The sequence below is a fragment of the Etheostoma cragini genome, chromosome 5 (genome assembly GCF_013103735.1).
Source record: "Etheostoma cragini isolate CJK2018 chromosome 5, CSU_Ecrag_1.0, whole genome shotgun sequence".
NCBI lineage: Eukaryota > Metazoa > Chordata > Actinopteri > Perciformes > Percidae > Etheostoma > Etheostoma cragini.
Genome location: NC_048411.1, coordinates 21146008 through 21218096, shown reverse-complemented (window position 1 = coordinate 21218096; position 72089 = coordinate 21146008). Strand labels below are relative to the sequence as shown.

General features: G+C 39.3%; 2 protein-coding genes across 4 annotated transcripts; both read left to right on the top strand.

The window, feature by feature from the left end:
* Positions 1–31650: 31650 nt before the first annotated feature.
* si:dkey-193c22.1 (uncharacterized protein LOC567837 homolog) lies at positions 31651–36587 on the top strand. 3 transcript variants are annotated; one of them, XR_004656760.1, is made up of 10 exons: positions 31651–31742; positions 32772–32794; positions 32890–33024; positions 33123–33226; positions 33449–33661; positions 33872–33955; positions 34402–34543; positions 34820–34982; positions 35424–35874; positions 36465–36587. XR_004656760.1 is itself a non-coding variant. In XM_034872640.1 (9 exons), coding segments are annotated over exons 2-9 (1095 nt in total). In that variant the 5' UTR covers positions 31670–31857; positions 32772–32792; the 3' UTR covers positions 35659–35938. The 3 variants fall into 3 exon arrangements, 1 of the variants encoding a protein (XP_034728531.1); XR_004656759.1 differs by having other exon boundaries at positions 33123–33243; XM_034872640.1 differs by lacking the exon at positions 36465–36587 and having other exon boundaries at positions 31670–31857; positions 33123–33243; positions 35424–35938.
* Positions 36588–37986: 1399 nt separating this feature from the next.
* Positions 37987–65041, top strand: cspg4b (chondroitin sulfate proteoglycan 4b). The gene is made up of 10 exons (XM_034872124.1): positions 37987–38289; positions 42880–43043; positions 45684–49259; positions 49903–50376; positions 51033–51209; positions 56170–56368; positions 57631–57762; positions 61162–61334; positions 61852–62035; positions 62816–65041. The coding sequence occupies exons 1-10, from the start codon at positions 38202–38204 to the stop codon at positions 64840–64842; spliced, it is 7194 nt and encodes a 2397-aa protein (XP_034728015.1). The 5' UTR covers positions 37987–38201; the 3' UTR covers positions 64843–65041.
* Positions 65042–72089: the final 7048 nt, after the last annotated feature.

Here is a 72089-nt window from a genome sequence, read left to right as displayed (position 1 = left end):
TGTTTTCATACGCCGCTTTTGAATAGTGGAGGAGGGGGTGGGAGAGACAACTCTCGCCAGTATTTGGAATTTGTACTGCAATAACTATTTTAAATTCTAGCTTTCAGTAATACACATTGCATTTTTAACTTTCTGAAACTAATAATCTTTTGTGTGAACATCTGCACTAACTTCACTCAGGGATTAGCCAGCTGTGAGGAAGTGAAAAGGTTGGCAGTGTTCGAACATCTCTCTCAAGTCCTTTTTGATATTTTGTGTTCAACTGCTTTTGTCTATACTGCGTTCTTTTAACATACATATTTACTGTATCTTGTCTCCCCCTTCTTTTTAACTCTGCCTTTGATTGGCAGTTTGCAACAACTACTCTTTTGATTTTCAATGTGGTTGGACAACACTTCCTGTGAACAAAATTAGTCTAGTCCATATATTATTCATTTAGATATTTAAATTTGGACCCAAGTATTGGACTGACCCGTTATCTGTTTCTAAAGGGGAATGTCCAAAGTCACATTAAGTATTATTACTAACCTATCAAAATGAATATCCAATCAGAGATCATCTGTTTTGCAGTCTATGCTTATTTTTTGATAGTGCACACCATATTTGTTTACAGACGGCTATAATTACAGTGTGATCATGTTTCAGTACATTGTGTGAGGGTGGGCAATTGCCCTCAGCTCCTATTGGTGCGTTAAAATTTGATACCACTATCATGGTGTCACATTTGTTTCCTTTGTGTACACGTTGTCTGACCAGAGTGTGTAGGATCAGTGCTGTGTTGTACAGTGTTGTGACTGGCTGAGAGATGCGTCAGGTTCTCAGCTGTTGTTTAGGTCGTCAAGGAATTTTCAGTCTTTTACGACTTCCACGCAACAGTTCCTGAGGTCAAGTTTAGAATCTGAGGTTATAGGAGACAGAGGTCATCAAAAACAAAGCTGAAAAATACATTTTAACTGATTGTGTTAAAGGGATAGTTCAGATTTTTTAAAGTGTATGAGGTACTTAACTTATCCATTGTCAGTGTATGACCTACAGTAGATGGCGGTTGGGAAGCCCCCAGTTTGGAGAAGCAGGCAGGAATACTAGAACAGAAGCTAAGCAATGCAACACTTTGGATGGGGCAGTAGCAAAGTTATTGTGTGACTTTGGTAAATCCGTAACCCTTCAAAACACTAATGTGCAACTCCTGTGTTTTGAGGTGTAAAATGTATCACAAAACAAAGCAAAGTGTTATGTTGTGGCGAGCCTTCTTAACATTTTAGAAATAAGGATTTTGATGCTCTCCCATTCAAAAGGCCATTTGACCAAAAACCGACAACACTGTAAATCTTAAAAGTGGCGTTTCTGTCCTAATTATGCTTTTAAGCAAAAATTTGACTCGGTTGCATTCACAAACAGGTTGCATTCTGGCGAGAGTTACGCTTTAACACAGTAACCACCTGTTGGGGGGGAGGGAAGGAGCTAGCTGTGTAGCTGTACGTAAGGACAATGCGGCGTGACCCAACCTAACCCTTTTCCGTTTTTATATTTTATTTGACAAATAAATTACCTTTAATCAAAGCAACATAACAAACACATAAAAAAATCAGAGGCCATAAATGAGCTTTGTTGCACATTTCTGGTTGATGATTCTTTGAAACTATACTCTTAGGGATGAAAAGCTACAAAGTTCATTTATGGCCTCTAATTTTGTATGCATTCATATTTGTTAATTTGCTTTGATAAACATCTAAATCGCGCATAATGATTTTTTTGTCAAATAAAATCAGAAATGGAAAACAGGACAGGGTTGGGTTGTGGGTCGTTGTCCTGACGTACAGCTCTTACACAGCAAGACCTCTGCCGGGCTTAGCTGCCCAGCAACTGCTGTCCTCCCTTCACCCCCGACAGTAAGTTATTGTATCATACCATATCGAACTATGAACACACCCTCTATCACTGCCAACAGAAGCACAACTGGAGACACTAGTGAGCCAATGGTGGAAGAGCTGGCCATCTGGTAAACCCAGTTGTCCCACTCAGCTGTGAGCTGCACAGCACTTTCTCTCATGGGGTTTCCCCAATTAAAAAGAGAATTATTGTCCGGGTCTGAATGTCACATATTTGCCACGACATTTTGCTTAGAAATGTCAAATGTCAATTACAGAAGGATCTTACAAACATGAGCTTAGACAATGTTCGCTTTTAGGAGAGTGTATTACAATCTTGGGAAAATGTTGCTTTGTTACTGAAACAGATATTTAATCACATTTCAGCCAGTCCCAATTGCAGGGGAAATCTGAAACCTGACAGCTTTCACATGCAAAGTTCTGTTGAGATTTCCTACAACTTGTGCGTGTCACAGGACAAGTTTTGCCTAACTCCATGGAATATTTTTTTGTGTAAACAGTACACAGTACTTTTGAAAGGAATAGTTTTCTATTATGGGAAATAGACTTATTATTTTATTTCTGTTAGTTAGATGATATAATTACCTTTCTTGCGATCCACGATTAATAAATAACCTAGCTTAACATAAAAATGGAAAGCAATGGGAATCAACTAACCTGGCTCTCTCTAAAGTTAAAAAATCTGTTCACTAATACCCCCAAAGCTCACTATTTAACATGTTGTATCTCGTTTGTTTGTTATTAGAAATGTTAAAACAACAATTTGTGGTTTTAGGGGGTGTTACATGCTGAACAAACAACTTCACTGAAAGTACTTCTGTGTGGCACTTCCAGCATTACAAGTATTTAAATGCCAGATGTTTCTTTGGCAACACTCCCTCATAAAAGCCACAAATTGACGTTGTTACATTTCTGTTTGTGTTCAGATTAAAACAAAGAAGACTTTTTGAACTTTGGTGAGAGCAAGGCCAGCAGTCCCCCCCCACCTTCCAATCATCATGCTAAACTCATAGCACAACTCTAGCATAACACACAGAGATGAGATTGATGTTGATTTTCTCATCTAACTTTCAGAGAGAAAGAGAATAGGTGTGTTACCCAAAAATAGTCTTTTGAGTTGGTTCATCTAGTTGTTGTGAGTCGTTGTGAGTAAAGTGTTCCAGGGGTTCAACAAATCAATTTCCACCTTTGATGCATTTTACGATCTGTCAATACGCTGCCAGACTTCCTCACAGGGTCAAAGGTCAAAGATAAGCAGGTGCAGCAGACCTGCTACACTCATTTAGGTTACTCCGAAGGTCAGGAAACAACACTGTGAACACAACTTCTGTTTCCACAACAGAGACCTCCCCGTGTGCATTTTACTGTGCTCACAAGTTGTAGATGAAATGTGTCTGTTACATGATTTCAACCTGAATCGTGTTAAACATACTTAATGACTAATACTCTCTTTTTAAATATCAGGTAATGGCAACAAACATCACTTCAATTCCGTGAATAATCATTTTAAACTCTGTACTGCTTAATTGTTAACATTTCTGGATTAAAGATGACAGTCACTATTTGGATTTTTTTTGTTGACTGCATAGATACAGTACTGTACAATTTTCCTTTTATTCACTCACAGCCACAGAAGATGCCTTGCAAAATAATGGGCTATCAACTCAGGGTTCAGGGTCTTGCTCAAGGACACTTCAATATGGACAGAAGGAGCCATGGGTTGAACATATAACAAGCACTAAAAAAGATAACAGATAGGTGGCACCTCCATTGCTTAGGGGTCAAGACGCTGACCATAAACTATTGCATAACTCTCTCCCTCATTTCCTGTCATCTCCCTACTGGCGCTAAAGGCTTCAATGGTTTTGTAGTCAGTTTATCATAAGATATAAGTTGAGCGCATGCCATCTGAACTGTTACATCTTCTCTAAAAAATAAAACAACTAATGTCAGTGAAAGAAAGAAATTACGTTGTCTCAGGCTCCTCATTGACATCACGTTGACGCTATCTCCTAACCCTAAAGTGGACAGTACAGTATAGGCTTCAAACAAAGGGATTGTTGGATCAGAAACTCGCTCCCTCGTCACATTTCTGACATTACATGTTTTAAAACCCCGACAACGGCAATAACACCCTTTTCACACAACGACTGGCAGAATGTGCAAAGATTTAGACTTTTCTCGCAAGCTCTTTCATTGACTCTTTCATTGACTTTTTCATTCATTTTTTTTATACAACTACTTCCGTCACTTTGCGTGTTTACAACCAATTGCAACAGTGTAAAAACCTTGGAGAAGAAAGCGTGTGCCATTTGTCTACGGTAGCCCTAAAGTGCAAATCACAACAGCAAATAAAAAAACGGAAAAGAAAATCATAAAACACAACAGCAAATAAGAAAACACAACAACAAATAGGAAAACAGTTCGACAAACGGACTGTCTGTCTTTGATCCCCACAAAAGTACAAATGTACAAGAGCACATAAGCAAATACTGTAATGCTTCCTCCTTCGTTATTCTCAGTGTTGCACATGCCCAAACTCTCCCACAGTGTTACAGAGAACATCACTGTGAATGGGACAATATAGGACAGTGTGCCCCCCCCCCCCCACACACACACACACACACACGAACACACAAACACACACAGATAGACACTCTGATGCAAGTCAGAGCATTTTCTTCAGTGGCTGCTTTATGGTGTCAGAAGCATTGGCTAAGACTTTCTCATGGGAACAAGGCAGGCTAAAAGTGAGGAATGCAAAGAAATGCTTGTCTATCTGAAAGAAAATGAAAAAACTATAATCTGTTGTGATTAGGTTTATGAAGTTCTCACATGTTGTGCTTAAGTCTCTGTCCAGGGTGAATTTTTAGAGCAGGCACGTTGATTTGGCTTAATTTCTCTCCTGATTGAAACCAGCTTTACGGTTACAAACGCATTCTGGGCATGAGAAAGCAGGTCAGCGAATAGTTGGGATGCTGTTGTGATTATGGCAAGAATTGAAGTGGGTAATTTTAGCTTATTTTATAATATTCAAACTGTTTGAATGATTTTATCTGATTTTAACTTCTGTTTCCTAAACAGTGACTCCCTTTGTGCCCGTACATTTTACTGTGCTAAACAGCAATAGATGAAATGTGTGTCTTTTACATGATTTTTATCCTGAATCATGTTAAACATGCTTAATGACCACTACTATTTAGTTAAATAACAATATCAAAAAGTGGCAACAAAAATGACTAAAATTTTGTAAATTTATCATTTAACAGCAATATCTTTGTGGTACATTCTACGTTAACTTGCTTTAATTTCTTTACTTAAAACAGCTTTATGGTAACAAACACTGTCTGGGCAAGAGAAAGCAGGCCAGCAAATAATTGAGATGCTGTTATATAGTGGTTCATTTTATCTTATTTTTTTGTATTTATCATATAATACAAATTTATTTATATAATGATTTCAATGATTAAATGAGTTTGTTTGTGTTTTTGATAGTTTTTTCCTGGATTTTCAATGTGTCTAACTATGGATATGCTAGCCTGGTCCGACCAGACTCTTGTACATTTCATTTGTACAGAGAGTCTGCCCACTTTCCATTGACAAGTGTTAACTTCCTTGACAGCTAAGGTTTGTTCATGGCATCGACTTAGCATCGCTAGCGTTTGCCTTAGCCAACTCCTTCCCCACTAACGGAGCAAGCTGGAAAATCAAACTTTTCCCAAACCCTGTGGGGAGGAGAGCTACAACATCATGGCCACCAACAAAACTCAGCAAAGATTGTTCTTGCTCGGGATTTAACTTCTGGATATTTGGCATTGTTGCCATCAATGGACCTAATAGCTTCATTTGCATCTTTCTCCACCACCATTGCAAAACTAAAACTCAAACTAGTGTACAACCTCTACCTCATCGTTCTCAGCCACTCCCTCCGTTTGCAGATTGGGCCGGTAAAGATTTAACTTCAAAAACGCACAAATATACTGCAAACCCTTACGTAGTACTGAAGGAAAATGGAAATTGAACGAAGGTATGGCCAGGATATGGATATGCAGGTTAAAAGACAAATGTAAGTTCAAATGTTTCAGTGAGTCCACATGGAGCTGCTATGGCTTTGACCTGACTTGCACCTGTGGGTGTGCATGCATCAACCCTATCAGCCATCTAACTGTTGTTTTTTACACTTAAATCGCAAAACTACCAATATTATAAGTTCTCGGCCCTGCCAGCTAATTGAGAGAACATCCCTGTTGGTGTACAGGACATTGCCTTGTAACATTCCCAGAATGTTCCTGGAAAGCTGTGATGTGGAGTTCTTTAAAGGGTAGGAAATAATTTAAAGGACTTTCAGGGAGCATTCAGGACATTCTGGGAATGTTTGCTACAAGTGATTCAAGGCTAGTCACTATGTACAAAAGATCCCCATTTCTATCTTATTTTGACATTTGCTTTCCACACCTAGCTTCACTGCACAGATTTTTTTTTTATGCAAAAACCATGGTATCATGAAGTATGACTTGCTTGTGTTTTCATCTTGGTTGCAATCTGAAGCGCTATGTCAACCCAGAAAGAAGATTTCCATCTTCAATGAGAAAAGACTTTCCTGTAAGTTCATGCCTGTTCCAACTACAATTCTACATGGGGCACACAAACTAAATGAATCCTCGCCAACTCCAGAACCAATCATGTGAACATCATATCAGCAGATGTTCACAGATAAGACAAAAGCTCAAAAGGTAAACTGGACAAAGGAAAACAAACGCTGTTGGCGCCGTGCCCGCACTCACCAAGCCGCTAAGTGTAACATGCAGAAGTTCTGTGCCACCTGCAAAGTAAGACGTCTACAAATACTGTGTGAGATGAATCAAAGATCCTAAAATCCTTCTACATCTGTTGCAAGGACATTGTATCTGGAACAACTGAGTGACTGCAATGGTGTACTCCTTAAAGTTGTAAAAGTACTTCTTCAAAATGGAAAGAAAACCTTGGAAACTTGAAGATGGTTCTCATGCTTTCCTTGATGAGGGTTCTCAACACACCACTCTTCTGCGGTCAGCTATTCAGCATCTCTGCCTGGAAGGTAAAGCTGAAAAACTATTGCTCAGAACTGTTCGCCAAGATGTTGAAGCTCTTCATGGCTCATCTGTAGATTTTCAGCTCTCTCCTGTCAAATACCTTGAGAAGACTTTCACCATCAATCAGGCCTTCACTGCAAGCCAGTTAGCACTCTCAGATCACACATACCCTGTGCTTTGTCTTCAAAGGATATATAAGTATCTCCAAGGCATTCCATTACCATCAATTAAAGCATCACCACTGCTGCTTATAGCCTCAGATCACATCTACTTAATCACTCCAATTGTTCCTATCAGACTAGAACCTTCTGGGTCACCAGCAGCTGTCAAAATACCTTCAACCACAAGATACATCTGTGCCTGTCCAATGACTGTTTACGTCCTTCAGTTGCCCTGCAGATGAATTGCACTACCATGTTGAAAAACTTTGGAAACTTGACACTCTACCTGTACACAGTGAGAAAACAGTCATCAGATGAATGCAAGCCAACAAGCCCTGAAGAGTCTTGAACAAACTGAAGAAAAAGTTCACGTTGATGTAGTTGAACACTATGCCACTCCCCTTCTAAGGCTAGCCAATTCTCTTCTTCTTAACATTCCTCATTTTTCAGTGATGTTACGACTTCGTAACACTGAATCTCAATTGTCCAAGGATCCAGAGAAAGCCATATCTTACTGTGATAAAATCTCGAAACATGAGAAGGCTGGTTATGTGGCCAAGCTGACCCCTGAGCCTAAAATATATCTTGCCAGGACCAATCCTTGGGCCGACACTCCTTGAGGTACTGCTGCACTTCAGGCAACTTGCAATAGCAGGAGGTGGTGACATTAAAGGCATGTTTCATCAAATCCATCTCAAGACAGGCCCCTTCTTTGATTCCTTTGGCGTGATATGAACCAAGATGTACCCCCTACAGTGTACCAATGGCAAGTCCTTCCCTTCGGTAACACGTGTAGTCCCTGTTGTGCGATTTATGCCCTACAGAAACATATGAAGGACAAGTAACCTGATAAATAGTGCAGATTACTCAGTGCTTCTGTGTTGACACTTGTCTGCAAAGCTTTCCATCATCCATCATCTGTAAGACCCATTAGGCTACATTCTACCTTTCAAAACTCGTGCAAAAGTTCTGGTTCAACAACTATGGAGAAAGGAATGAGAATGAAATGATCCTTTTCTTCCACAAGGCATCCTAACAGCTTGGATATCTTGGGTAAAGGAACTCCTCTACCTTCCCCAAATCACCATCCCTTACTGTTACATTTCCAAAGAGATGGATGTTTCCCCAACAGTGCAAGACATCCATGTCTTGTGTGATGCTTCTGAACATGCATATGGTAGTGTTGCATACTCAAGATCCGTTTCATATTAGCCCGTTCATTAGTTTCCCCAAAGAAGCAGTTATCAGTACCAGTATCAGTAAGATGTGCACTAACCAGTGCAGACCTCTGTGATCTAATCAGAAAAGACCGTACCAATCAGAGACACAACATTTTGGGCTGATTCCACAGTTATGTTCCAATGGCTTCAAGCAGAGTCTTGAGCAAGAGTAACAGAGATTCAAAATCTCACAAGCAGTCAGGACTGGAGATATGTTGACTCAGCCAATAACCCCGCAGACAATGTTGCAAGAGGCAAATCTTTTTTTGGATAGCCGCTTTCCAAACAGATGGAATAATGGCCCACCATTCTTGTAGAGACCTCCAGATACTTGGCCCACACTTGAATCTGCTGAACCTGATGAATCTAGTCTTGCTTCTGTGGTAATATTAAAACTGTTGTCAATGGTTTCAAGACTTACCAAGAGCATCTGGGTGTCACTGCCAAATCTCTCACCAATCTGACTAGTGGAAATCTTTTTGCAACTGACTACCTGAAAGCAGGACAAGCAATCCTTGGACAAGCATGGATGGACAGTTTTGATGAGGAGCTAGCTTGCCTCTAAGCCCAGAAACAACTTCCACCACATAGTTGCTTACTATATTTATCCCCAGAACTGTGCAGTACCACTGGACTAATTCATGTTGGAGGTCGTTTACGTCAAAACTATCAACTGGATTTGGAGTCAATCCATCCTATAGTATTTGATCCCAATCACATGATGGCAGATTGCACCACACTGGATCAGAAAGACTGCTGATATTGTAAGAGAACATCCCTGTTGGTTTAAAGGACGTTGCCTTGTAACATTCCCAGAATGTTCCTGGACAGTCATGACCTGGAGTTATTTAAAGGGTAAGACATTTTTTGAAGGACTTTCAGGTAGCATGCAGGACCTTGTTTGCTATAGGTGATTCAAGGCTAGTCACTGTGTACAAAATATCCCCCTTTCTATCTTATTTTGACACTTGCTTTCCACCTGTCTTCACTCCACTGATTGGTTTTTATTTTTTGCTTCCACCTTATTTACCTGATTGAGTTCACCTGGTCACTCCTTATTTAAACACTGCACTCCTCAGTCAGTCTTTTCCACACATGTGTAGGAGCTGGTGAGATGAGTTTTACTTTGTACCTTATTTCTTGATAATATTTATCTAATTACTTGATGAACCAGTGACATGAACAATACTAACTTAAGTTTTGATTTCTATTTGTTTCTTCCTAGATTCTCCAACTCATGTGTGTCTCTTCTGTTATACATCATTTGCCTCATTCAGTTTTATTAAATAAAATTTCTGTTGAATGGACAAAACTTCTTTGTGGCCCAGCTCATGCATTATTACTGATGGCCCGTGACTAATCTTAAAAAATGTAACCCTCCTTTACACACTACTTTAAATAGCTAGTTTGTATTTGAGTCTATTAATCTCATGATCATGGCAGCTATTTTGCCTGCATAAGGCAATAAGCAGCTTTGACCACAACACTTACTATTGTTTGTGTTCTATTCTAATCTGCATGTGGTTCTTGGCTGGTTTTGTAAACAGGGACACGTTAACGTTTGAAAAGCAAAAAACAGCCTGCAAATGGCCGTTGGTCTTTTACGTTTTCACGTTGGAGACGTGTTAACCTGTTGCTGAGCCAAATCCATAACGTGTATATGAAAGTACTTGGATTTGAAGTCACATGGTTTGATTCATATGATTTGTACAATAAATCAAACTGACTGCCGCAGCAGACAGATCCCACCTCAAAGGTAACTTCACTTTTCATTAGAGCACCACTGGTGTGGAATGAGGATTTACTGTAAGTTAATCTTTTAATACCAAAACCATGTTCTCTAAAGATGTTTTTTTTTTTTTTTGGGAAGACATCGGGAAGGGGCAGTTGAGTGCAGAGAGGGCATTCACTCACTACACACTTAAATGTCTAAACAATAATTTGGAGACAACTTTATTTTGCATGTTTCCGAGGATTTTCTTTCTAAAAGAATTATGTACAGTAATTATTACTGTCTTAAAACCCTGTCTAAACACTTATTTTGTAATCCATTAAAAATTATTTCTGTTCTAAACCTCTGGAAGTGACTAACTTCAGAAACACCCTATTTTCACACAAGGTTAAGTAATGCATTTTCTGTTTCTGGCAACAGTAACAGTTGTCTGTTTTAGCTTAAAGTAGATTTGTAATTAAAACAATCAATAATAGCCAAAGAAAAGACTGACACTCACTTGTTTTATTGTATTTTCACTTTTGGGAAATCTAACAAACAGATAATTTAGAGGATTAAGATTATCTTTGATCCAAATGCACATCTGCATTAAATGTACAAGATAGCAAATCAGTTCACAAAGACAAAACAATGAGGAGAAGCAGATGTGTCTCTATCATTTGTACTGGTATTTCTGTCTTAACTAGAAACAGGAGAATGTAGAGGAACTTAATTGTTGTCTTGTGCTACCATTGAGTTGCAGTTTATGCCTGGAAACCTGTGCCTATTGCTATCATTGCAGCAGACATACTGTATATTATGAAGTAATCTTTTATTGCATCTTTTTGATATAACATAGTAATGCCAAATTTAGTTTAGATAATCCCTGTCTTTGGTTATGATGAAACACCAACTTAAAAACACTCATTGTAATATCTGTCGGTTAGTGAGGAGCCTAAAAGTGCTTTTAATCTGCTGTCTCTTTGCAAAGAAGTCCCACCCATAAAGTGGCTTCATAACGCGGTTGTTTTAGGAGTGAATCAGCAGTTTAAATTGTAGGCACACCCTCCTGGGAGAGCAGACAGACAATGTGATAAATATTGGCGCACTAAGCGTGAGAACTATGCTTAACAGCCGTTGGATTGAAGATATAACAAATGCTTGTTTAATGATCTTTGTTCCAGGTGCACAACTCACAGTGATGACTAATAAAGAATTATCAATCTGTGCAGTTCCCCTTCTGATGTACGAAACCTTTTAGCATCTTTCAGCTCATTGTTTTGGTTACTATTCTCATGGCTCAACACCAAACACTAGAGAAAGTTAGCTCAAATATGTATTAAGGAGAACTAGATGCAAGACAATAAGTCTCCAAAAAGATTTCTCAGGCTTCCACGTATTTGGGTCCATTGAGCATGTGCACTAGTGCTGGTTGAAGACTTCCTTTTGCAGAGTCAAGCCGCACACATAAACGGAATAAAATAATTTAATCATACGGCTCTTCTAACGTTCCAAGTTTTATTGCATCACTTGAATCACCCTTTACTGATACAAAAAACTTTTTTTTGTGAAGAAATATTTTATTGCATTTTTTTCAAAACACACAAAACAGCTCAGACAGGAAAAAACAGCTGAATGTGGCCATGTGGTTAAAGTAACTAGAAAATTATTATGAAAGTAAAAATGAATAACAGAGGATTTTCTTTCCAGAGGCAAAGTATCAGGCACACAAAGACATTTCTGGAAGGCTCTTTTTTAATTAAAGTGTATGACTGGCTTTTAGGGCCAGTGTGTGTCACATGATGCTGCAGGAAGAGTGTGGCCACTACGTCAAATCGTCTTACGGCCCAACACTGCTCCTTGACGCTTGGGGTAGCCATATCACTATTTTTTCACACGTGTAATATCATGAGGACATAATGTGTTGAGTTTGTTTGGTTGCTTTTCCTCAGGTTTACTACTCCTCAGGAGCCCGGGAGAGCGAGAGCAGTGCTTTTCTGTGCTTGCTCATCTTTCAGTTTTTCAGTTTCTCTTTACCATCACAAATGCATCTGTACCAGATTAAAACATGTCTTCCAAAAGCCGGTTTGTGTTACTTTCCTCCCTCCAGATAAAACAAAGACGTCTTATCAAGCAGAGCTCACCTCTGAACCATCCTGTTCTCTGGATGTATGGGAACGGACCACCTGAGCTTTACTGTATGTTATGGTATTCTGTGGGAGTCTGTGTTGAGTTAGAAACAGAAACATGTCTTGGCTTGACAATATGCAACCCATGAAGGTTGATGACAGCGTTCCCACCTCGAATAACACTCGCAGTTGGACATGCGGCTCTCAATCACGCGCGGCTCCTAACACGACTACAACCCCTCCAAAGAGAAAAGGATCAAAGGTGACCATGAACGGGATGGATTCCAATTCAGTGCAAACACAGACATAGTCATGGACAAAATAGCCTCAGAGGTTGAGGGATTTCCCCCGGTATTGTGTATTTTGTCAATGAATGAGTGGCAAACAATGGCGTGGCAGACAAGCTGAAGAGCTACAAGGACAAGAGCTTTAGTAAAAAAAAAAAAACGACTGACTGGCACCCACCAACAAATCCTAACCACTTCCGCCTCTGGGGGTTGGTGGTTACTCATGAAATAGTATTTCAGAAAGGATATAAAGGAGCCAGGGAAGCTGAAAGAGAGAGCGGGGGAGAAAAAAGCACAAACGTGTTGATTGGCTCAGGGCAGGGTGCCTGATTCTAGGTCCATTGTGATTGGTTGAGAGGTATGGCCTCACCTTAAAAGAGGGTTACTCCAGTTCAATGACATTGAGATTGTGTTGCGTGTGTTAGCGTGACTGAAAACCCACATTCACTACAAGGACATGCATTTCAAAACAGAAGCAGTCATTCCAGCACGTGCAGAAATTGATCTGTGCACTCTGGATGCTTCAGTCAATGCATCATACAACTGTACATTCACATATTTGTTCCGTTATTTGTCACAAAATCTAAGGAATTTTTTTAATAAACAGCAAAAGACCTGGGCTTAAACTTTTTCAGAGAAAACCACATTAAACCACAAAATTTTAAACTCAAAGACCTAATTTAGAAAATCAGAAGCAGTTTAATGCATCCTTTTAGCAAACTTGAACAAATAACTTACTTCTCGGTTGCTCCATTCAGGTGTTCAAATGTGACAGGCAATGTGTAATCTGCAATGGCGAGGAAAGTAATCGCTTAGAAAACATCATCAGGGACCATAACATTCAGCATTCAGACTAGATTCATTTGTAGGCATGTACACATTCCTACTCTGTGTAGTTGAGCCATCCCGCCCCCCACCCATGCCGATTCTAACTTTTTTCGCCCTCCTCCACCAAACCTTTAAACTGACCCTAATCCCTAGACCATGACCCTGTGCTCGCTTTGAATGTTTGCCATTGAATTTGTGGCACTTGGCCAAACAAAGGGACTTTGTGTCACATCTAAGTCGAGTGCTTGGTGGGAAAGTGGCTGTGATAAGTTATTTCCCAACCAAACCCCCCTTTGAAATTTATGAACGTGCTCAGAGAAAAATTCACAATGTGACTTTATCACTTGAAAAATAACTTCAATATATATCAGTGATTCTTAATATATTTTGATGTTTTACTCCCTTGATCTAAAGGAGCTGCCTCAGTTGTGATGAACATTGTTAACTATATCAAAAGAGCAGCATTCATGTGAAGTTGTTTCTAAACAAAAGAAGGTTTTTGGCTGCAATTATACATGGATGTAGTGTGCACAACATTGAAAAAATACATTATAAAATGTAAACAGCAACGAGCCTTTCTAGAACTGGAGCACAGCGCAAGTCCAGACAGGTCACAGAGTAAAGCTCCGCTAATATCCCAGCACATAGCTGACAGTCCCTAAACCAGCACACCAGCTGATGGCTTAGCTGACTCCCTCCTAACCACATGAATGGATTTCCAAATAGAGCGCTCTGTTTAAACTGCTTTGTTCCAGCCTACCTTGCTGCATCTCTGCTAGTATATTAATTATATGTCTCTATTTAATACATTTGGAAATTAGGTCTTATTATGTCAAAAATAATTCTGGGATATTTCCCAGGATAAGCAAGAGAACCAGTTGAGCTCACAGAGCGACGACAAACATTTTTATAAGATGTTCCAGTACACAGAATGCCGACAAGTTTAACATGGACCTGCAGAGTGAACTTCTGTACTGTACTGTACTGTACTGTTCTGTCCTGTATGCATACCTAGTGACTCACCCGTCAAACACACCCATGTGTGAAGATGAGAGGAGGGTGAGGAGCCATTGATGTTAGCAAACGGAAGTACTGACTGAGCTGCAGGGCTGTTACAGGATAGCTGGAAAGCACATGAGCTTGGTGGTGTTCAGAATGAGGAATATATCAACTGTAAGGATGAAGACTATGCAGAGCTGTGAGAATGAAAACTATACAGAATGAAGACTATCTAAGCTGTAAGAATGAAGACTATACAGAATGAAGACTACCTAAGCTGTAAGAATGAAGACTTTACAAAATGAAGACTATCTAAGCTGTATGAATGAAGACCATACAGAATGAAGACTATCTAAGCTGTATGAATGAAGACCACACAGAATGAAGACTAGCTAATGTGTAAGGAAGCTTTCTTGGCCAGACAGAGGTAGACTTCATGACATGACCGTCTTGGTGCTGGTTAGCAGGCCTCATGCAAGATGTGAAATTTAGGGGAAGAAATTGTCTAATCAATGTTTGATATTTTCATTTCTTTCATTTCTTTCATTTCTCGATATATTTTTGGATATTGATTTTGAACTCTACAAACTCTTCTCAAGATATGTTTTTTGGCAAATCTGACCTGTGAGAAAAACTATCAAGGTCAAGGAGAGAAAACGTGATGTATTGTTTTTCCATCCACAGTTGAAATTCCTCTCAAGCTACCGCAGCTGTGTACCATTAGACACACTCACTTTGGTTCCCTGTTGTGTCGCGTACTTCAGCCCCGGGTTACCTACTTGCAGGTCTAGTTTTCTGCTATCATTGCTTATCTTTTGCTTTCATTAATACCCTAGGTACCTTTATCCCTTTTACCTTACCCTAATATTTTAGGGACATGATGTGTGTGTATGTGTGTGTGTGTGTGTGTGTGTGTGTGTGTGTGTGTGTGTGTGTGTGTGTGTGTGTGTGTGTGTGTGTGTGTGTGTGTGTGTGTGTGTGTGTGTGTGTGTGTATCCAGAGTGAACTTCCAGTGGTAACTTTTTTTGGAGGGGATCTTCCTCTCCCAGCAGCAATAAACATTCATTCACATTTCAAAAACCCAAACTCTGCTTTCAACTCTAAATTTAACATTCATACATACAGTTGTCTTTTTATTTTATTATGCAGAATGTGTATTCTGTTTGAACCTATTTGTAACAAGTATATTTTGGCAAAAAGCAAGGTAACCTTTCAAACCCATTAGACCTGCTATCACCAAGTTACAACAAGTCACATGGAAATTTGAGTGCAACTATGTCGAGTTCATTTAAATGTAATTAGAGGGTACCAACACATTCGCATTCCCATCTCGCAAAATACGGACGCTTGGTCAGGTGCCTTTGTTTTTGTCATTGGCGTAATCTCTCTCCCTTTATTGATCCCAAGTTATATGTCCAACGTCAGTTGCTGAAAACACAAGTGGCCTTTTCTACTCAATTATATAATGAAGGCAATATCATCAGCGAAAAGGAATGTGCTCATCAGATCAGATTGTTCAGAAGAAAAAGTTGGCTTGCATTACACCTTTGTTCTCCATAACAAAACGTTTGGCAGCAGACGAGAGTTCCCATCAGACTGGGTTTATGACAACAAGTTTGTGTATGTGTGAGACTGTGTTCAGTCATTTAAAAGATAGACTTGATATCACACCCCTTTCAGTCTGTCTGTCATGTAAATAGCCACACAAAGTCCCTTTGACACCATCCACTAACACTGCAAGAATCACACACACACACACACACACACACACACACACACACACACACACACACACACACATCCCAGTCACCTCATGAACATCACACCACCTCTTACCAATTGGATCACAGAGTCTCCATTACTCCATTACACAGCTCCATGTATTTAAAAAAAAACAACATTTTCTTGAAATACAATAGAATCCCAAATGTTTTAATGAACTGAAATAATATGATTGACATTGTGAAACGTGTTTTCCCTCCACCCGGCCCTGAGGCTTTTCATTTATTCCATGTCCTGTAAAATTGCTGATTTTGGTTCAGGAAAGACAATCCTGGTGTTAAACGTATTGTTTAACTTGCTGAAAATGATGCCATGAAAACCTGATTGTTTGGTTTATATTGTCTCCAGTCTTCATGTAGACTCTGCCTGCAACCGCATTCACTGACAACAATGTCATCATGGTCATCAAGTGGCTGCAGACAATGTTGACAGTCTGACATGACAGGATACATTGTAACACAGTCAACAATTTTAAGTCTATGCATATCTAGACACATTATGTTGTCTGGTGGTGGATTTCTCTTATTCCTGTAGAAATCATAAAACAACTGCTGGCATGAAGTAATCATTTCAGATTGACTAACATTCAATAAAAAATATTTTTAGTTGTGCAGTCAACGAAAATTTTACATAAATTTGCAAAGGCAAAGATACCGTGGGTGTTTAAGTGTGGCCTGAGGCTCTGATTGTTTCCTTTGGGGGAGGGGGGGGGGGGAGGTGGAAACTTCCAAATGTCATTTCAAGCACGAGAAGGAGGCAGAGGAACATGCTTTTTTGTTTTGTCTCATAGTATTGTCTGGTTTTAGGGACAGTTTCAGAAAATATGACAAAAAGTTATATTTTTACAAGAGTTACCTTCTGAACTTTAAAGTCCTTTTTTAATAATTGTCTTTTTAAAACATAATTTTTGGGGGGAATTTTAGGCCTTACTTTGAAAGGACAGCTGACGACATTGTAAATGTGAGAGCGAGGGAATGAAATGCAGCAAAAAGGCTGCAGGTTGGAATCAAACTTTAGTTTCTCTTTGCTCTTTGCTGTTAACAACAACTGTGTTGTACTTGAGTAAGTTAAACATCAGCAAATATACAGGATAATAATAATAATAATAACAAAATAGGTAACTGTGCAATTCTTTTTCCTAATGCGCTTCCAGAGTTGTTCCATTGGCGTCTACAGTTATCTAACTTTTTTGCAGTGGGGAGGAAGCCCATAAACGCCACACAAAAAATTAAGCAATTTAAAAGCATTTAGGTAGGAACAGGTGAAACCTCAATGGCAGACAAGCAATTTAGCAAATAGGAGTGTGGTCAAGTGACACCAGAGCGTGATGAAGGAACGAGCCACATATGTGCAGGGAGGAGGAGGATCAGGTGATGGGCTGAGGCGGGAACACACCGATGAGGTGTTCTTTTACTTTTTGTACTGACAAGAGATGACGCAGTTCTAGGGGTGGAGGAGAAAATTATTTCAATCATGAGAGACATGTTTGCAGATACGCAAATAAGGTTTATTGTACAGCTCAATAAAAATGTATAAAGAATTTGGCGTTTAGACTCCATCACTATACGAATATTTTATATATCTTTATAGGGGTAGAGAACCATCAGACCCCCCAGATGGAATCTAGACAGTGGTGGTTGCGACGAAAGAGCCAGAAGGCCTGACTGAAGGAGGCTCCTGACCGGTCAGCTGGAGTAGATGACTGGAGGTGGAAGGGGTGGTGGAGGGTTGCACTCTTAGCCTGCAGTGACAGCTTAATAGCAAGTTGAGAACTAGATTTAAAGCAGGGGTGTGACTCTGTGACCGGCCCTTGCAATTTGTGTACGATTCTGATTGGTTTAGCAGGAGGGTGAATGCCTCCAACAGCTGATTTGACGTTGATTAAAGAATGTACACTGAGCTACATTTCAATCAGGAGAGACTAGTTGATATGCAACAGTTATATGCAGCATGATAACATGTACATTTATTTGGATAACAGCTGAATTTATTTAGGAGTGCATAAATGGAAAGTTAGGTCCTCCTGAAGGAATTTACACCGAGCTTTCCTTTGGCAATACTGTATTGATACACAGACACAAGTCTTGACCTGTTATCATACATTCCAATACTATTTTATTTGTAAAGCACATTTTAAACAACCAGGTCGACCAAAGTGCTGGACATTATCATGATTATAAAGATGCAAATAACAAAACAAACATTTAAAAACAAATAACAGACTAGAAACATAAGATGCATAATACAACTCTCAAGCAGGTGTAAAGGCCAGTAAATAAAAGTGAGTTTTAAGTTGTGATTTAAAAATCTGAAGGCTAGGGGCCAATCTGAAATGCAGAGGCAAGTCATTCCAAAGTCGCGGGGCCACGACTGAGAACGCTTGATCTTCCTTATTTTTGAGCTGCGTTCTAGGGACAACAAGGAGTAGCTGGTCCGCTGACCTGAACAACCTCAGAGGAGCATGCGGCTTCAGTGAGTCAGTGATATACACGTTGGGGCTTGACCATAAAGAGCTTTAAAAACAAACAACAGAAAAATGTGCTCTAAAGCAAACCGGCCAATGAAGGGAGGCAAGAACAGGTGTAATGTGATCTTGTTTGTGAGTGTCGGTAAGGAGTCAAGCATTTTGAACCATTTGTAATCTGGAGAGGGAGGCCTGGTTAATACCTACATGTAAAGCATCACAGTTATCCAGGTCAGTTGCAATAAAAGCATATACAACCTCCTCAAAATCAGTGAAAGATAAAAGTGGCTTTAGTTTGGTAAGCAGCCTGAGTTAAAAGAATCTAGATTTTACAACGGACTTGATCTGCTTCTCTAGTTGAAACTTACTATCCATTTTAACACTAAGGAAAGGCACCATGGACTTGACCATGGGTGTCAGGGTACCCAAGTCCTGTTGGCAGGCACCAAGTTTAAAGAGTCAGTTTATCTGCTTGACAATCCCATTTTGTAGTAATACATTTGAAGTGAGATGAACAAACAGAGAAATTTATCTTTTCAGATAAAACTGATGTTGACAAAGGTTGGAAAAAGGTTCTAAAAAATTGCTACACATTGCAGAATATTGCAATGTGTTTAAAAATGAGTATTGTGATGATGTTGTATCCTGAGGCCATCTGGGGATTCCCACCCAAATGCAACACGTGCATGTGCTGTTGGCCATCAGTCAAAGTGGGACTTTAAAGTGATGATGCTTCCTCACCACCACCACCGCAAATGTGTGTCACAGGCTCTGCACAGAGTTTCAATTCTGTCTGATTGGTTCTCTGCAGGTTGAGCACTTTGATGCCCACCATCCTCCTTGCAAGTTCAGAGCTGTTCATACATTTGCCATCACAGCAATATTGGTAAAACGATTCGATAATAAAAGGTAGGTACTTTATTGTCACATACATGTAGCAAAATTAATTTTCTTCATTCAACCCCACCCTCAAGGAAGCAGCAGGTAGCCATTTACAGCACGTTTTTTGATGGCGATGAAACCAGAGACACTGGAGGAAACCCACGCAAACGTGGTGGAAACTCCACACTGAAAGGCCCGGGACGACCTGAATTCAAACCCAGAACCTTCTTGCTGTGAGGCCATAGTGCTAACCATCGGGCCACCATGCTGCATAAATAAATGTACTTTCTTGGAGGCAGGGTTAGGTCTAATTAATTTCGCATTGGGTGTGCAGGAGCTTTCATTTTCTTGGCTTAGCTTGGTGCATTGTATTGTGCAACAACAGTTGGATTTGGGAAACAGCCAAGTTCTGGAAGGTTCGCAATAAATGTGAGGCAGTAAGAGTTGGTGTGTGATGCTGAAGATGTAGGAAGTGAGACATAACAGGTGTCATCACGAAAGGAAATGTTACATGTACTTGTTAACACATGTTAATAGGTCATGTTAGCAGCACTGTCTGTATAACCTGGCATTTTCAAACCAGTCATTTGTAAACCGGTGCCATTTCACAGTACTAGATGGATTTGAAATCTCACTGAACACATGGTTCCTCTTGTGTCATTTTTGAAAGAAATGGAAACTTTGTTTGTTTCAGTTCTTTTTTCAAAATAAGTCATACACTGTCTGCCCACCCCTTTGCCCTCCTAAAAGGATGTGGTATGTGATATGCTTTTTTTCTTGACTGTGGGCTAATGACATTTTAACACCAGTGACAACCCACAGTGTGTCTGCCCTCATTATCCATCTCTTATCCGACACATATTTTGGTTTTATAATTTACTGTGTCCTAGGGGATCACTTGAAAATGGACAGTTTGGTTTTTCACATTTTACTCCTGGAACAATTAAATGATTCAAAGAATTTAACTGCAACTTGTTCTTGTTGATGTGTGAGAGCAGTTTGTCTGTACTGATGCACTCAAGCCCCATTTAAGGGGGCACCGTTCTGCCATTATCACCAAGATGCTATGAATGGAGTCATACGGTCGTTCTCATGTTACAATTACTTTTTAGGCCAATGGCAACTTTAGGACAGAGGGGTGTTTCGAGGGTTCATGAGAGATAAAGTTTTGCCACCAAAAGAAAGGCTAGGCACATTTCGTGACAGGTAAACACAACATGGTTTAAATTAAAGTGCGTGCAGCAATAAGTGGCAAAACAAAAAACACTGACAACCACCCACCCTCCAAAAGACATTGACAAACCACAAAACCACCCCATAGACACAAACCAGAGACACACATACACACACACACACACACAAACACACAATTTTCCGACGTCATCAGTCGGGCAGATTGTTCCAGAGAACAGGTCAAAAGTAAAAAAAATCTAATTCTGAGAAAATGAGACAAGTTCAAACAAATTGAACTTTTGGTATCATTTCAGCCCTGTGTTGATAGTTACAGCACAGCGACTCTCAGGGAGGGGAAGTAGATAGAGAATAGATTCTACAAAGGGTGAAAGTCTACTGTTGGACAAAGACATACTACGACTCGCCACACTCTCTGATGTTTCATCACATGGTGTTTTGGGAACCTGATCAACTCTGATACACTCTCACTTTCACTGCTCCTAATGTACACAGAATGACACATTCTCATTACCGCTGACACCAGCTGTCCTCATTTTATGAAGACCTTGCTCCCTTGTTATGCCTGAAAACCCACATTTCTGACAAAACACAATTATAAAGAAAATTTAAAATCACTTTGTACCTGGATACACCATGAGGAAAATTAAGGTTTTCATGATATCTAAATAAATGCTCATGCCATCCTCATGAGTTAGCTGTATAGTTGACTATGACAGTTTGAAATAATTATCATGCAAAATAATATCAAATGTTTGAAGCACTTGAGGAGGGACACTGTGTCCAGCATCAGGTTCAAGATTATCATGTACAATGATACTCTCAATGTTTTCTGGACATCGGCTGTTCATCTGCGCTCCTTTTGGACTTTTGCCCTCACTATCTGGCCACCCTGTTTTGACCTCACCCAGTAAACTATTAGATGGATTTCAATGACACTTTCTACAGACATTCATACTTGTTGCACAAAGAATCCTACTGGCGTTGGTAAATGGCTGATAGATTTTGAATATGAAGTTGTTCAGAAGGGCCTTCATAAAAACAAACCTCTGACCAAAAGGCATGAGGTTGATAGAGGAATGTTGTGAATTCTTTTCAACAAAATTTCTTATTTGGAGGTATGGAAAGAACTGAGATTTTGGAATATCATCTAAATATAAAATGCTGGCTAACCCCTAACCCTAACCCTAACCCTAACACTAACCCTAACCCTAACCCTAACCCTAACACTAACCCTAACCCTAACCCTAGCGGGGGGATCATCGAGAGAACTTTCTCTAACCCTAACCCTAACCTAACCCTAACACTAACCCTAACCCTAACCCCTAACCCTAACCAAAAAATTATTTTTTTACTTTACAAAACAAACAAAATTACATCATGTTCTCAATCATTTGCGTAAATGAACATGATGTACCGGGATGGGCTTTAATAGAGGAAGACTGTGAGATGTGTGTGAAAACTAGTTGACCTTTAGCTGCTCAGCTGTTTCTCGAAGCTGCGAGTAAGGGTGAACCTGATGACACCAAAGTATCTTCTAAATGACATGCAGGTTTAATTTCCTTCCTTTAAATATTTTGTGTTGTGTTTCTTCTTTTTAATAGTTTAGTGTAAGAGACAGGATTTTATGTATAATAAAGGCTTCCAAGAGGAAAATGGAGGACTGGATAACACTGATCAATTGCAGCCTTAAATAATGCCAACAATTATTAATAAAATGTGTAACAAAGACTACTTTTAACTCCTGACATTGTACATTTTAATGTAAGCTTTCATATTAAAGTGTGCTGAAAAAGGTCCAGTAAGGCAAATGAGCCAAATATACCATATGCATGGTTGCACTAATTAGTTTTTATTTGGTGATCAATAGTCTCTGATTAACTACTCTATAACAATGTGAAACAGTTTCTAATTAAACAATGAAACAAAGTGAGGCTCCTTTCTGCTCTGGAGGAATTTAATGCACCTAAATGTCAGCATGCCTGAGGCAGAGCTCAGTTGCTGAAGTGCCAGTTCTGTCTTTCATTGTCAGCCTTTACAGTGAGCACTCCATGACGATGCAGATCATAGAGAACAGTGCTGGAGTCATTAACTCACTCCCCCTGTACACTTTGCTGAGGTTTTTGGTTCCCATGGGGTTTTGTAAAGAATCTAGTCACTGGACATGTGAAGAGCAATGTCCAGTTTGAAATAATTGTATTTGAGGCAGTTTCAAGGCCAAGCCAGAATAGTTTGGTGAAAGTAACACCAGTGTTTATACTGGAATTATACATTGACTTTTGTGTAAAAATACCTTAGCTCACCTCAATTTGAAAAAGGAATGTTTATCTATTTCAGTTTCACAGTATTTGATACTAGTACAGGCTGTGAAAGGAATGTCTTAAATCCTAGCTATGGACGCTGCACGCAAAGAACTAAAAATCAAACAAAACTGTGCTGAATTAAAACATACCATTCTGCTGCTATAACATATTACTATTATGATTCTTTTTGGATTCAAGGCCATTGGGAGCCGGATCTTGCCAATCTAAAAGAGATAGGCAAGGTACACACTTATCATAACCCGGTTAACAGACCTAGAGGACTCCTTTAGTAAATGGGGTATTTGTGTTTACACCTCAATCGGGCGGTTTAAGTGTTTGCACATGTTTTTACCTACCCTCCCCACTCTGTTGCAGTAGTTTCTGAACCGGAAATAATCGGTCAGCGCTGTGAGTAGGCCTAGTAGCAGATAATTTCGTGCAATGACACAACATACAGTGAAAGAAATGGACACAGCGACGCCTCAGACTTTGACGGAGACCAGTGTGGTCAAATAGCACTTTTCCAATGATCGCTGAGCGTATTGCATAGCCTCAAAATGAACTTGACGATGTAGATGTGACAGGAGCTGTCTTTAAAGTGTAATTCTTCTGGTAGCTGTGCCAAGAGATGTGCCATTCTGAATCTTGCAGAGATAGAGAGGTATATGTAAGAAGATAACATAGGCACAGGCTGATTATTGCTAACTAAAATGCTAGTTAACATTAGTAATTAAACTTAAATAGCTAATGTGAGTTGAATCTGACTCCGAGCTTCTCCTGGCTACTGTAATTTCTTTACTGTGCGACAGAAAGTTCCATGGTTTAACACAATCGTTAACCTATTTTTACAAAAACGTCTGCTACAGGTCCATACCGTGAGATACAAGGTAATGGAGCTTTTTCCACATTGTTGTGTTTCTTTAGAAATAAACAATGGACAAAAAAAAAAATTTATTTGCTGTCAAAGTGACGCCAAAATGAATGAGAGTCAAAGGAGGTGATGGCTTGTTGGCCTAAGAATCTCCCCATAGGAGGTAAGCTTTCCAGATGCTTGTTGACCCCCTTGTATGATACCATACAACAAAACAGCATCCCCGAGTCAGCGAGCCATTGGCAGCAAAAAGCCTGCGGCCCATCTGATTTACTCCCCACCAGGGCAGTAGTGGACATCCTGAGATAGCTAAACAGATTGTCCATCTCCGGGGCTGTCCATGTTGGAGGGACCAAGCAGCACCCGCTGTGGCAGCTGGCTAATGGTAATATAAATTAGCTACCAAAGTTAACTCACTAATTCCACCGACACTGGTTACAGATATAATGAGCTGAACAAGTTGTCAGTCATCTGGCGAGAACACCTGCTTTCCTTTGCTGTGACAAGAGTGTGTAAATGACACATTAAGTTGTTACATTTTACTAATTTAGGGGCCATTTGATGCAATTTTTGCATAGGTCTGCCGGTAGAAAAAGCAAGTTGTGTGTTGAAGAGCACCACCTACTTTACTGGGGGTAGAGTTACTCCATCATTCTTCCCATTCTTACTCACTCATGTATACCAGGAGAACTGGTATAACCTGGTTATTCACTAACCGGTTTTGACCTAGTTTTAACGTCTGTCCAATAATTAATGACCCAAACATGAGTGGACAGCTCTAAGCGAACAAGAATGAAAGGAAAGCCCTCAGAAGGTTGTCAGCCTCTAACTTAGAGCCGTCTTTGGACAAATACTGTAAGATCGGATTGACCTGCTCTGCAGCGGACCTGGGGCAAAAATGCGCCGCTGGGTCTCTATTAACCCCCTGTTGCTCCCACTCTCTGCACAATGTATACAGTGTTTGAATGCTTTAAAACTATCTTGCCTCTGATGTGCTGTTTGGTAATAGGCCTACACAATAATAATTCAGGAGTGTGAAACATAAAACTATTTGGGAGATTTAAAACAACAACATGATAAAGTAGGACCCACCTTAGGGGGCTTATCATGAAGGTGGAGATTTTTCTTGAGTACATATTCCCAAAGTTTCAGTTAAAAAGCCTTTTGACGCACAGTGATCTTGAAGTTTTTGAGACCCACGGTTACATGATTTACATGGATAGTAGCGGCCTATCACTAAGCTTCTTTATTCATATATCTAACATAATTCTTGTAAATATGGCACGTGAAAATATGTCCAAGGCAGTGACTATAAAGTTTAATATTAGCAAATGTCATCTGAAACATCAACAGTAAACATCCTGTCTTGGTCTTGGTCCCTGTACACAAAGACAAACTCAAAGAAGAGACACATCTGATTCTCCATGCAGGCTACATGTACAGAGCATTCAGTAGAACATAATGCAGCCGCCAGACTGTGGCAGTTTGAGCAATGAGCGTAATCGTGTCCTTAGACATGTATGTTAAGTTAAGCTGTAGCTAAACAGTCAGTGTCAGGGGCCTTGGACTGGGGGACTGAGTACCCTCATGTGACGAGGGTCCAAAACGATGCTAGAATGAACAGCTGTGGATGCAGGGAGGGGCCCATAGAAAATGTCTTTCTACTAGACCCCCAATTTTGTGCTACGCCACTGTTCAGTGTCATTCTATTTATACGCATTTACATTCATCTTTTGATTTAAAGCAGCTTGAGCCATCAGCAGCCCCTGCAACAACTAGTGATACGATTTCTTTTTTATGTAATTATGTGATAGTGTGCCTTTGGGGCAACTCATTTAATGTATAAACATCTTATTTATGTGAAGGAAAATACACGTGTCAACATATGTATTCTCTAAGGTAATCAGTCATGTCAGGTTTTTAAAATATTCAACGTTTTTTTAGGGTTGTACGGTGGAGTGAAGCTCTAAAGTTCTGTTGATTATGCCATTGCTGGAAAGACACATGACACACTGAAACTTGACTCCTTGTGCCCTCTGCAAAAAGCTTGGACTATATAAAGACGGAACTGTTGCAGTGATGCACCTCTGAACCCCCTCAACCCCCCCCCCCCACACACACACACACACATACACACGCACACACACACACACACACACACAAACACACATGCTCATCTAATTAAAGTATCCATTCTTTGCTTAGCCAATCCCCCCGTCAACTACCTTATCTTGCCAAACCCTCTCCCCTAGTTTTTTTTAAAGACTGCACTCATCCTCACAGGCTTGTTAGCATTCATCAAGTGCATCTGACAAGAATGGTTGCTCTGTTTCTCTCCAATCAATCAGTGGGCCCCCCAAAAAACTGCATCACCTCCTGACCACCAACACCTCTGTCTTCGTTGCTCCTCTGGCGTCTGCAAGACTCGGGTGTGATTCCGGGCAGAGGGATACCTAGAAACTGGGCCTTGTGGTCAGTGCCAGTTTCCATGGTTCCCCTCTGTCAAAGTGAGGTTCTCTCTGGGCCTGGTGTGTTTGTGAAGCCCCTGTGAAAAGATGGCTTTGTGTCCTCAGGTCCAGAGCCCAATGAGAGCAGAATTCCTCTGTGACTCCGGCTGAGTCGGGCTTGTGCGGCACGACGGATGGAAGGGAAAGTGGAAGGAGAAACACAGAAGCATCACGTTTTGGTCCTGGCTTGGTGCCACACATCAGTGAAGGGCTCGGGGGGACTGGGTCACAGTGGGGAAGGTAAACAGGCCAGTGTATACACATTTACATCAAAAAAACACACACTCAACTGCTAAAACACAAACAGACACAAGTAGACATCTATATGACCAACGTCCCTCCTGTCATTTAGAGATTCCATTTATAATCAAAGACTAATCACCAATGCTTTTACAAAGTTGAATTAACAAACCCCATGTTTGTATATGTGCACACTTCAAAAATCTTCACAAAAAGATATTTGCATATTTTAGAACTTGGAACATGGAGAAAAAAAGCAGTATATTTACATATTTTTACAGTGTACCTTACATATTTTTTGCAGCGCAGTTTGCACATGATTCATCTCTTAGCAATCCCATCGGCACTCCCTATGCTTTATTATTTTTATTTTTTTACAGGTGAAGGACAACACATGTGTACACACAAAGAACACTTTGTGCAGCTTCTGTTTTATGCAAAACACCCACAATGACTCACCGGAAGCAGAGATAGATAAGCACATCCTGAATAAGATAATACACATAACAATGATGTAAAAATGGTTAAAATTAAACCAGTTGTGCCACTACATGCATACATACATTTTCCAATACATTTATTTCATTAGAAAGTATTTTCTCACAAAGTTACAAAAAACTATATCATTAAATTATTCCACATGATGCATCCACTCTCTGATAGCCTACTTACAGGAAATGGGATATGTGATTTACCTTTATTTTATTACATAGTTTTTAATAGTAGCAGACTACCAATGCACAACTGTATTGGGCTGAATGTGCAAAAGAGACTGAACAATCTGATTTCAAAGGAACAACCAGTATCACCAGCCTTTGCAGTTAGATTTGTGCACAAACACCTCTGACTGAGTGTTGCTTTTGTCATCTGTCAGGTACACATGTAATAAGCATCACGCCTTTACCAGAACAATTATCCTGACATTAACAGATATTCTTGAAATTCAACTTTCTCTTTTTAAAGACCTCACCTTGAGGCAAGTGTTAATGTATTAGTTCAAATTGTACTTTAGGTTTAGTACCACAAGTTACACATGAACTCTACTAAGAAATCTATTGTGTTTATCACGTCATGTTTATGCCCTCTAGGCATGGGGGGGGGACTATGCAGCATTGTATCACAATATTTTCTGTGGCTGTGCTGTATCAATAGACAGATGCCAAGTATCAATCTATTATTATATATGTGTTGGTCAGTTTGTCTGCTTTTACATTTTGCAGCAATAAAAGTGAAGTCAGATTAAATGCATAAAAAGGGAACAGCCTGGTATCCTCTTGACACTAGTCATATTAGTTTCCTCAAAAGTGAGAACAGCATCACTTCAGCTGGTATACAGCATCTTACTCCAGGACATGTCAGTAGGACAGTTGCTTGCTTGCTTGACACCCGTGACATCTTGTCTCTGATTTTCAGCCTTTGTAAACTCTACTTTAATACAGGCCTAAAGGCAGATGCTGTATTCTTATGGTTTCCCACATGACTACAAAATAAAATTACCTTTATAACCTTTTCCACAATGAACACAGGTTTTCACAATGCGTATTCCCCTTACGCTCCTCTACGCCTACACAGAACACAGGCTTGTGCACGTCAATTGCTATTATCTTAATACCAATATGCATACAATAATTCCCTTAAAGATAATATAATTCTTAAACAGACAGGGTAATTGCTGTGAATTTTTTACCACAGCTTTCAAAACGGGCTGACTTTGCTCATACTGCCGGCTGAATGCCTGACTTTGCACTCACTCAACAGCTACGTTTCCACTGTGGCTTCTGAAAAAGCACCTGGGCCTCCCCACATCGTGGCAGATGGAGGAGCAACCACACACGCACTCAGGGCTGGAGGCTCCGCTGTGTGGCCAAACATAACAATAACCCTTGTGCTTGTACGCTGCTCCGCTTTCCATGAATTTGCAACGTTGAATTCAAGGTTTTCCATGGTCATGGCCAATGAAACCACTGTCCAGTACTGCACTACCCTTTGTAAATTTACAGAGAATTATTCAGTGCAAGGTGGGCAATAACAGAGCACAGAGCAGTAATAATTGGTACAAACAATATCTCCGTTGAATTACATTGTTAACAGATTGCCATGATTCCATAAAGGAATCTATCAGTTGTTTTCCAATGTATAACTGTGATGTACAGTGGTTAAAGGGCTCAAACTTAAAACTAACAATAGAACAATTGGTACAGCCCATAAAACAATTTCTAACGCATTGAGGTGCTGTCCAGTGTGGGCTTCAGTGTGAAGCAAGCATGAACTGTTTTAAATTCACATATTGTCTTTTGTTTAGTCTCCTTTAATTGGGTAGATGCCTTCTGGCTGAATAAATGCAGGCAAGACATGCAGAATAAAATTGTGAAACTACAATTCAAAGAGCAAGTCACAGAATTCTTCCTCCCTCTGCTGTGCATATGCTGGAAGTGCTGCTATATAAGCCTCCTGATGCACAATAGAGTCAATTGGATTAATAAATAGAAGCATATTTAATGTGATAACTTTGTAATGCAGCAAGCTAAACACACAATAGCTATTGGATTTTTTACATTTTTATTGAAGGCAAATGTACAAACAGAATTTGATGAAACAACCAATTCTGTGATAGGGATACTTCGAACAAATGTATGTTTTTGTAAAAAATAATTCCCAGAAACAAAAAATTGGATTAACAGTGTATGTGTTTTTACAGCAATCTACATATGCCAGCTGTCTTTATTGCTATGATAATTATTATTGATACATTAGTTGAGAAAAAAAATGTCTCTAATGTATAAAAAAAACTTTTTGCAATCCACAAAAGTAGTATGAAGTAAGAATAGAAAACGGAGGTAAACTATTCTCACAAAATAACATATAATTTTGTAAGAAATATCTTTATACATTTATTTATCACAGTAGCAGTATATTGCTGTTGAGCTAGCTAAATTGAAATCTATTATTCAACCAAATAGAACATTTGCTTGTGTTCTAATACTCGCATATTAAGATCAGTGTCATTATGAAAAGCTTTTAAGAAAAACAACCCTGAGCAGTAGGCCTGAGAGCAATGTGGAAAATCCAATGACAATTTACTGCATGAGTCATTGGCAAAGTAAGACAATGGAGGGGTAAATGATTGACCACAATTGTGGGTGAGATTGGGGTATTTCAATACATTTGCAATTTTGTAAAAATTTATATTAAAATGCTGAGACCTGACAGCGTCTGGATAGTTCTCAATCATCGTCTGGATAGACCAGGTGACGTCGATCTTAAGGTTTTCAATGCCCAGACTCATCTGACCTTGCCCCAACAATCAGCACCATGGCTTCTTCTAAGCAGTTGTCTAGAAAACTGAAACTGAAAATAGTTGACGCTCACAAAGCAGGAGAAGGCTATAAGAAGATAGCAAAGTGTTTTCAGATGCCAATATCCTCTTTTCGGAATGTAATTAAGAAATGGCAGTCATCAGGAACAGTGGAAGTTAAAGCAAAATCTGGAAGACCAAGAAAAATATCAGACAGAACCACTCGCAGGATTGTGATAAAAGCAAGTCCAAACCCACGATTGACTGCACAATACATCCGGAAAGACCTGGCAGACACTGGAGTTGTGGTAAAACCATTCCACTATAAAGAGATACTTATACAAATATGGTCTTCATGTAAGAGCCATCAGAAGAAAACCTCTTCTACATCTTCAGCAAAAATCAGCATTTGAACATATAGACAAGCCCGATGCATTGTGGGAACAAGTTCTGTGGACCGATTTCTGTGAACATTTCACGAGTAGAAGGAAAAATGGATTCAATAAAATTTCCGCAAATGGATGTTAACCTGATGCCATCTGGGATAAAGCTGAAGTTAAAGAGAGGATGGCTTCTACAAATGGATAATGATCCTTAACACACCTCAAAATTCTCTGTGGATTACATCAAGAGGCGTAAAACATAATTAAAAAAAATCCAAGGATAGACCTTAAAAGAGCCGACCGTGACAGACAGCCGAGAAATCTCAAAGAACTGGAAGACTTTTGGAAGGAAGATTGGGCGAAGATACCTCAAACAAGAATTGAAAGACTCTTGGCTGGCTACAAGAAGCGTTTCCAAGCTGTGATTCTTGCCATAGGGGGCAGCACAAGGTATTAACTCTGCAGGGTGCCCAAACTTTTGCAGATGGCATTTTTTTGTTTTCTGTTATTTTGAAAGTGTAAATGATGGAAATTAAACCTAACTTTTTGTGAAATATTATACGAATGTCTAATCTGTCATTTGATGCCTTTTGGAGATTTTTTTCCATCTTTTCTTGACTTCTTTATGTACAGTCATACAAATCTTTACCTGGGGTGCCCAAACTTTCAAGCCCCAGTGTATACTGTATATATACATATATGTAAATATAATTAAAACCAAATAGTTAGACTTCTTTAGTTTCACAAAGAGTTTTACACCACAACTTAAACCCCCACTAAACTGTTTAGCAGAAGTTAAAAGATAAAATTCGAAAATTAAAGCCGAAACCTTAATCAAGGTCAGGTCCACTCCTCTTACTATAGCTGTTTTCCACTTTTATTTTATTTTTTAATTAGCTTTAGACACAGCCGTACACATCTCATGGTCTTCCTCAGCACAGAGTTTGCACAGCTGTCATTATGCAACCAAAGCAAACAACTGTGTCCACAACAACTAGCTACATCAGTCCACTACAAGTCCATCTGCTGCAAGACTGTGAGACGCAGTTTTTAAAAAAAATCACTAAAAGGTAGTAAACGGACTTTAAGTTACGAGAAGAAAACGAATATTCAATTATAAACCATAAACCTGACAAACAAGCTAGATTGTTCTGCTATTTCCATTAAAGGGGCTCGATCTTTAGTGTCTATTTCCGGGGTATCAGTGCAGAGATGTTGAGTATCAAAAGATAGAATCCGTGTAATCCGACACATCAAAACTACATTTACGTGGGCACATCAATGTGTACCCAAATTAATAAATATAGATTACATACATTATCTGTGTATTATAATTTTTATCAGCTGTACGGCTATACGGCTATACGACTTTGTTTACTATGCTTAATCTATGTTTTTAATACTCTTGACGAACACCGGAAGTTAAATGTTTTCCTTACTAAAACGGAAGTTAAGGAGGTTTTTCCTCTCGCTTAGCCGTATTTACCTTTGTATGCGTGAGGCCGACACCGGCTTGGAGGACAGTCAGGTAACGCGGGAGGTTATCCACCACATCGTTTCATCCGAGTCAAAAAATGCAATACCAAACCACATCGGGACATGGGCTTCAGCATTAAATGCTAGCTACATATGATTATATTTTGGTATGTTTATGCTCGCTTCCGGTGTTGCGCATAACATCAGACGTAAACGTTAAGAAAACTTTAACGCTAACAGTTCTTTCGTTTATACGTTAACATTACCGTGTTCTAATTAAAAGAGCTAGTTAACGTTAGCTAGTTATACCGAGAATTTGAAAAGCAGGTGACCACAACATGTAACGCTAATTGCTTTTATTCACATGCAGCTCATAGCTAGCTAGCTACTATCAATTGAACATGCGACATCGGTAGCCCTTATCAAAGGATGATGTGATTTGTGTGTTTTTTAACCGAGTACTAGCATAGACGTCTCTATGAGTAGAAGCAGCACTGATGGAGCTTTTAACAAGCAGCGGTGTTATTGTGTAAAGGCCCAGTAGAGGGCGCACTCGGACATGTAAAGAAATGTGGGTAACGTCACCACTTTCTAAGTAACCCAATATTAAGGTTGTATACATAATGGCGTTATTAATGATCTATACAACATTTAATAACGTTCTATAGGTAATTTATAAGCCATTAATTAAAACAAATATATAAACGTTAATAAGGCAGTGGTATTAAGGGTCTCACGTTCCAATAGGCCAACAGCAAAACTCAGTAACTAAGCTGGAATCATAAATATGATTAATTTAGGAAGAACTTTTTTAAATAGTAATCCATCAAGTCGTTTAGTGCAAATGTTAAGAACTTTTTTTATAAATGGATTTTGATGCTCTGCATTATTTTTCTGAAAGTCTAAAACGGTCAATCAGAGCTTTTATGTAATGACCTAAAAAGATGAATGATGATGAACACAACCTGCTAACCCATCTATTAATACCTCATAATTGATTTATAAAACATTAGTAAATTATTTAGTAAACTTGGTATCTGATAGCAGTATAACTAATGACACGTTTCTCTCTTCTTTGTAGGTAAGATAGACAGACCACAACATGTAAGAGCCTGTCAAAGAGCACATTTTGAAGAAAATTAAGTGATATTACTTTTGAAAGAGAAATATATTAATGCATTTTCTTTTTACTTCTGAAGGTCAGGGTTAAAATACCACATGTCACTGCCTGTGTTGGTGGGCGTCCCATACTCCATCTCTCTAGCTACCCAATGGATTTATGGCTGGCCCAACAAGCCTGGATATAAGAAGTACATAGAAGCCCTAAAACCAAGGTAACTTGTTAAATACTGTAGATCTGTACTTGTTTTTTACTCATTAGGTAGAGTCCGTTGTTTTAATCTCCTTTTTGTTTGTTTGACCTCTCCTTCAGGCGAATATACTGTTTAACCAAAGCTGTGCTGGAAACTCTTAAATATCTGCAATATGGGAGGCTTTACTTTCAGTGGAAGTCATGGTACAAGAATGACGAAAACCGTAAGCATTATGAAAAGGTGTGTTAACGATAAGATAGAAAGAAAAAGTTATAAGTATGTGTCTTTCCATGGCGGGGGCTAGACATTTGAGTAAATATTCAAATGAAATAATCTTAATGTTATGTTTGTCTCAGCATTTATGCTTATAACTCAGTGGAACATTTGTTATGCAATACCTACAAATTGTGTCAGAGTTTACCGTTTTGTTTGTCTGGACACAAAGGGAATTAAATTTGGCCGCCGAAGCAACAAGCTGGACTTGTACCACCCTTCAAACATGGGCATGTCTAAAGATGTGCCCGCACCGCTGGTGGTTTTCGTCTACGGAGGCGCATGGGGCTCTGGAGATAGATCCATTTACTGTTTGCTGGCGAGGCAGATGGCTGAAGAACTAAATGCAACTGTCATTTGTCCTGATTACTTCACCTATCCAAAGGTAAAATCTTTTGAACAACACACTGTTGTCTTATTGGATTAAAGATTTATTCAACAAATTCAGAGTGTCACTGGGATAGGAACAGTATTTTTTTTCCTAATTATAAACAAGTGAGAATTATACTGCAGTAACTCAAATGGTAGATAAGACATTTCATTATAAATGGTACTGTGGTATCTGAACTGACTGCTTGTTTCATCTATTTGCCAGGGGAACGTTTTAGGGATGGTCCAAGATATTGCTGACTGCTTAGTTTGGGCCCAAGAGAGTGGTGAGAAGTTCAACTTTGACAAAGTAAGAAATATCTTGGTATTCAAGTAAGATAAGTATAAGATATTATATAATCATATTATATTATTATAATTTATATTATTATTATATCATATCATATTCTTTGGAAATTGAGGAAAACTTTCAGATTATGATAGTAAGATTGACCACTTATTTTAAGCCCCCCAAAAGTTGGAAATCTTTTATATGTTCCATAAGATCATTTAAACCTGCAGGTAGCTTTTAGATTAACATTTCCTATGTTATTCCTATTTACCAAAATCTATTATGCAGAAAAAATGATTTATATTAAAGCAATGTCACGAGTCCTTTAAGCTCACAGTTTAAACTCATATCATGGACAAGCTAATATAATATTGTTTTGTTGGAGAGTACTGATCCACATTGATCCAGTGTTTACTTTAAATAATGTAATTACACATGTTTTTTGTTTTTTTTGTCTTTTATAGGACAACATAGTATTAATAGGCCATTCAGCGGGTGCACATTTGTGTGCACTGACCACTCTGTTTCTCATTGATGTAAAAGAAGAGCTTTTCATAGAGGCCAGCAAGCTGAGGGACATCACACTGGCAATAAGAGGAGTCATTGGTAAGGATTTTATGTACAGTGCATCGGTGACAGTTGCAACCATGTATTGTGCTAAAGTAAACTCAAAGTTTGATAAATGTACAGTATGTCTGTCACAAAGATAATTCTGTGGCTTCTGAACTGTGGATGATTTTTTTTATTATTATTGCCTTTGCTATGATCTTAGGGCAGTGAAGTGTTCACAGTAGGACTTTAAACATCTGCCTCTTTCATATTTTCCGAAAAAACTGATTACCCGAATTCTTTTCAGTTAATCTGTCATATTTTTCCGGACAGGTCTGAGTGGCGTGTACAACATCATGGACCATTATGAGCATGAGCGGATGCGGGCAGTCGAATATGTCTCCACCATGCATAAAGCCATGAATGGAGTGGAGAACTTCCCGTACTACTCACCAACACACTTACTGAAGACGTTGAGCCAGGACAAACTGAACAGGTGAGACAAGAAAACAAATGGTGTTACATGCTGAGAAGCCATCTTTTATAGGGGATGACTTTTTTTTGTGCACCATTCAACAAATTCCCCATGAAATCAGGCATACGCGCATAACATTAATTCACATATTCATTACTATACATAGAGCTTAAACTTCAATATAACCCCTCTGATAAATAGTGTGTGTGTGTGTGTGCGTGTGTGTGTGTGTGTGTATATACACACACAGTAATCATTCCAGGGCAATTTGTAGCAAATAATGTAGAGAATTCATATTCAGGCATATTTCCAAAACCTGCTGGTGCCTTATCCTTTAATAGAGAGAAAATATAAAAAATAAACACAACAAGAGTCCTCAATGGCCTTCATGAAATCGGTTGCATCTGTTATTCAGTACAACATTTTACATGCACAATATTCTCTTGTTTCCATTTCTGCCAGAGTGCCTCCGTTCGTTTTGCTCCACGGGACCAACGACATTATCGTTCCTTTTGAATCTTCCATAAAGCTCTCGGATCTCCTCAGCGCGCTGTCCATAAAGGTGTCGCTCTACCTGCTGCCCAGAGTTGACCACACTGAGATTGTCACTGACCTCATGGTGTCAGACAGGCGCTTCTACCATTGCATCTACAGCTGCATCAAACATGAGTACAGAAAACTTTTGGAAACCTGCTGACGACCCTTCAGAGCATCAGAAAAACCTCCATTCATCACTAATATTTTAATGATTGTGCCATACACTTTGTTTACAGTATCTGCTCTAATACCTGACTCTGAATTATATTAAGCCTTGATTTTAACTTGATTGTGATTCCATAATGAGCATTTATCTTTTTAACAGATAGTTATTGAGTAAATCCAGCAGTCTGATTGGTTTTTGATATAAATTCTTGTGTGAAGTTTAATTCAATTTCATTTATATAGCACTAAATCTCAACAACAGTTATTTCATTGCGCCTTTCATAAAAAAACAGGTCTAAACCGTACTTTGTGATGTTATTTACAGAAACCCAACAATTCCCACCAAGAGCAAGCACTAGGCGACAGAGGCAAGGAAAAACTTCCTTTAAGAGGCAGAAACCTTGACCTGAACCATGGCTCAGGGTGGGCGGTCATCTGCCTCGACCGGTTGGGGGTGAGAGAAAGAGACAGAGAGAGAGAGAGAGAGAGACGGACAGACAGACAGACAGAGAGATATGGAGAACTGTAACAGAGGGTGTTGAGCAGGAACATGGAGGTGACTCAAACCACAGATCCAGGCTCCAGAGCCAGAAACACCTGCAGGAAGCAATCGGAAGAGAGAGGAGAGGGATGAGAGAACACAAGATTCCGCAAAAGGGAAGAAGTTGAGTTAGTAACATGCATTATGGGGATGAGGTTGCATACAGATGGAGAGAAGGAGGAAGAGAGAGGTGCTCAGTGCATCATGGGAAGACCCATGATGCACTGAGCACAGTCTAGGCCTGTAGCAGTAAAACTAAGGGATGGTTCTGCAGTGCAATCTGAATAACATGATTCTAATATTGTCTTTAAAAATTGTTGTCAAGTTTGCTGTAACGTAAAATACAAGTTAAGAAATAAATTATGAAGCAATAAGAGTATTATAAAAATAAAAACACAGTAAGCACACTTATACATAGTACTGAAATGAGAGCACAGTTACATTCTATTCCTCATTTTTTGCCAACTATATCCTACTGACGTTGCTTTGATTATTTGATTCATTAACTTACATGTTTTTTTAAAATGAAACCTTTTTCTTGTTTTATATTTTTTTCTTGAATAACTATTTATTGATCTCAGACACATTAAACCTAAACAAAGGAACTAACAATTTGTTTGCCTTTTTTCTTTACTGACTACAATTCTCTCACAGAACAACACATTCAAAAACATGGAGTCTAAACAACGGAGCATTTAACTATACATTGTACGATATACGAAAGATCTTTTCTATGGGTGCAGTCTCCTGCTGGGACTGGCGTAATTGGAAGTTATTATTTTAAATAATTATTTATAGAAAAAAAGAAAATAAAATCCAAGGTACTCTTCTTCAAAAATATTTTGAAAGCCTTAATTTTACTGGCTATTTCATAATAGAAAAATGTAAAAGACATAGGAAGAAGTAACCCACTCGTAGCGGCCCAGCCAGCCTCCTTCAAGGTGTGCTTCCCAGACAAACAACTTCCCCTTTTGTGTGGACCAATTAGTCCACACAAAAGAGGAAATTGCTTGTTATGAAACGGCCAGTAGTTATGGAATTGTTTGTTTTGAAATAGCCAGGAAAATAAAGGCTTTTTTTTTTTAAATAATTTTGAAGATGAGTGCCTTTTTCTATACTTAATTGAATTCCCAACCCCAAAGAGTGCCTTCAATCATCTGACTGAACTTCCTGAGCACCCTGGACCTTGTTGATTTACATTATTTACATTATTAAATCTATTTAATCTAATCTACAACTTTTTTTATTTGGTCTATACCATAACATTTATATACGTATTAATTTACAGAATAATATTATTTATTTAGCCATCAATATGAAAACGTCAGGGTGAATCTTTGGATGTCATTGGCAAATTAAAGTCTGTTTAAGTCTGTTAAGTTAAGGGATAAAAGCTGTTAAATCATGCACCTGTCCCATTAAATAACCCTTTAAAGGAAAGGGTTAGCTCAAATTAAAAGTCTTTGAAAACGTTTTTTAAGGTTTAAAAACATTTTTAACGGAGGATATATTCATAATAAGACATTGCCTAATAATACAAATACAGTGCAGTCAAATTTTTCCATGAATTAACCTGACCAAATGTGGAGGAATGTCCACATTAAATGTATATCTTTGTATAGCTACTAAGGTATGCCTGCCGTAATCTGATCAATAGAAGTGGCCAACCATTCCCCCCTCCTTCTTTTTACATCTTTTGTTTTGAAAACGGAGGTACTTCGTACTCGCGTGCGCGCACGCAAACTCACACACACACACGCAAACACACACACACACACACACACACACAAACACACACAGTCGAGGCGGAGTTTAGCGAAGACCTACATCGGCGTCTCAGTTAAGGTTCTTCTCTGCTGCGTAGCTTCACACACACACAGACACAACTGTTGTGTCTGACTGTACTTGCCGAAGCGTAAAGAGAAGAAAAACCAGGTCTGTAAATATGTAACCGTACATGCCCTCTAACATACGTGTTTTCCACCGGGAGAAGAAAGATGGACTCTGTTGTGAAAAACACCCAGAAGGAGTTGTGGCTCCGTGGTCTGCTTTGGTGGTCGCTTTTGGTGAAGCTGGCGTCGGGAGGTAACAACTTTTTGACTCCTTTTTCAATGAAACCAAACGAGAGAGAAACTCATTTGAAGGTGCTTCAATTCCGAGTTGTTTATACTGTAACCATATCATTATATGACTTAACTTTGACGACTTTCTCCCAGGTGGTTGTGGTTTACCGAGGGATCGGAGTTACCGGCTGAAGGCTAACGTTAACGTTACGTAGAGAATTACAGGCGACCACTTCAGTGGTCACAACAAATGGCATTGTAGCCTTTTTTGCTTGCTGAGATTTATTTCATAGTAGGCCAGAGTACTATTTCTGTATCAGGCTTAATGTAGTATCAGCTTACAGAGAATTGTTAAATGTGTTCTGTGCGTGCTGTAGGGTTACACAGGTCTTTCAATGTTGACCTCAACATAATTGAATACATTGTGAATGAGGTCTGGCTGGTCGGTATTTGGCTGCATGTTAATAACTAATTCACAACAGCAACAACAGAAATGTTTAGCTTTTTAAGCAGCATGATTTTCTCAAATGAATGAGGCTCAATCACATCAATATTTCTCTTATATTACTTATTGATTACTATCAATATTACTTTAGATAACCTGTGCACACATATATGCATTCCTCTCATCTTGTCATATGGAAGCACCAGAAGTGGGCCTCTGATGCACAGAAATCTGACAGGGACTGTAGCACACTCAAATAAAATCAAGAAATGGACAGTTGTCGCTGCATTGAAAGATCTATGGGGTGGGGGGGGTTAGTGAGTCACAGCTTCAGATGTACATTATTTACATTCACGTGGTCGTTCATTAGCCTCTCTGTTTGATTTTATCCCATGCCTGTGTCATCTAAAGTCAGCAGTGAACCAGGCTTTGGCCCTGGGGATAATCAGGAATGATTTTACCGTGACTCACTCCCATATATCTATCATTGAAAATAACTACAATATAGACAATTGTTTTACTTCAGTGCATGTCAGAATGCATGTATTCCCTTGGAATCATTAAACAAGCCTTTGCTAAAACATCCACGTTCCAGCCTCTGACAATGCATCAGCGACAGAGTGGCACGACAGTCAACAAAAATCCGAAGAGGCGCTTCAGTCAAGTTGCATCTCTGATCTGTTGTGTGAATTGGCACACAGGCAGTGACAAGCACTGGTCTCACCCCTCAAATTAACTGTAAACCGGTGTTCGCTAAAAGGTCACTGGCTTTGTTGTTGAAAGAGTGGTTTGTGAAATCTCACACAAAAAAATGTCCCCGACCCACAACAACTGCCCCTGCAGACATGTAGATTACAGAACAACCTCCTAAACACCTCCTGTTTCTGCTTCTTTAGGCACACATTCAGGTGTACACGGCTATGTTTATGTGTATTTTTTTTCTGGTAGTAGACTGCTCTTTCATTAACAAACCCCCCAAAAATGTCCATGTTTAAGCATGTGAGTATGTCAAAAATAGCTGAAACATTTTATCACAGCTTTCCAAGAATACAGTTCCCTATAAGAAGGTGAACTTTGGGAAAAAACCTTTTTGTTTTAACCAAACATGACGTTCAATCATACAACTTTAACGTCACTGTGACATCGACAAAATACAATTGAGCATGCATTTCCATCCTTGTGAATTTAAGGAAAAAATATCATTGCATTCCTCTTGGCTAGTTTTTCGAGAATGCTTCCTCCCTGTTATGCACACCGATCCAGTCAGATGAATTACCATGACGTCTAAATAAGAAAGGACAAGGGGTCAGAATAAGGTTAAGTGATGCTGTGTGTGCCTGTGGGCCAATCAATTACTTTATTTTCAGCTGTAGTAAACAGCTGCTATAAGGCACATTACACATGACCTGACTGGTCTGTTAATGACAGTTAATTTGTTTTAAACAAACCATAGGAATAACTGCAATTGAAAAAATACTTTTTTCTCTGAAGGGAGCATTTTATTTAAAAAAAATAAATAATAGGTACTGTATATCAGCAGGTAGGGGAATCTTTGGTGAAAGTAAGCAATTGTTTTTTAAAATATATTTAATAATTGTTCAAGCTTGTGTTTGCACTTTACCTGATTATTCAGCCTGGTGTGTACCAGTGCTGTTTTGTACGTTTGCACAAATAAGTTCCGAAGCTGACTACAGTGGGAAATATGAGATGGAGACAACCATGTGAAGTTCATTGAAAAAAAAAATGTTTAGCTACTTGTTATGGACAAAAACTGGGTGTTATGCATTATTGTGTTGTGTACAGTATATAATTGGTATAAACAAAATGAATGAATCTTGGTCAAAATAAGTGCACATTTTGTTTTACAGCTATGGTTTAGTATTGTGTTTTTCTTATATTATTAGAGGATTGAGGATTAGAGAAGTGCAAGGATAAATTGCTTAATTGATTAGTTGATTGAAAGAAAATGCATAATTTTGATAACCAATTCATTTCTCATGCAAAATCAGTTGAACAGTTATGCTTCGTTTCTTTGTCTTATTTGTTGGTAGACTAAATGTCTTTGGGTTTTGGACTTTAATATTTGAAGACCGGGATTTAGGTTAATGTGATGGAAAGAAATGGTGAATTTTTAATCTTTTTTTCTGACATCTTATAGACCACATGATGACCACAAGCAAAACATTGATTATGAAAGTAGTTCAATCAGGAGAGACTTTGTTGCTGATATGCATAGATTTATTGTACATAATATAAAATTAACAGAGTCAGAGTTCCCCGATGGAACCTAGACGCTGGTGATGCTGGAAAAGGAACCTGAAGACTGAACGAAGAAGCTGTCCGCCGGACAGGGACTCAGGTCGACGTGGTTGATGATGACCAGAGGGGGAAGGGGAGGAGGAGGGTTGCATGTTTGCCTGAAAAGACAGCTGACAGCAACAAGAGAAGACATTTAAAGCAGGATGTTGTGTTGTGTTTGGATCATAGATTTCGTGGGCAATTTTGGTTGGTTTACTGAAAAGTGAATGCCTCTTAACAGCTGAATAGTTTAAGGACGAGATTGTGGCGATTAAAGTTATTTAGAGGTCTTGCTGAATGAATTTAGGCTGAGCTCCATTAGTTAGTTGCACCCCTACAAAATATCAACATTTGTTTGTTAAGATAAACTAGAACAGATAAAAACAACAGTATGTTACTCTGACATATGAGCCAAATTTAAATTGTATAAACATATGATAACAAAACATGTATGTAAAATGATGCTGCATATCATCTCAAGATCTTTATGTGCCAAGTTGAGATGTGGCATAACATCATTTCCATCTAGAAGAAGAAAAACTGACACGTTCAGAGCGTCGTCTCCAAGATACAAAAGCCGAAATGGATTTAGTTATTTGACATGTTGCTATTGCGTTTTTGTATGTGTTTCCACAGGGTACATGATATCTTTGATACACTAAGGGGGACTGATATAGTTGTTTGGCTCTCAGCAATCAGCTCCTGATGACTGTGGATTTGGCTGAAGGGCTAATTTACATGCTTTACTGGTTTAATGGTGTTAATTTACTGCACAGTCCATACAGATTGAATTTGTTCAGGCAAACTACCTATTAGTGCATTAACCCTTTTAGGAGTAACAACAATGCATTAACTCACATTAACTTTATCTAGCTCTCCCAGTGAGTCACTCTGGCCCATTAGCAGAACTCTGTTCTTGACCTGGGGACACAAACCACAAATACACGAGATGTGTAATAAACATGTTTCTCTCACAGAGGCACATATTTTAGTTAATGTTTGTCGGGCATGGAGGCTTGGATGAGAAAGCTTCAGAGCGTGATAGACCAAAAAACAGGGTGATGCGAGAAGGCTGGGATGTGAGGTAGAAGAAACAGCTGGGTCGGTCCGCCACGTTGTTTGTGGAAACCGTGGACAATTTGAAGATGTCGGAGCCTTTCATGTTCAGGTTGAAGGTGCCTGTCAGGCTAGGGCAGGCCCAAACGTGTCTGTCTCCCCCCGTGCTCATCTCCACATCCTCTGCTTCAGATTGTATACTGCTGTTGTGGCATTAAAGTCTAATACCTTTTCTAAAATTCAGTAGTCATTCCTATGATTTTGGACAGTCCGTGAACAACTTTCTTTCAAAACTACAAACGAGCAAAATCATAAACCTGCAATTCAGTCTCAATGCACAGGATTTGTTTCGTCCTAAAGGTGCTTATTATTCTATATGTACAGCTCTAGTGCTTCATAATTGCCATACTTGAAGGCATGTAAATCCCTATGGTTGAGCACATGAAGTACAAATACAACAGGCCCACCAGGAAGGCTAAACTCAACAGAGATGCAGGTGAGGTGTGTGTGTGTGTGTGTGTGTGTGTGTGTGTGTGTGTGCGTGCGTGCTTTCAAAATACACAGGCTCTGCTCCACTTGTAAAAAACAACCAAGATGGTAATTAGTCCGACTTTTATATCTAAATGTCACAAGTTGGCTATTTTAAGACCACTTTGCTTGACTTGACTTGTTCTGTGTTTGCTGTTCATACGCAGTGTGTTAAATGTTAACAGGCTGCATAAGACACAGTGAACACCACACTTGAACACATACTGTACATACTCTCTTTTCCTCTTTTTTGTATTTGTTTTTAATACATCCTTCTTTCTCCAGCTTCCTTCTATGGCGACGGCTTTGTAAAGCTGAAGGCAACGGAGTCGTCCGACCATAACACGCTCCGCATTCGCTTTCGAACCTCCAGCACCAACGGCCTGCTGTTTCTTGCTGCTGGCCAGACTGACTATTTCTTACTAGAGCTCCATGCTGGTCGCCTGCAGGTGGGTACATCAATGGCCCCAGCACTTGAGCATATGTATTTATGCATACATGAGCACACACATGCACTTGTGCACATACAGTATGTACAGGCATGCAATACACACAGATCCTTGTGCTTGACCTCATGCACGCGTATAAAGATACATCACACACACACACACACACACACACACACTGATCGACGTAAGCTATGGCTCCATCACAGTTGACAATGTCAGTCTCTCAACACAGTAACACAAGCAGACAAGACTGTGTGGTGTGAACGTGAACCAGTCACAGTGGAAAGTAGGAGATTATGAAAGCAGCTAATCTGTGTGTTACTGTATTTGAATAATCAAGCGATAATTGTTGGGTCATACTGAATAATGTACAGTAGTAGTGTAACTGGGACTATAATCACTCCATAATAGAATGTAATATAGGGCTGTAACTAATGAACATTTTTTGTTTTAATGAATTAATTTTTAATCCATTAAAATGTCTTTTTTTAATGTTCATCACAACTTAGCAGAACCCAAAGTGGCATCTTCAAATGTCCTGTTTTTCAATCAATTTAGAATGTTATAAATTACAGCAAAGCAGCAATCGTTATATTTGAGAAGCTGGAACCAGCAAATGTTTGACATTCCTGCTTAAGAAATTACAAAAAGGATTTTGTGTTGAAAAACAAAAGCATTTATTCAACCAATCATTTCATTATCATTGCTCTTTATATATGGTATATACTATATTCCCGGCCAATCTTTCAGGTTAGCTGACCAGCTGCTGCTGACGGTGCCTAAAGCTAGATGGGACCAAGCGTTGTTTTTGTTAAAATCGTACTATATAAAAAAAGTGGATTGGATTGGATTATATTGGATATATAATAAAGAAGCTATTCTTTCCTTTGTCCAGACCTTTTGTTATTAACACTGCCACATACTGTCCTGCTGTGCAGACATAAATGTGTCTCCTCAGTGACTAGAGTGCCTTTTGGTCAATTCAAGGCTTAGTTAGTTGAAAAGACCTATGTATTTAATTTCAAACTGGTAATATTTAATCAGGATTATCAGACACAGAAAGTTTAACTCTCTATTTCTCTAGGCACTAAATTCCATAGTAGAATACATTTAAATTACAAGATTAGAAAAAATATGAGGAGTCAGCTTGAACTAAAGCTGTGTGCTAGTAGTAAAAAAGGCTAATCTAGCCAGTGTATGCAGCTAAGCCAGGCTAAATGATCATAAAAAATGGACAGACATATTATAGAGGCTTTTTAATATGCAAACACAGTCACAGGAAACACATAGAGTTCCGAGATATGCATTATAGCTTTGTGAATCAAAGTTGAGAATTTCTTGTCTCCAAGCTTCTATTTGTGTCAGACGACTGTGTTCCATTGGAGTGAACTGCTCGTCCCTGTTCCTTAAACTGGCACCAGTTTTTTTTTTGTTCACTTATCCCCAGGCTCGGGGTCTCATTCCATGAGTCAGACATGAGCGTCGCTCCCTGGAAATCCGTGCATGAATAGCAGGGACTCAGCAGCAAGCCTTGACAAGCACGTCATCTAAATGCAGCATTAGTTTGAGATGGTGACATTATGCTCTGTGGACATAGTTGAAGGCAAAGAGATGATAGTTCTCTTCCTGCTTTAAATTGCAGAAAAGCTCACTGTTATTACAGCGGGTGACATCATGGAGCATGAGCAGTCTAAATCCTGTTTCCCTTTCCAGGTGTCACAGTGTCTACACCTAATAATTTAATTCTTATAAGTCATAATGTCATAAGTTATAGAAACAATTATATAATTTGATACAATTACAATATGTTAAGAATCTGCATATTATTTTTGCATTTGTAATGTTATATTTGTTTTTTATGAAAATATTATTTTTACAATGATGTCTTCACAATCATACCAGACAGTAGCAACCTATATATGAATGTTTCACCAAAAGTAAGGTTGTACTCTGTTTTGAGCTAAATACTGAACCTGCCAACCTGCTTGTATGGACAATGCTAACGTGTTAATGTTTTGTGAGTATAATGTTTATGATATTAGTTGAGCGTGAGCTGAAAATGGCTGTAGATGAAAAGTTAAAGGACCACCAAATGAAAGACAATTCATCCTGATGGGTTCATGAATGTCTAACAAAATTGAATGGCAATCCATCCAAAAGTTGTCAAGACAAACCTTATGATGGCGCTGGAAAAAAGGTCACCACCAAACTTATCAGGATCCTCTTGATATATTTGTACCACATTTAATGGCAATCCATTCAGTAGTTGTCAGAAATGTTAAATAAAAATAAAATCAGTGGTTGTTCAAGAAGAAAAGGGAGGGGATCACCAAAGCCAGTAGGCTACATCCTCTAAACACCATGAATGTCTGCACCAAAATGTCATGCCAATCCATTTAATAGTTCTCAAAGTATTTCAGTGTTAACCAAAATGGTGGACCAACACTGCCATTCCTAGAAGCACGTGACTACTGTAACAGCTATCATATTTGAATGTGGGACATCAAAAAATATGTATCTATTCTAATATGATATGCCTGAAATAAAATGAAATTGCTGCTTAGATCAGTATGAGGATTTACCTTTTATTTCTGTAATATAACATATTTTCTAATCCAGTTGTTTTGTTTTTTGTCTTAGCTGAAACTTGATCTTGGATCGAGGGAGCTAATCCTACAGTCAGAGAGAAGCATCCAGTTTAACGACCTGGCCTGGCACTCTGTGGAGGTTCGCCATGTGCAGCACAATATCACTCTGACTGTAGACAAGAATTCGCACACGGCTGCAAAGATGCCACAAAGCTCCCATCATGATTTAGAGATTTTTGATGTACTTTATGTTGGAGGCTCAGGAGGCCTGGACAGACTATACCTCCCCAGAGACCCAGTCGGCTTCCGAGGCTGCATGGACGAGGTGATTTTTAACGAACATGACTTGTTGTCATCACTGAGGCCATATACCGGATTCAAGAATGTCCATGAGGTGTCTTTAGGCTGTAGTCCCCAATTCTTTGCAACCGAGGAGGACCCTATCAGCTTCTTTAGCTCCAGGGCTTACATTTCTCTTCCAACCTGGAACACCCAGCAGGATGCGATATTCGAGTGTGTTGTGCACACATCAGCCAAAGAGGGAATTGTCCTGTACAATTCAGCCAGAGAGGGGGACTTTCTGGCTGTAGAGGTTCAGGAAGGTTTGCCAGTGGCCATTGTTGGGAAAGGTGGAACCATAACTGAGCTTCGATCCCTTACATTCATAAATGACAGGAACTGGCATTCCATCAAGTTGCATTTCAGTTCCAAAAGCCTTGAGCTTACTGTTGATGGAGAGATAGTGAAAAGTAGCATTAGCTCTCGCTCAAAGGGGCTTCATTTTAAAGGTTATCTTTTTGTTGGAGGTATCGATGACAGCACCAGATCTGAAGTCAGGAAGGTGGGGCTTGTCTCTGTGTCTGGAAAGCGTGTCAGAGGAGGTTCCTTTAAAGGATGTTTGAAGAACATTGAAGTCAACGGAGTGAAAACAGGTCTTTCAAATGCTGTAGTCAGCAAGGATATCTCAGTTGGCTGTGAGCCAGAGAAAGAACCTGAATCATTGAACACTGTGAGTCCAACAAGTGCTCCAGGATCCTTCTTTCCCTTGGTGACACCACCACCGTCACTTTATATGTCTACCATTGCAAGGGGCTTGGACAGAAAGTACAGCTCAAATTTTGTGCAGGTCAAAGATCTTGTGGTCCAGGAAGGTGGTCGGGCGTCTCTCGAAGCCAAACACATCAAGGTACTCTTGGACTTCAAAAAGCTTGGGATTAGACAGTCTCAGATTATGTTCCGAATTCGGGAGCAACCAGTTTGTGGTCAGATAAGGCTTGATGTTGATCAGGACCAAGAGGAGAACACCTTCAGCATGTTGGACCTTTGGCATGGACGAGTGATGTATATCCATGGAGGCTCAGAGGAACCAAATGACTTCTTGATGTTTTCAATTTATTCTAGCAGTAGAAAGCAAGTTCCTGATTATCTGAAGGGCAACAAGTTGCACCGCTATAATATTACTGTGACACCCACCAACGATGCACCTGAATTGAGTCTCCCTGAAGGAAACCTCTTTGTCCTGTTGGAGAACTCAAAGAAACGCCTCACCACTGATGTTTTGAAAGCCACAGATATTGACAGCAGCTACACCAACCTTGTATTTTCTGTGCTTGGGAACCTAAATGCTGATGCAGGATATTTAGAAATTGAAAACAACCCTGGCAAGGCAGTGACCTCATTCTCATATTTAGACTTGGAGGAACTGAGGGTGTGCTATGTCCACACAGGAGTTCGAAACTCAAGGATAGTTCTTAGAGTTGGTGATGGGGAAAAGGTCAGCAATACTGTGGTTCTAAGGGTCATGGCTATAGCACTGGAGTATAAAATTGCCAACAACACAGGCCTTCAGATCATTCAAGGAGAGACAGCTATACTTGGTTCAAAGCAACTGGCTGTGCAAACCAATGCTGTGAAACAAGTTATAGACATCCGGTATGATATCATTGAACCCCCTCAGTTTGGAGAACTCCAGAGACTTCACTCAAGCGGTGAATGGAGGCCTACTGACTCATTTTCCCAAAGGCTTCTAGAAAAAGAGCGCCTGAGGTATGTTAGCACTTTTCAAGAAATCCAGACATCCAATGTCACTGATTACTTTAAGAGCAAAGTTAATGTGGCTGCTAGGGAAACCACTGAAATACTCTTCTCAATCACTGTGAAGTGGGTGAAGTACCACCTATTGAGGAATGTTATGATAGACATGAATAAAGTTAGGAAAGTGACACTGGACTCAGAGTGTCTTTTTGCCACAGCTGAAGGTGTGACCCTCTCAGAGGATGACCTTTATTTCCGGGTACTCACCACACCAAAGAAAGGGAAACTCCTGCGCGACACCACAGTCTTGAGCAAGAATTCAACCTTTAGTCAAAGAGATGTAACAGATCTCAAAATGCATTACGAGCTAGTCGACAGGCCTTATGAAGATATAAGCGACAGGTTCAAATTTCAGCTGGTTTCTAAACATGCTCAGTCACAAAACTATGATTTCCGGTTTTCCATTAAAGCTGATGTCAACAGTGTGTTCATGAGAAACGGTGGACTCTCACTTCTGGAGGGAGAAAGTAAGCTTATAATGAAAGATGACCTGTTTGCAGAGACTTTGAGTACAAAGGATATGTACTACACAGTCATAAGCAGTCCCAAACATGGGAAGCTAGTCCGTATTAGTCAGTCAAATTCCAATGCTAGCTACGACAACATCTTAACCTTTAATAACCAGGATATATTGGAGGAACGGATAATGTACATCCATGATGACAGTGAAACAACTCTTGATGAGTTCACTTTCATAGCCTCCACCAGCCAAGGTTTCAAATCCTCCATCGCAGAAGATGAAATTGGCTCCAAAGAAGGAATATTCAACATATCTATTCAACTAATAAATGACCAAAAGCCAGTACGTGTTATTGATAAGGTTTTCCATGTAGTTAGGGATGGACAGAAGCTACTTACTATAGAGGATTTGCGTTATCATGATGCAGACTCTGATTTTGATGATGGCCAGTTGATTTACACTCGACGTGGAATCCCAATGGGAGATCTAGTGCTGGTTAATGACACTACTCATCGGCTGTTCAAGTTTCAACAGAAGGATTTGGAAGAAAAGCGAGTGTTGTTCATTCATAAAGGTGTGAGCACTGGTAGGTTTGTGCTCTTTGTCTCAGATGGAAAACATTTTATATCAAGTCTTTTAGACATCAGTGCACATGAGCCTTTCTTGAAGGTCGGCAACAACACCGGGTTACTGGTTCAGAAGGGCCAGTCAGCAACCTTTTCCACCAATAACTTTAGTGTCATATCAAATATGGACATCAGAGATGACCAGGAGGTCATTTTCAAGTTGGATGAGGCTCCCAAGTATGGAGGACTTTATTGCAGTGACACAAAGGTGGATTCCTTCTCACAGTTGGACTTCAAGGATGGGCTGATCTCCTATCGGCACAATGACAGCAAGCATCTTGCAGACTATTTTAATTTAACAGTGAAAGCTAAAGGTCTTCAGCTTGCAGTGGGAGTCAATGTGAAGGTTTACCTGGAAAGTCATCAGAGGCCACCTATTGTGCTGCATCACAACATCTTACTTGTGGAAGAGGGAAAACCAGTGAAGATCAGCAAAACTAAACTAGAGGTGAGTGTTTCAGAAAAGACCCATATTGAGAGTTTTTAATCCAAAGTCATGACATTTTTATTTTGGTTCCATTTACACAATGGCCATTTTAAAGGCCAATACCATCCTTTTTTGTCATATTGCAATTTATGCTTTAAATGTCTTTAAAATGCCACATTACAAAAATCTAGTTTTTTTTTCTTTATTATTTGACCATTGGCCACTTAACCTTTCCTTTATAAAAGATAACAATGATAAGAATTATAGTTATAATAATAATTGATATATATTCTAAATAATGATATGCATACTTGTGGAATCTGAGCACAATGTTTCATTTCAACGTTTTATTTTAAGAGCTTCCAAACCTGGTTCTAAAGATTTTTCATTAAACAACCTGCATCATGTTGTGGTGCAGTTACAGTGTCAGAAGGGAACAACATTTAGCAGATAGTTTAAACTATGATAAAAGAACAATATCTTACAATTGTTACAGTAAATGAGCAGTTTGTACTGTTTTAAAGGCTTCTGAAATAGAAAACACTTAATGCCGGCCAGCATTTTCTTTTTAAAATAATGGCATGTTACATTGAGAGAAAAAATGAAAACTAAACTTTAGTGACACTTGGAACATTTCAAATAATATGTTTTCTGATTGCTGCAGGTCACTCACGAGGACAACCTGCCATCTGAGATTGTATTCACAGTGAAGGTAGCCCCGTCTCATGGCTTTCTCCGGCGTTTTGTTGAAGCGGGGGAGCGCTACATCGGAACCAAACAGTCTCCTGTCAAGACGTTTACCCAAGAGGACATAAACAGTGGAAACATCCAGTACATGCAGGTGGAGCCCAACAAAGTAAACGACACTTTGATCCTTGATGCCACCAATGGGGTGACAGACGTCAATGGCATTAGGATGTCTGTTGACATCATCCCACGCCTCATCCCTCTTCAGGTCTTTAATTTTACGCTGAATGAGGGCGCCTCCAAGGCGCTGACCCAGGATGTGCTCAAAGTCACCAACCGACACTTTTCTCGAATCAACTTCCTGTATAGTTTGACTGAGCTCCCGCAGCATGGTCACATTGAGCACTCTCGACATCCCGGTGTGGCCATAACTTCTTTTTCCAGGAGGCAGGTGAGGAACTGACAGACGCTTTTATAGTGGCAGCAGAAAAACAGCAACAGACCAGCAGTTGGATTGATGTATAAGTAATTTGATTTAGTGTGGTGGCAATATTTAATAAGACACAGAGGTCATGTCTTATCATGATCATTGCCATTTTACAGGCATAAAATGGTTTTAAGGAGAGGATGCTTTTTTCAGATTTGACACAGATCTACAGGAATTTAGTGACCTAAAATGCCTTCTTAATTACATTTATGTATAGCAATATTAAGAATAATATTAAGCAATGTTTGACTACTTGATTGATTAAATGGGATTGATTGTTATTGTAGTAAGTAACACGGGACTTATGTCCTCTGCATTTTTCTATTACTTCCACTTTCATTTTACACAATAAGCTTTTTCAGTATTGACAATATTTATCGATTGAAATCTCTTGGCCTTGCAATAATGTTTCTGCTCCTAATTAATTTCCCAAATTTTGCAAAGTAATAATGGTTTTAATTTTTGTCCATATTTTATATGCATGCTATGTCATGGACCAAGTGATGATAATGATCTAAGAGTCAAAAATAATTTTAGTGTTTTTTACCTCTCTGTTTTGAATAAATCTTTGCAGTTTTAATATCAGGGTCTTCCCAATCATTTCCATTATCTTTAATCAGGTGGAACACGAATTCATTTACTACGTCCATGACAGCAGTGAAACCTTAGCTGACAACTTCACTGTGGTGGCCAATGACACGGGCCTGAGGAAGCAGAGTGCAGCCCAGACGGTGTACATCCAGGTTTCAGCTGTCAACGACGAGTCTCCTGTTATTACAGCCAACAGGGTCCTCAGGGTGAGTAGGCCCTGCTGCTCTAAATTTAAACTGGACATTTTTTTTCACTAGCAGGTCTGGCACCATAACTTACTGTCAGACAATTTTCATGAGGGCAGTGTTGCAAGTTGCCATGGCTGGATGAGAGAAACTATCTTTGCTATGTGGAGGAGGGTCTCATGGGACTGGCAGCACAGCACAGACATTGACATACATTGGGGGTGCATTGTTGGGATTTCTTTTAAGCTTTCAAACAATTTCTCCTGGTATTGCAATTAAGCACTGCTTTTTTGGTGGGTCAGTTGCCAGCAATGCTGCTTGAAGAATTGAATTGAAGAGGGAGCTGCTATTTTGCATAGTTTGGATTGACTGTATATTGTTTCAAAGGCTTCTTATGAATACAAAAGAGCTTAAAACAAAATGAAAAACCCACAGGCACGGTCTTGCTGCTGAAAATATCTCGCTTGAAATTAGTTTACTTTGCAGGCACCCTAGTGTTGACTGGCATGATGGCTTGGCCTGGAAATAGCAAAAACTGTGACCACGTCCTCAGTTCAGTCCAGTTTTCTCTACTTCACATCTTGATTATAAATTAGGTTGAGGTGCTGTATATATACTGTGAAAGTATCAAAATGTTCTACGGAAGACCCGGAAATGCTAAGCTTATCAGAGCAGACTAATGGCGTTTTTCGACTGCATGGTACTTCCTCGTCTCGCCACGACTCTACTCACCTTTTTTGGTTTCCATTATGACAAAAAGTCCCTGGTACCTGCTAACAGGTACTTTTTTTTAGTACCATCTTAGTCAAGGTTCCAAGCGGGCTGAGGCGATACCAAAAAGTGACGTGAAAACCTGCAGGCTACTGATTGTAATCAGAATTGTCACTATTCACTGCATGATCACTGCTAGCAACAGATGGGGGTGTTCTGAACAAACCTGTTGTGTTTAAATAGTTTAGCCGGCGTTTTTTTTATTTTTTTTTGCTGCAATCAGCCTCTTTCAAAACTAAATTTATCTTCTGGCAACAGTCACATGCAGAAAATCAAAAGCAACAAACCTCCCACGTTCTGTGTGTGTGCCGCGTTAGGTCACAGCAGTTTCCTGCTATGATGACCAGCCATGCTCGCCTCACGCATAGGGCGGTACTAATCTGCAATGGAAAAAGGAGGACGGCGCACCACTGTCGAGCCAAGCCGACTCGAGACAAGTAAATCAGGTGCCATTAAAGAAAAACGCCATAAGCTTTTTGGGATGAGGGTCTTAAAGAGACAGGCACTAAAACTGAGCATTTTAGACAGATGGTGAATATAGGTATACTCAGACAGACAGCATGGCAGAAATATTATGTTTTTGGAACATTAACATATGTAATTATGTTCTAGTAGAAACCCAAAATACAAGTATGAACTTGAAAATTAGCATATTATGGCACCTTTAAAACCCATCTGTGAAAAGCACTTCAACTCGCATACATTTTAAATGTTTTACTTGTAAATTAGATAGACGTTGTTGTGTGTGTCCATGTGCTGAGCAGTGCTGACTTTTACTCATCATCTCGTCATCTTTAGTGGCTAGAGTTGTGAGACGTCCAGCTGGAAAGAGAGACTGAAGGACAGGTCTCTATTGTCTGTGCAGCTTTGCACCAAATGCCTCAAATTCCTCTGGGATCATGCAGACTCAGAGAAGATCGACTTCTAAATTTCCTTGCACTGAAGAACACTGGGATGCCACTTGAATTAAAGTGGCTTTAATTAGAAACTTAAAAAATTTGTTTTTAGAAGGGAGCTGTTTATGATTTTTGGCGATATTCACTGACAACCTGGTCTGCACATGTTAGTAGTTGGTTTCATTTAAATATGATCATTACTAGATGTTAGGTGGAAGGTCTGGATTTGTCCACAAGGTGGCTCTCTGCCACTGCACTTCATTGAACAAGTGGAAGATTTTAAGAGATGTACAGGTCTTCTTCTTACAATCACAGTTATTTATTTATTCCCTTATGTAATTATTCCCCAATTGTAAAGCTAGTTTTAAAACAGCTTTGATGTTTATATATAAAAGGACTAATTTGATTTTTATTGATCAATCATGCCACAGGGATTACCTTTACATGCTAAATAAGATTTAAAAGGTTTAATATGGTCTTCCTGTGAAATGGATACATCTGTCTCAAAACAACTGCTTTGTCAAAAATGAAAGAAAAAAGAACAGACCGAAGAAAGATCCAATAATGATTTCTAGCTTTAAAAAAATATTTTCTATGTCAACAAAAACCTTAAATTGTACATCTGTATGCAGAATCTGCACTTTTTAAACTGAAACCAGTACACCTTAATCCACAACAAATGTTTTGATTTTGTAGTTGTGGCAGTATGAACATATGTGACATACATTTGACCTGTTTCTGTTTTCCAAGGTCTGTGACAGACATTTAGAAATAATTCCATCCCGAGGACTCATATCAGCAGTCTCTGGGGATTTAACTGGAATTAAACATTGTTTAACTGTGAGGCCTTTAAAGTGTGACTCAAGAGTAGAATAGAGCTGTGAGCAGAGTTTCCTGAAGTCAAATGTAGTACTACTTTAAGTTTGTTTTGCTCAAACTTAACTGTCGTCTCCGTGGCTTAAGCTGCAACCTAATGAGCGGCAGACTCTTCCCGTCAGGTTTGAGGGATTAATCTGGACTCCACAGGGCTTTTTGTGCAAATTGATCTCATGTGTCTTTTCTTTGAATTTTGGTGAGTCAGACTGATCCTGCTGTGACTTCCTGTTAAGTGGAGGATGATTGGAGGTATAGGCATTTGCCGCTAGCTGAACACACACTCATATAGCTTCTCATGTGGGAAGACGTTATGCTGTGGAACCAATGAGATGTGTGTTATGTCCCCGTGTGGTGGGTGGATGTGGGGTGTGCAGGTGCTAAGTGAAAAAGTACCCCATACTTCTGTTCCAGTAAGTAGCACTTACAACCAACTGAGAGGCCAGCTCACTGCCAGTTACACCCGAATAGATACATTTTAGGGTAGGGTTTTAAAAGGTAAAACTTCTACTTTCATAGCACAGCAGTGGTAACTAAATAAATAAATATGCTTGCTAGTTAGCTACTGTGTGAACACTGAGATGTTACTGTGATCACACCCTCTATATAAAACTTGTATATCTTGTGGGGGCATTGCACTACAATATGGCCAACCAAAAACTGTTTTAAATAGGACATTTATTTGTATAAAGAGGACTGTAAATTGTATGGTACATAAGAATATATTTCACACCATGAACTCCAACCAGAGTGGACTTTGTGACCAAACATGTTCATATTAAAAAAAATGCAATAATCAATATTTATATTTTGAAAAACTAATTCTTGAAACCAACTGAAAGCTAGTATTGCCCTGTGTCTCAGGTTGGCAGTAGCTTAGTCTTTAGGAAATTGTGTTGGGAACCAGAGGGTTGTGGGTTAAAGTCCCTGTATGGACCAAATTATGGGGCTGGTAGGATTGTGGATTGGTAGCTGGAGAGATGATCTAGGCACAGTATCCCCCAACCGCTCAGGGCACTTCTTACTCTGACATTTCTCCATTTGTGCAGGAATAGGTCCTGAGCATGTGTGTGTATTTCAGGCCTGTGTATAGTGATTACTAACAAAACAGAGTGTAAATTGTAATTTACCCCCATAAACAGTATAAATTATTATTATCTGCTGAATGTCTGAAGGTTTTGATGACAAATATATTTTCCGTTACCATTACTGCAAGTGGCCAGATGCAATATGTATCTGTCTGTCTGTATATTACTGCAGGCACTGATCACAAATACTTATAGGCCTCTTCCGTGAGGCAATCACAGAAGACATGTTATAGGAGGAGATATGAATGATGGTTGAATTCCATTTAGCTGCTGTAGTTTCAGGATTAATGTATTGTGCATGCTGGCTCACTGGGACACTTGAATAGAACAGAGCCATCGTGAATATAATTGTTAACAACTGTGCTTTTCCTACTATGACAATTCCAAATATTTGCTGTGAAAACGGCCTTCGTTTTTCAAGTAATCAGATTTGGGTAAGTCGTACATTCTCATGATTTTTGTCCCGTCAGTAATTACTGTGGAATCCTAACCAGTGTGAGAACAGTGCTATGTTATGTAATAGTTTTCTTCCGGCCCGAAGTACAGAGGCTCATCCTTTGTTGTCAAGTGTCTGTGCGGTCCAGTTGCTTTATGCTCTGTGTGTCAATGAGTTCCTCTGTTCCTTCGTGTTAGCTCAAGGCTTTTGAATTTACATGGAAGCAGGACCTTAACTGTGCCTCTCCAACACTCTGCAGTTCACCCAACTGTGTTTATCGTCATGCCTATATTTAGTCCTGAGATGTCCTTTTTTTTCAATTATGATGTTGAACGGGACTGTCGTCTTATAATAAAAAGGTGCCTCAGTTAGAGATGGTTTTCAATTCTGCTTGGTTGGATAATGTACTGCACAATGGAAAATGACAGGAGTAGAAGAAGAGAGCAAAAAACATGGGAAATAGCCTTGGAGCTGGACTCACACCCACTGCATCCTGGGTCCATTGTATGCAGAGATGAATGATGAGGACTATAAGCTGTTTCCGTTGGTCTTAATATGTCTCACTTCCTTTTCAACTGTATATCTGAGCAGTAAGTAGGTGTTGCATAGCTGCTCTTCAAGTGAGAAAGGCACATGAGACACAATCCCTTTCTTTCCTACAGAAAGTCAAATTTTTGTATCAGGGGTTGTGATCAAAGACTGGCATCTGCAAATGGAAAAAAAACTTTTATGTAACCATTGTATGACAATATTTGACAGTATTTAATTCCTTCTTTCAAATTAATGTCAAACTGTCATTGAGCTGTCAGCCCCTACATCATGAGCCATGTCATACTTCTCTGTTGTCGCTGTTCTCCTTGAGGTTTGTTTTTTCGTGGAGATTTCAAATGGCACCTGTTGTGTGTCTTTTGTGTCAGGTTTGGGTGTCTTCAGTGACGGAGATCAGAACAGAGGACCTGAACGCGGAGGACCTGGACACACCCTCGGTGGGGCTACACTTCATGGTGACCCCACCTAGCAACGGACACCTGGCCCTGAAGAGTGCCCCCATGAAATCAGTGCTCAACTTCACCCAAGAACACATAGACCAGGGACAGCTGCTGTTTGTTCACAAAGGTCAAAAATCTTTTTTCTATCCCCTACTGAAATATTAACATTGCACATTGCTGGAGATCCAGAATTGATTTGTTTTAACAACATAAGCTAAAAATGTTGTGTTTTATTTTAATTTTTTTAATTTCGCATTTATACAAACGGCATGAAAAACAGAAGTGAAACAAGCGGTACAGGAGAGGTCAAGAAGCCATAGACTTATACAGTGGTTTTCCTGCCAAATTACAAACTATAAAAGAAACTATTAAAAGAATTAACAGGCACAAAAAATAGAAATATGACCACAATAATATCTAGATTTTTAGGCGTTTCTATTGCTATATTAGTATATGGACTGGGCAATAGTTCAGTACTCAATTATCATTTATGTGACTTTCATTAGATTTGTATTTTGATAATGTTGTCATTCAATAAAAAAATAGATATTTGATGTTTTTTTGAAAAGGGATTATATTTAATATTGTGACATTGATTTAGATTGTATTGCCCAGTCCTAATATAAACTGTAATGCAGTCTTCCAAATTCCTTTTTATTCCTCTGCATGCTTTAGATTTAATTGCAGCAATGTCAAATGTGTATTTAGATTTAAGATAACTTGTTGTGGTTGTGGTTCCTTTCGTGTCCACTAGAAGATGCTGTTGACAATTCCTAAGGTTTGATTTACTTTCTACTTCACATTGAAATCACAGTCATCTACAGCAACAATGTGCAACTTTCTTCATTGGTCGTTAAATTTCTATCAACACTGATACAGACAGACGTGTTTGAGCTGATAAATGTACAGTCAGGAAGTGGTTGATATTATCTGTCAACATTTAATGGTGTGAGTCTTAGATCAGGTTTCTGCTTACAGTTCTGGATCCTATCTACTTTTTTCTTTGCCTGTACTTGTCCCACCAGGAAAGGTTGTAGTAACTGTGTGTAAGGGACTCGCCCCACCTATTTTGTTTAAGTATGCCTCTTTCTTTTTGCACACACAAGTGTAGACAATTGATTTTGATTGAGTATTCCCTTATTGACTCGGAATAAGGATTATAGCTTGTGTTGCAGTCTTTCTTGAGACCAGCATCAGGAGTGCTGATCAAGTATTTTTTATGTTTATTTAACAGAACCCAGACAGCATATCTGCCAAGAACAACGTGAAAACATGTTCTCACAAAACTAAGTTTCAGTTTGTCCACTGCATTAGACAAAATGTAACAACCTTGCCTAAGTCTTTTTGACTGCTTTTAAATTATTATTTTTTTTTTCATCACATTTTCAGGAGCTATGTCTGGAGGGTTCAACTTCCAGGTCAACGATGGTGTGAACTTCACTCCCAGGCAGATCTTCAGCATCACTGCCAGGGCCTTAGTTCTCAGTTTAGAGAAAAACCGTCCACTCAAGGTTTTTCCAGGTAAATCATTTAGGAACAAGGATACTTATTCTTTATTTGTATTATTGTCTAACAAAGCCAATAATGTGCTAGTATCTTTTGATAGTTTTTATCTTCCCTTTTCTGTGGTGCTCAGCTCAAAGAAGTAAAACTTTAAGAACGGGTCATTGGTTTGATATACTGTAAGTACAAACCAAACTTGATTTCCAGCCGCACTTTCATCCTGAACTTATCATCATCTTATTTTCGGGACCTTTCGGTATTTCTGGAATGGACGACTAGAGGAAAATAGGGGAGGGTCATGGCTTTTTATTCTTTGTTGAGGGGAGGGTCACCTAACTTTTGCATTCATGAAAACAGCAACATTTCTGAAAAGTGGCTTGTTTGGTGCATATTTTTCCATGCAGCTCCTTGTAGCTCTCTCAGTCTCAGCACCCCAGCGCTAGCAGACGGGTAGCTCCCTGTTAAGTCAGCCAGACAATTTGAGCTGTAGCTTTGTATGGACCGTGCAATTTCCCAAACTGAATAGATCCCTCCCGCACATATAAACACAAAACTACTTTGCTAGTTCCATCATTTTGTAACTGAGACATTTGCTAAAAAAACTATTTATTCATTTACACGATTGCCGTACTGTTTAGTTCAAAAACATTGAAAACACCAACTTACGAAAACATAGCGAAACAGACGAAAGCGTTTATTTTGAAAACTCGAAGCTCACGGACAGCACACAGTCGGGAGAGCATGAGCTGTCTTAACTGTCTACGGGCATGAGACGGGAGGTCTCCAGGCTCCAGCCCTATCTGACTCAAATATTCTTTCGGTCCCTGTGATTATTTGTGAAATTGTGAAAATGACAGCCTTTAAGTTATTTGAGAAGGAAGGAGTGCTCCAGTTCACGTGTTGAATATGTTATTACCCAGTGTGCTTTGTTGACTGGTCTCAATGTTTTATTGTTTTATTTCATATGAATACTAGTTTAATAGAGGAGTAACGTAGTATTTTGATATAATGCAGGAAGTGTGCATTTAGTTTTTGTAGTTATTGTGTTTTCACAACAATGTTAGTGAGTAAATCTACTGAAACGGCCGCCATAACAGTGGAGTGTGATGAACAAGATAAGAAGGCAGCTGGTTAGTTGTGGAAAGTATGTAATGTTTATATAAAAACAATGGCATTTTGTACATCTTTGTCAAGTTCAAATCAGAACAGAAGGCATATATAATTGTTGGGGAGGGTCATAGAAATCATTATTGGCAAAGGTGGGTAAAGTTTTTTTTAACCCCAAAGCTCCTGAATAAAAAAGGAACAGTCCCTTAGTTATGTTTTTTTCTGTCCTCCCTTCAACATTAGATCAAAAGAATTACTGAGGTGGAATTTCTTATTGATGGGCTTTTGTGTAATGAAACTAAGCAGCTGCTTCCTGCAAGGAACTGAAACAATATTTTAAGTTTTAGGTGTGCTTTTAATATCCATAACAAAAGTATTGATTTTCCTCTTTTTTGTTCCTATTATTTGGGCTGTAGTTAGTGTGTGTGTGTGTGTGTGTGTGTGTGTGTGTGTGTGTGTGAGTGTGAGTGTGAGTGTGCGCGCGCACGCGTGTGCATGCATGCGGCTGTCACCCTTGCCCTCTTATTTGCTGTATTTTGTCAAATTTTACCTGCACCAGTAGCATGCTTAGGTTAAATAATTCAGAACCTTTCCAACAGCCAAGTCATTGCTTTAACCAAATACCAGACTGGTGAATCAGCTGACTGCTTAAAGTTTTGATATACAGTATGCTACTTTTAGCTTGCTGGCTGTGCTCTATGTCTGCATAAACACATTTTAATATTTTTTGAGATTCCCAGTAGTCTGGCTTGAGAGTTACAAGGAAAGGATATTGTGAGAGCAGCAAACTGCCAACTGGCACGCTCTGCTGAGCTTCCCAGCCACAGGGTGAGTGGGTACTTGAAAAGCTGTGCCACTATCTGTCTTAGGCAGCCCTGTTTGTGCTTTGTGCCAGGTGGGGCAGATGAAGGGGGGTGGTGCGGGATTGGGAGGTTTAACTGACAATCAAGGGTTTTAATAATAATTTAAGGGGTAGTGTGAGACACATTCACGCTGGTCGTATTTGAAGGTCGAGTAAAAATTAAAATTGTTTAAATTTGCGGATAACCAATGGCATTTGTTTGGTTTTCAGAAGTGTGGGGATAAAAACACACCTTCAGGCAGTCTCATCTAGAAGACATTCATTGCATGTAGGAGTATAGTAGTGCCCTAATACTATTGTAGTATGGATAAACTCAGTTCCGAGTTGCTCTATTTTTCTAATCATTTGTCATCATTTTATATGTGTGATGTAGATGTATTATTATCCCATACGCCTCATAAACATAAACTTCATTTATGGTGTTTTTATTTAATTTTTACATATCTCAGTCTCACATTACCAAAGTTGCACACACAACAAACAGAGTTTCAGCAAGTATTTTGATTGTGATGTATTTTGTTTATGTTCCAGTGAGCTACTACTTCTACTTTTTACATACCACCGTCATAAAATCCATCCATCCATCTATCCATCTCCATCCGGTTATCCAGTATCGGGTCGCGGGGGCAGCAGCTCCAGTAGGGGACCCTAAACTTCCCTTTCCCAAGCCAAATCAACCAGCTCCGACTGGGGGATCCTGAGGCGTTCATAAGCCAAGTTGGAGATATAATCTCTCCGGCCCGTCACAGAAGGCTGCACAAATATCCGACAACAAAGCTGAAACCATATTGTGCAGATTAAGAACAAGATAGGTTGTGTGAAAAGATAAAATAGCCCGTCTCTCCCTCTTCCTCTAAGACTGGATGGTGGGAGTGCTCACGACAATGAATGAAATTCCCTGTGCTTTGATCAAACTTCCATTTTTATCAGCAGTCATTTTTTGGGAGCCTTACCATCTTCACAGTAGCAGCAGAGCTAGAATATCTATGTAATTCATCTCAAGAATAAAAGGAGTTCTCAGTAGTTGGTCTCTGTCATCGTGGTTTGATGTCTCTCTACATTTCCCCCATGTGGAAGATTTTTGCGCCTGCAAGATGCTGTTTTTTTTTTTGCCTGGATTTTATGTAACACCGCGCACTGCAGTTGGACCAAGCTGTAAAAAGCCTGTGATGTCTGCAGTGCAGCTTTGATTTGACACATCAAAGGACTCTCATTGGTTTTTATTTCAGTGCTTGTTTTCCATAATTTGGTGGCAAAAAGATGTGAAATGCTTTCAGAGGGGAAGCTTGCTGCATTTGATGCAGTCACACAAGAGTTTTTACAGCGTAGTAGCAGCTAAACTGAAAACCAGACAAGAAAAAGTAATTTTCTTTCCACATATTGTTTCATGATCAACTATCCAAGCCACTACCACCAATAATTCTCTTAATTTAATGTCTTTCCTCCAGGCTCTTCTACTCCAATCACAAATGAGGATTTACAAGCAGTGACCAATGATATCAGCGACACCTTGAACCGCATCATTACATTCAGTGTGATCCGGCAACCTAAACTTGGCCGTCTGTTGAAGAGACTGTCTGATAATTCAACAGTGGACATCTCCACTTTCACACAAGACATGGTGAGTGAAACTGAAAACTGAAAGACACTTTTCTATAATTTTACATGAGATATAATGTATATTTTTAAAATAAAAGGGATGTGAACCAGTTTGATATTAAACCTTGGGGTTCCTCCATGAATGTAGAAAGTTGCCAGATTTACAAGGTATGAATAATAGATAATCTTCATCCTCATTCATAAAATTGACTTTTGCGCTTCTTTATCTAAATGGAACATGTAAGCCTCTTATGTAATCAATTATTTCTGAAGGATTATGATCTGACACAGTTAAAGCTGTGATGCTCTGTGCACGTTATTTACTGCCGAGCAAAGTAGATTTAAATTATTGATGAACTCTTACACTTACTGTAGTAATGTATTTCAGAAGGGTGAATAATTATTTAGGCCACTGAACTGTTTATACAGTTGAATAAACCATCAGTTCACTTTAGGGATGGCTGATCTGCATATTTGTTGATGTGAATATATTTTGGATCGTGGTTTGCCTGAGGATCTGTGGTGTTTTTGTACCTTAGGTGGACAAGAAAGAGGTTGTGTACATGCAAACCCCCATCGAGTCAGTGGGCTGGGAAGCCATGGACTCTATGACCTTCTCTGTGGCATCCCCGCCTACTTCTCTGGACAGCCAGACCTTCAAAATAGTAATTTCTTATGAGAATACTGGACCTGAACACAACACCGTCCTGCTTGCAAACACAGGTATGAACACGAGTCTAGCACTAGTATGACCATGAGTAAAGCAGGTATGATGTTAACCAGCTTAGTTTAGCGAGTTAGCATTCTAACATTTCCTAATTAGCTCTATACAAAAAGTATAGCTGAGGTTGAAGAGAATGTCATTATTTTTGCAAGACATTTTGACTTCATGATACATACAAAAGGTAAATGCAACACAATGTTCTTGACATAATAAAAGGAGCGTAATAATAAAACAAGTGCGAGTGAAAAAACCATCAGTGCAGAGTATAGGTGGTGTAGTGCAAGTGAATTGTTTTGTCAAGCAGGAGTTATTACTTTCTCCGCTTTACTGAGGAATTTGATGTATAAATGGATCGGTCGCTTGAATTCTTCTTGTAACTCTGTCATTGTACATCTGATTGACCCAAGGTTCAGTGCTCTGCGATACCAGTCCCCCTTATGGGATTACTGGTATGGTTGTCTTATTTGATTGGTGTCTGTCTTGTGTATCTGTATGTTTCTTTGTTGTTGCTTTTGTATTTTTATGGACCATGAGTCCAAATAATAAAGGCTATCTATACAAAGGCTGAGATATACAAGACAAACACACACAAGCACACACACACACATACACACACACACACACACACATCCATCTGATAGTTGTCGAGATATTTTAGTCCGGAACAAAGCCACCCATGGCTAAAAACCCCTACCTATGCTCTTGTTTATGTTGTTTTTAACTTAAAATGATTAACAATGTTGTCATTGGTGATTAACTTAATGTTTGCTTGGTGCTAGGTGCTGAGGTAACAGAAGGGGAGAGTGTCATCATTGATGAATCCAAGCTGGATGCCACTAACCTAATGTCCAAGCTGCCGACTCCTCAGCGGAGCTTGCATGAGGTCTGGTTCCAGGTCACATCTCTGCCTCGGCATGGTGTCATAGTGGTAGGTGAGAGACAACTCACCAAGGAGAAACCTAACTTCTCCCAGTTCATCGTTAACAAATACGGTATTGTCTACAAGCACGACAACTCAGAGACAACTCTTGATTCTTTTGCATTCAGTGTATGGCTAAATTCTAAGGGCAAAACTGCGCAACGCCCTGAAGATGATATTGACGTTGTTCACGAAAGTTTTAACATTACAATCATACCTGTAAATGATCAGCCACCTTTGCTGAAAACCAAAGCTCCAAGTCTGAGGGTGGTACAAGGGGACACAGTACCCCTCCGGCCTGAGAATCTCAAAGTTGAAGATTTAGACAATCCTCCTGATGATATTAAGTTCTCTGTGATTAGCAAGCCAAACAATGGTTACCTAGCTCTTGAAGGAAGTTTGAATGAGTCAATAGTGGCCTTTACCCAAGCCCAAATCAATAACGGAAGCGTCTATTTCATCCACGATGGAAGCTCTGTCTCTGGGGTGTTTTACTTCAGTGTCACGGATGGCCATCATAAACCAATTTATAAACTATTTAACCTAGAAGTGACAGAAATCACCATTTCTCTGGTCAACTACACTGGGTTGACACTGGAGCAAGGCAAGACTTCAGTATTACTGACCCAAGACAACCTTTTTGCTGAGACCAATGGGAAAAACATCACCATTCATTACCAGATTACAAGGCCTCCAAACTTTGGCAAACTTTTGAAGGATAATAAAGAGGTTACGCAGTTTGAACAGGAGGATCTACAGGCTGGATGGTTGTCCTACCACATGCTGTCCTTTTCCTCTGCAGACGACAGCTTTGAGTTCGCTGTCTTTACTTCAGAAGCAAACGTAACTGGCCAAGTGTTTAACATAACGACCAGACCTTTGATTAAGGTTGGGAAAGGTTTGAGGATTCCCAATGGCATTGCTGTCAAACTCAACATTAGCTTTCTTAATGCCTCTGAACTAGCTAATATCAGTGATAGTGACCCTATATTTGAAATTATCTCCCATCCTAAGTATGGGAAGGTGGTTCGGCGAGCTGTTCCAGCCGAGTCCTTCACCTTTCAGGAGGTGATGCAGGGGAAGGTAGCCTTGGAGCTCAATGCCAACATGACTGGAGTTCAAGAGCTGAATGACTCACTTGTGTTTGTACTAAAAGCTGATAACATCCAACCTGCTAAAGGGGAGTTCCACTTTACAGTTGTGCCATTTGATTCAGCACTTTTTCCAACCACAATGAGTCCTATCCCAACTACATCATCTGTTTCTCAGACTTCCAAAGATGAAACTGCTCCTCCAGTCCTGTCTACAGCTTTCCTCTACACCCAGCAACCAAGTAAAAACCAGCAAAAGTTCAAGGCACGCAACCGCTGGGGAAACTCCAACAGAACAAGCATTTTTAGTACAACTTTTGCCAAACCAACGCATGGAACAGAGGATTTTCCCTTTAGGAACACACCAGTACGTGTAGAGTCCTACCCTCAAAGGACCTCCAGTCCGCTTCTGGTCATCTTACCACTACTGGCCCTGCTGCTACTTATAATCATCTTTGTAGTCCTGGTTGTCTTTCTTCGACACAACAGGCAAAGGAAGCAGAGCACTGCTGCACCAAAGGAGCCACCTTCCACTGGTCTTCCAAGCAGTCAGTCCTACCAAGGTCAAACCCAAAGAAGCACAACAGTTCCCACAGTGACTGTCACTCCATTAAACCCAAACTGCCCAGGAAGCCCTGTTCTTGATCGTTTTTTGACGCAAAAGCAGGGCTTAGCTTACAACACTATTGATTCAAACATGCTCATAAGTTCTTTGAGTAATGGGTCCCCTTCATCGTCTTCCCAAATTATTAGAACCACCACTCCTACTCTGCAGACAAATCAGTACTGGGTATGATCTTCCACAAACCAACTTGTAGTGATAGAGTTTGTTTTAGAGAATTATGTTACAGGTTTTGATAACATATGTGGTTGTGTACTTAGATGAGACAGCGATGAATTAGATTAAAGGCAGAACGAGTAGGATTGTTGGTTTGTAAATACAACATTCAAACTTGGCCCCTCCTTTTCCGGTTCGAAAACACCAGAAGCGCAGGTCTTCCGACCCCTATCGGTCAAAAATGGATTTTTGTCGCTTTAAGGATGGATTGAGCAGAAAACTACAATGGCCAAACTCCTTTGCGCTACATTAACCAGCATCAGGACAGCTTTGGGTATTCTTTGAGTTGCACAGTCCATGAAACGTGATTTACAACCACTGCTGTATATTGAGTTGGTGGGACAGACTTTGTTCACTTGAGCTTTTACAAAGTGGTCATTGTTGTGGTAAACCTATGTTTGGTGCCTAATGTACGTTAAATCACTAACATTGTTATCTGGTCCTCATGCATGTTGTAGTCGCTTCCATTATGGCTCATGATCATAAGAGTGGAAAGTGTTGCCAGTAACAGCTTCAAACTGTGAATTACTAAGACTGACACTGGCACAAAGATGTATAGTCTAAGCATTTGCAATTGATTGTACAGATTTTATATTGTTGTGTATTATATATTATACTATATTAACTTTTTGTAACTCAGGTATTTTGTTACCAGTTATTTTCTTCATGTTACCTTTAATGAAGGTTGCATGTATTCATAATTCAATAATTGAGATTTTGGTTGAACATTACAGGATTGTTATAAAATGGCAGTTGTCAAAAATACTTCCCAGCATGGCTGTATAATCAACTGGCTGGTTTTGTACCGCTATGTATGTATAGCCTTCATAAAATCCCACTGATTAAAAGTTTAGCACTGTTTTTGTATGTTTTTAGTTTATTTGACTGTGCACAGTATTTATATATTTTCAATAAGCATGTATGAAAAATCAAGGCACCGACTGATCTTTAAGATTACAAGGAATTCATCTTGAAAAAATACTGATATGTCTTTCATTGACAAATTACAAAAAACAGACAATTTCTTTGATAGAAATTAGTGCTGGTATCAAGATAAAAATAGAAAGACTGATATACCAGTTTCTTGAAATTATCTACTGCTAGCCTTGGTCATTAAACACTGTAATGATGGATTTACTGAAAGAAATCAAGGGTACTGCTCTGTGTTTTGGCAATCTATGGGAGATGAGAAATTGTTGTCACAGAAAATCACTGTAGTAGGTTATAAAATGATTTTGTACTGAAGAGAAGTGTCTGTCCACTGTATTCCACTCTCATCTGAACAATGTAATGTATCAGAAGTGTCATATTTATTTACACCATATTTTTAATAAACCACTTTAAAATGTTTGCAAGGTATCACTTTCTGCTACCATACAGTAGCATAATCATTGTGTGTGTGTGGTCTTTTTGCCCATTCCTCCTCTAACATGATTCATTAGCTTTCAAACTGTCCCCTTATTTCTTCCACATAGATGCATTTTTGGCAGTTTGCTCTAGCAGTATAATTTAAACTGCACTTTTAGCCCATTGCCCTCCTCTTAATAGTACTTTACTCAATGCAACAAAAGATACCCTGCACCAGAGGACCAATTAGAAAATGTTTATTACCATCATTGCTTCTCACGGTTTCCTGCAATTACTTTTAATTGTGTCTCACATCAAAAACAATAAAATCAGCTGGAGTTTGTCACATGATCTGCATTAAGGTGTTGTGTGTTTTCCCAATGTCAACTAGGAATCTGAGTGAATACCCCGAAGTTAAACACATAATGTGATTTGGAAAAGCTGAAGCTGCTGTGTATCAGTCCACATGACTGATGGTTACATACTGATCCCAAACACTCTCAATGTTAAGGACATTAAAGGGACATTGCACTGTTGCAAAGATGAATATATGTCTAAATTGGGTCACTTATGTAGTGGAAATGTAAAATTTTCTGAAATTGGTGCCTTCTAAGCCGAGAAAAGCCAGGAAATTTGTTTTGGCTCATGTGGTTGAAAGACACCAAATCCTTGGAAACTTCAATGCCCCCAGCCTCCCCAGGGATGCACGCAAAAAAGCTCCGCCGGAGGTGTGAGTTGAAAGTCTGTCGAACAGGGGCCTCCTCCAAATGTTCCCAGTTTACCCTCACTAACCACTTGGGCTCACCAAGTCTGTCCAGAGTTATCCCCCACCCCCTGAACCAACTCACCACCAGATGGTGATCATTTGACAGCTCCGCCCCTCTCTTCACCCGAGTGTCCAAAACATACGGCCTAAGATCAGATGAAACGATTATGAAATCAATCATTGACCTTCGGCCTAGGGTGCTCTGGTACCAAGTACACTTATGAGCATCCCTATGCTTGAACATGGTGTTTGTTAAAGGCAATCCATGACTAGCTCAGAAGTCCAACAACAGACAACCACTCGGGTTTAGATGAGGGAGGCCATTCCTCCCAATCACGTCTCTCTGTGTATCTCCATCATTGCCCACGTATGCGTTGAAATCCCCCAGCAGAACTATTTCTCTTGGCACAGCTACCAGAAGACTTACAACTTTCCGACAGGTTGCTCACGTCACAGCTACGTCGTCAAGCTCAGTTGGAGGCTGCGCAGTAACGCTCGGCCATCACCAAAAAAGTGCTTCTAATATCCTTCGCTGGTCTCTGTCCAGAACAATGGGATCTGTTGGTCCATTTCTTTGACTGTCTATGCTTGTGGTCCACTGCCTTTGGGAAAAAATGCCTCAGATGATGCAAAACGACAATTTTTGCGTCATTGGAGATTTTTTCCCAGACACATAATACAGAGCTCACTCGTCTCAGGGGACATAAGGGAGGGAAACAAGGTCATTCAAAAAATACTACAGAGTTTCCACTGATACAACGCTTAATGATAATTGGTGCAGTATTCCTTCAGGGGTGTCTGTCACATGTGCACAGGGGTTAATTTAAAATTACTGTGAGCTCACAGTGAATGCAAATAGTTTCACCAAAAATGCACTGAGTTCAGGATTTGTACACAATGAGTGCTGGTGTGCTAAATGGTCATGTTGACAGTAAATGAGCTAATAGGAGCGGTGAGCAATAACATCACATGTGAGCTGCAAACTTAGCACAATGATGTCAAGTCACACGGTTCACAAAGAGGAACTTCACTCAGATATTTTTTTTGGCCACATTATTGTCATTTATTTAGAGGAAATTCTAGTACAACTCTGGACAACTCTGTTCAGGAGTGTGCAGTCTGACATACTAAGTGCTGAAAAAGATGAACTGAAACAGCTTAATAAAACACGTACTTCTAAACGCCAGCATGCAAGTCGTCCGCTGATTCAATAGTTGAACTTCTTCACCTTAACTTTACTGGCCAAGTCTGTTGACTCCAGTTGCTCACCGCCAAAAACAAATTTAGAGAAAGACACAAACAAAGACAACAAAGTTAAACAAATGCTAGCAGTTTGTCAGTAATAGGTATTTAACTTATTGGGGAACGGTCCGAGAGCCTTGTGGAGGCAATCCCAGTCCGCAGTTTGTTTTTTTAGGATTTTGAGAACAGACCCTTTAATGTGATGATAAAAGGTGCACGCTCACCAGAGGTGGAAAATAACCAAGTACATTTACTCAAGCACAATTTTGAGGTACTCTTTGTGCTACTATACACATCTACACAAGAAAGAGGTTGTGTACATGCAAACCCCCATTGAGTCAGTGGGCTGGGAAGCCATGGAATCTATGACCTCTATCACATCTACACCACTACATTTAGTTTATATATTTAGTTGCTAGCTACTTTGCAGATTCAAGTTATCAGTTACTATCAGATAACATAAGAAATTGATCTTGGGGGGAAATTCACAAGCTGCCTGGCAGTCAAAAAATAAGAGCCAGCTGCCACACTAAAGTAAAAGTCAAGTTACATATCAATGCATCAGTAACTTTAATTCAATGATATAATATACATTATTCTGGAACAGGCCGTCTGTATAATGAGTACTTACTTTTGATACTTTAAAGCAACACCAAAGATTCTTTTGTACCTTAAAATAATGTTTCCAAAATCGTTTCAGTGGTTCGTCCACTTATTACAGGGTGAGCAGCACTTCAGCATTCGCTTTGCGGCTTTCTGCCGGCTATAACCGCACTATGCAAGTTTGCTAGATCATGTAGCGGATCTGTAGTTCAAATTGGATCGTGGGAATGGACATTTCTACTTTCCACCTGGGGTCCAAAGAGGAAAAGTGCTTTGGTGTTGCTTTAAGAATATTATGATTCTGACACTACGTTTTTCTAAAATACAATGTAGCTGGACTTTAACTTTTATTTCCTCAGTGTGGTATCACTACTTTTACTTAAAGATCTAATTACTTCTTCCATCACTAACGCTCAGTTACTACAGTTAAGGCAGTGCTGGTGTGGTGTCTTGCTAGCCTAGTTTCAGACCCCCAAGTCACTGCCCACATTTCCATTTTTTTCAGTGATTCACACAGATTTGGTGTTTTGTTCAATGACATCTGTTTTTTCATCTGTTTGTTCTATTTGATGCTATGAAATAGCAATTCAGTACGATTACCAGGTTGGTGTTTTGCCACAAACATAATTTCTCTGAACATTTTTTATAAATAAAAGACCAAAAAACTGATATGGCACACACTGTGTTCAAACTGCAGTATGTGAAGGAGGTATTGAGCAGTTTTTCTAAGACACAGGGGAGAGGGATTATCTCAAAGTGAATCAGGATTTAGAAGATCAGCCACTCCCTCCCTCACACATAAACACATTAACAAAAATATAAAGATAGACCTGTCTTTGTGCTTTCCCGTACTTCCCCAATGTGAATCCAAAACAGAATTCCAACCTCCATCCTAAACTGTCAAACCAACATTGTTGTTTTGTGGCAAAAAACAACTCTAATGAGTTTCTTTCATCATCACCAGTGAAATAATGCACACATGTGCACACAACTGTTGGTGAGATTGCCTTGTTGTGTTTAGGAATGCTGATGATCTGTAAGACTGAGATTATCCAGAGGCTGGATGATTTCTTGCCTGAAAATATTTGCAGAGATGCATGGTTTTGTTTTGCACGTCATGTCAGCTTTTCAGTCGTTTGTCTTATGGAAAATAGCAGGCACACAGAGGGAAAGTGAAATAGATCAGATACATCAGATTAATATTTCATGGTGACTTTAGGGTTCTACATTGAAAGCTGGTGTTGACACAAAACATGTGATATTATGTTACATTTTGGTTGTATTGATCAAAATGTCCTAATTTAAATACTACAAACCCCCTAGGTAACAAAAGAGAAGGATTTATGCAACCCAGTAGATATAAACAGGATATAAGGATTTCAGGATCAGGCGTTTGCAGTTGCTACCCCAAGACTCTGGAACAGTTACCCCTGGTATTCACACTGTTACAGATGTTGCTCTTTTTAGGTCCAAACTCAAAACGTATCTGTTTAGTCTGGCTTTTAATACGTAGCAGTGGTGTGACAATTTCCTTCTTTTGTTTCTTTGAACCTATTTTGAGTTTACTGTTTTCTCTGTTCACTTTTTCTATTGTATGATGTGATTTTACTCATTCTGTTAAGCACTTTGGATACGTGCTGGTTGCTGTAAAGTGCTATATAAATAAATTTTGATTGATTGATTGATAAACAAGGCACAGCTTAGGTTTATGGGAATATCATTAGTCTGCAAGTACCAAACCGGGTTTAAAAAAACAGAATTGGCACTCACTCAGCCTTTACAATCATGTCTGCTTTGTCCTTCCATAGACCAAAGTCAAATTATGGTCTCAAAAGGAGGAAACTAGTGTAGATAACATGTTGACATTATGGTATTTAGTTACAAAATATAGATGTCCGTCAGGAAGCAGTCACATGTAGACACAGAGCAGTTAGGGCTTAAATTAGCATTACGCAAGATGTCTGCAATGCTACACACATGGTGTTAGCCCTGGGCTTTTAACACTTAATACTAATGCAATTTTCAAATGTGTGTGAGAGAGAAGCCGGGACTCGGAGAGAGATAATAACTACAGTAGTCAAGATGAGTTCTTGCCCTCAGAAATTAGATCCCAGAGTGATCATTGTAATTTAAGTGTTGGTAATTGTGGAGCAGAGGGCTGAAGAACAATAGCACCCTGCAAGACAAGACTAAGAGAGACAAAGCCGTCTTGGCTCATTTGGTTTCATAAAGTTCCACAGAGACAAACCCAGATGGTTGTTTGAATCACTTCGACCACCAGTTTAATTTTTTACAAAGACTATTGCAAGACTAACTACGTCTGTGCATTTTAAGTACCACCAACATTTCATCCACAAAGTGTCATTTAGTCTATTTGTAACAAAACTAATCAAGCCACGTAAAATACTGCAAAGGGTTTCAGAATGTAGCATGCTGTTGTTGAAAGCCACAGCGGTTAGCTTTTAGGGGAAAGCCCTGTTGTGCTAATGAAGAAGAAAAACAGAACGCCACTATGCAATCTAACTTATTTTCCTTTCCTCCCAGAGCTCTTTGCACAAGTGGCATTGGTATCAGGTGCTGTTTTATCTGATACTAAAGTGGGTCTCGAGCGCAGCTGAGGATTGGATTAGCCACTTCATTCATAGATAAGCTTTTCTCTGATTATTGGCAGCTGTTCTACACACGGCTGATCTGAAATGGCACCAAAGAGAAATAGATCATGCAAATATGAAAAGCAATATTTGGCCGGGGAAACTAGTATTTTTCATCTCATTTAAGTTTTGTATGTGTGAATAAGTGGTAATAGTGATTACTTTGTTTGATGAATTTCTGCTGGATAATTCCTCCCACATTTGTAACTTCTGGGACAGTTATGAGGGCAATTGATAGCATAGGCTACACTGTGTATCTTTACTTTCCTTTTCTTCATATTTTCCTTTTTGTAGAACTTCATTCTTTGCTAACTTGAATGCAACCTTTTTTTGGTTACTCATAAAGTTGTTTTGATTCAGTGTATTTTACAACACACTCCACATTGTGTTTATCTGCTGCAAACTGAAGGCAATTTAATCATTTGGACTTATTGGTTGCGGCATCTTACCTGATTTTGAAGCCTGTGACTTTTCCTCATGAAGGCACATCTGTGTAATTTAATATCACATATTTAATATTATGTAACAGTCATTTACACAGAGTAGGCTACCAACACATATGCACAAACGCATGTGTTGTCAACTCCCACGTGTGC

Excerpts from the sequence above, each read along its gene's own strand:
- si:dkey-193c22.1 (XM_034872640.1), top strand. Across the intron at positions 33,244-33,448 it reads ACCGTAAGCATTATGAAAAG|GGAATTAAATTTGGCCGCCG; the intron begins GTGTGTTAACGA and ends CTGGACACAAAG. Across the intron at positions 33,956-34,401 it reads AGAAGTTCAACTTTGACAAA|GACAACATAGTATTAATAGG; the intron begins GTAAGAAATATC and ends TGTCTTTTATAG.
- cspg4b (XM_034872124.1), top strand. The coding sequence starts at position 38,202 with ATGGACTCTGTTGTGAAAAACACCCAGAAGGAGTTGTGGCTCCGTGGT. Across the intron at positions 57,763-61,161 it reads TCCACTCAAGGTTTTTCCAG|GCTCTTCTACTCCAATCACA; the intron begins GTAAATCATTTA and ends TCTTTCCTCCAG. Across the intron at positions 61,335-61,851 it reads CCACTTTCACACAAGACATG|GTGGACAAGAAAGAGGTTGT; the intron begins GTGAGTGAAACT and ends TTTGTACCTTAG.